Source organism: Alosa alosa, chromosome 21 (genome assembly GCF_017589495.1).
Source record: "Alosa alosa isolate M-15738 ecotype Scorff River chromosome 21, AALO_Geno_1.1, whole genome shotgun sequence".
In the NCBI taxonomy this organism is placed as follows: domain Eukaryota; kingdom Metazoa; phylum Chordata; class Actinopteri; order Clupeiformes; family Clupeidae; genus Alosa; species Alosa alosa.
The window spans coordinates 4,794,315-4,865,515 of NC_063209.1; the positions used below are offsets into that span (position 1 = coordinate 4,794,315).

The window sequence follows — 71,201 nt, forward strand, 5'->3', positions numbered from 1 at the left end:
GTCCACCTGTGCCTATATGAATTCTTTGGACATTATTACTGAGAGGCACACATCTGTCTATATAAGGTCCCACAGCTGATAGTGCATGTCAGAGTGAAAACCTGACAACGAGAGAATTGTCCAGACCTGTGAGACAGGGTTGTGTGAAGACACAGATCTGGGGAAGGATACAAGGAAATGTCTGCAGCATTGAAAGTGCCCAAGAGAATGGTAGCTTCCACCATTCTCAAGTGGAAAAGTCAAACTGAGTGATTGGGGACAAAGGTCTTTGGTCAGACAGGTAACCAAGGACCCAATGGTCACTATGAGCGCCTTTGTGAAGATGAGCTACAAGTTACTCATCTTGCACCGGCAGTTGGGTAAACTTGTGTTCCTCTTCAGGTTGGATGTCAACAAATAATAATAGCTGATCTTTCATTGGTTACAGAGTCTGCCTCTGTAACCAATGAAATTAAGTTAATTCATTAATTTTAATTAACATATGAGTGACTGGCTACGCAACTATTGACAAACTTTTATATCTGAAAATAGCATAGTTCCTTCTAGCTATCAGTTAGCTCACGTCTTGTTTGCTTAGCATTTGTGCAGTGCTCACCAGAATTGAATGTTGCATGACACTCCTCTGTGATCCAAGACAGGTTCTCTTATTATGACCGCCGCGCAGCGAAGCGTCATATAGGTTTAGTCAGATTTTTTTTTTTTTTCTTTTTTTTCTTTTTCGCATGACCAAATTTCCGTCAATGAGTCCCAGGACACTGAAAGACCGGGGTACACGAAACTTGGTGGGCATGTAACCCCACGTGGATAGCATGGAACCATCGTTTTTCGTTTTGATCTGTAACCCCCCGCTTGACTGGACCCCCCGAAAGGAGGGTAGGGCAGACACAGTTTTCTGTGAATATCTCGAAAACCGTGGGGTTTAGGAGGACCATTTTTTTTGTATGTTGATCTCAAGGGGCCATGTCAACCCATTCCATAACCACTCATTTCATGTATAGCGCCACCTAGTTAAACACAAAAAGTAAAAAATGAGGTGTTGTAATTGAAGGTATCTGTGACCTAACATAGTCAAAACTGCACGAAATTGGAAGTGTATGATCATTATGACACCCTCTGTATGCACGCCAAGTTTTGTGGAATTCCGTTCATGGGGGCCACACAATAAATTAATTTATGTTACTATACACCAACTGGCCTGTAGGTGGCCGGAGACAGTTTTCTGTGAATATCTCGAGAACCGTAGGGCCTAGGAGGTCCATCTTTTTTATGTATGTTGGTCTTAAGGGGGCATGTCAACCCATCCCATTACCACTTATTTCATGTATAGCGCCACCTAGTTAAAAATTAAAAAGCAAAAAATTTGGTGTTTTCATCACAATATCTCTGGCTGACAAGGTCAAAACTGCACGAAATTAAAAGTGTAGGATCATTATGACACCCTCCGAATGCATGCCAAGTTTTGTGTACTTTCATTCATGGGGGGCCTTACAATAAAATAATTTATGTGTACATTTAGTGACGTACACCAACAAGGATTCCCGGGACACTGAAAGACCGGGGTACACGAAACTTGGTGGGCATGTACCCCCACATGGATAGCATGGAACCGTCATTTTTCGTTTTGATCTGTAGCCCCCGCTGGACTGGACCCCTGAAAGGAGGGTAGGGGCAGACACAGTTCTCTGTGAATATCTTGAGAACTGTAGGGCCTAGGATGACCATTTTTTTCCAGTATGTTTGCCTCCAGGGGTCATGTTAACCCATTTCATGTGCACACATGTGCACAAACAGATACACACACACACACACACATACATTCACAGTAATGTCACAGGCACAAACACAAACACGCACACACACACACACACACACACACACACACACACACACACACACACACACACACACACACACACACACACACACACACACACACACACACACACACACACACACACACACACACACACACACACACACATAACATAAACATAACACAAACAATCAAGAATTTCTCAGAATTATAAACAGGCAAGATGGAGGTGGGGTTGTATAAAATGAATTTTACATGTGAAATCTATGAACTAATCATGTTTTGGTACTTGTTGTCTAGCAGAGACCAGTGAGAATTGAGTGTGGATAATGCAATTTAGTGAGACAGTTAGAATCATATAGGCCTTTCAGCGTGATTTCTTTTTGTGGAAAAAATGTGCTGGACTGGGCGGCGGTCATATTTTGTACCGCTCTGCGGTACATCTAGTTGCTATTTATTTTAACTAATTAAATAGCAAACATCCTGACTTATGTCCTCATATCCTTATGCAGATCTTATTTCCAAATAATAGCCTACAGACACGGACACACATTATTCTCCTTCTTGAAAGTGAAAGGCACCTATTAGACTTAGACACCACTAATACAACGTAATCATGACATTAAAGGCAGGTAGGCCTACAGTAGGTGTTAAAAAAGTAAAAAAAATCAGTATGGAATATTTAATGACAAAATATGTTAGGCTATTTGTAATTATAAACTGCAATATGATCTCCAATGAATATGAATAAAATATAATATATATATTATAGGCTATACTGTATAATCGCCAATGATGTGAATGATTAAGTGTTAACAAGGCCCCATCAGGGCTTGGGTCGGCTCTGAGTAGGCCTACCGATTTTATTTGTGTTTGTGTTTTGTGTTTATGTCAGTTTTGATCCAATTTGATCAATTTATATGTTGCCCACCCAAAAGTTTTACCAGCCCACCCAAATGTAGTAGGCTAGAACTGGCCCTGCGTGGAATGGGGGTTCTTTCTAATTCTTAATAAAGTTTTACAAGACTGCCCCCTCCTGGCTAAAAACAAAATGTATCATTTCGGTCCCACAGAGTAGAGCAGCTTGCTTTAAGATAATTCATGATTATCAACAAATGACACACTGAAAATATCTAAAACATCTGTCATCTAATACAATGTGTACAATCTAAAAGCAAATCCTTTAAGACACAGCTGCCCATATTTGTACATCTGAGGATTTACCTTCAGTAAATGAAGAGTACTGGTTTGTGGGATAGTAGAAAATGAGGAGTCAGCCTTTTTGCGCACTCTGGAGTAATTTATGAAACCTCTGAAGAAAAGTAGGAATCCTGAGGCAACAGACATACAAGGAGTTCAAACTCAGAGGAATGGCAATAATGTGTAAGGTCATTCAGATACGGACATTCGCTGAAGGCTATAGCCACTCAAAGAGATTCAAAAGGCACAAAGACATGTGATGCTGCTGCTTAATCCCTCCAATACTGGCCATTAAAATAGGGAAGTAGGTCAAAACGGTGTGAAAACAGCCAATAAATAAACATTATACATTGAAATAGAATGGTAAAAATGTGCAACAGACCCACAGCAAACAGAATACTATTCATTATTCAGGACTGATACTTCACGGAGGTATTCATAAACAATGCCCATTGAAATAAAGGGGTCACGTGCCCCCTCGGATTTTTCCTCCATGATCATTTTTTTAATCACAGCTTTGTTCCTATAATGCTCCATAATAAGGCAGAGCCTATAACGACTCAAATGTATTCTTCTGGATGTGTAATAAATCGTACCAAAATAGCTGAAGACCGGTCAGCATTGGCCCTGTTCATAAACTTGTTTTGTTTTTAAATAGTCCCTGTCTACTGACACAGATAGCACTGACAAATGCCTTGTTGTCTCCAGGAATTAACCATGGCAACCGAGACAAGAAAAGGCCTTACTCCAAGCCCTGAGATGGCACCATAAAGCCCGGTAGTCGAGGTGGTCAGACAGAGAGACAGGAAAAAGCAGATCCAGTTGAAAAGAAACGCAACAATCAAAGTAAAATGGAGAAAAACTAATTGTGAAAGCAGAGGTGAGAGGGCTCATCAATACTGATATGGACTGTTGTGAACATCAAATATATTATATTCATAGTCACCCACACCACTGTCAATGGTAGACGTACTATAGCCTACACAATGTACACACTTGAAGAATGTCAGCAAGCATAAAAGTGCCATAATTTCCTATTTAATAATGAAATGCAATTAACAAACAGTACACAAAGCTCAGCAGTCTTGAGCTGATTTGTAAACATTGAGCTGGGAGAGGCAAACCCTTCCAGTGACAAGAGGCAGTGTTGCTTCAGGAGGGAAATGATGTGGCAACGTTGTTCGAAGGAGGTAGTGGGTAAGATCCGTAATGTTTAAATGTGATATGAGCTGTTAAGGAGATAAACATCTGACTTAAGTCAATGACTTAAGGAGATCCAATGGGATAGACATGTAACATCAAATGAAACATATAAAAGGCAAGGTCGTTTAGACATTCAAAGTATGGCTTCATAGAATGTATGAAGTGGTTCCCAAGGACTAACAACTGTAAATAACAACACCAAATTAGTGAGATGTGTTTCAATGGTCGGCCCAGCTGCATTACTATGCTAAACTGTAATTACATTCAGGTACAGGGTCAGCTCGCCGTCACTGATTATTGAACTTTATTGTGTGAGAGTACAGAGTGTCAGAGTAGGCCTACATGGCCTCTTGGTGTGGCTTTGTGACTGACACGAAGGGAGGCATTTTAGTGGAGAGGATCAGGCGAAATGATGCCTTCATTGGAATGCTGGAAGACAATTTTGACATTTATAATCATCTCACATTCATGGAAATCTTCCTCAAGTAGTGTGTGTGTGTGTGTGTGTGTGTGTGTGTGTGCGCGCGTGCATGTGGGTGCTTTTTACAATTATTTTGTTTGAAATATCATATCAAAAAAACATATTCATTTGTATGTGTTAATCGAAATATCTTAGGACCAGTCAAGTTCTGATCAAGAACAGCTTATTTTCTGAGGCTGTCATTCTAGTGGGCTGTAAACAACACACACACACGTGCATGCAGTCTACAGTGATACAGTAAGTTATGAGTAGGCTAATATGACAAGAAATGCACATTACATCGTCACATTAATCAGTTTAATCTGCATTTCAGCGATTCCGCATCAATTCTTTCACTGCATTTAAATAAACAGCAAAGGTGACTTGTTCTCGTTAGTAGGAAAATGTGACTATAAAATCGACTATAGTTACGTCTTTGCCGGACACATTTTCATATCTATGTGTAAAGCTGTCATGCCAAAATGTGATTGGATAAAAATCCGCATATGAAATGCTATTGGTCCGCGTAGTTGTAGCAAGGCAATGTTGGTCAAATTACAATCTTTGGTTAAACTCTTACAGTGAAAAACTCTCTATTTTGAGGAACAACGCCCCCAAAATGTGGGCTATTATGAGTCACCTATATTTTAAAAGAAATTGCAATCCTCAGACCTGTTTATGTGGTGGTGTTTGAAGCATAAGTTACATCATGCTTTTTGAGACCTTTGAACTTTCATGCAACTCACTAGGCTATTAGTTAGTCGCCTTGTTGTCTCTTATTTTCTGTGATTGATGACTACGGTTAAATGTAAATACGGTGTCTCAGACACCAAATATTTAAGATATGACGCCTATCTACAATCTTTGCAGACACTTTAATGAGGTTAATGATTTGACGTTATTTGGGTGGTACTAGTAATTATACATTCTGAAAGGGTGGTCCCGAGACTGCTTGGATAGTTCTGATGGCTCCACATCTGTTTATATATTTTCAGGAGAAAAAAAACACGAATGTAGCCCTAAATATTAATTGACTGTTGTATGTAGAATAAAACAATGGCCTTACTAAAATTCAATACCTGAGTCAGAGGAGCCCTAGTAATAAACGCCACCCTTTATGGTTGTATGCTTGGACTATCCCGGAAGTGAGGTGGCTGCTCTGTCGAACAAGCGAAAGATAAACACGTATCCGAAAGGTGGAGATGGTTTAAATAAAAGAGAATAGGCAGCTGAGCAGGATTTGGCGATTAGTTTAGCTGTACTTTGTATTTTTTACAAAGGAAGTCAAAACATTCCTATAGCACTTTCTGTAAAGAAGAGGTTTTGTTTCTGGGAAAGTCTGCGTTAGCGACAGAGTCGGTAAGTCCGTTTCCCAAAGCACTGGCTGGAACCTAACGTTAGCTGACTATTTTATCCAGCTAGGATAGATTTGGCTAATCACATTCCTTCTTTTAAAGCTCTGAACTTTTGCAGTATTAGTTGAAAGAAAATAGTGGTCACAGGATAGGACATACTTTTAGTAGATATACTTTTGTTTGCCCATTTAGGGTTTCAGACGAGCCCATATGGGATACAGTTCAGGGTTAACGTTAATATTAGCATTGCTACTTTAGCTGTCACAGCCACAGCTAAGATATATGGCTAATTTTGCAAAGCGACGTCTTATTCCCTTTATTACAGTTGTGGCTTATGAAATTGATGAACAGGTTGAAGGAGGCTATTGCTAACGTTGGCTGAAGTTTATTTAATAAAGCTTAGGTGAACACGTCTAAGTTATTCACCTTGTATGGGCAACGAGTTGCTATCGTCTCTGAACAGGCAGCTTGCTAACCTTAGCTAGGAACCAGGATCTACAAATTGCCAGATGTAGAACTAACTGAAACTGCCCGAAAAGGGGCAGAGTGAGTCACCATTACATAGAAACAATGATCCTCTACCAATTTTCTACGTGATATAGTAACAGCTGATATTTCTGGCGTGCAAAGGTGACTGTTATCATGGCATGAAAAGCAGGCCTGCATGTTTCTTTTTCTGCACATCATTAGAAGTTAATTAAACGTAATTAAACCAAAATATTACCGAACATTACCCAAACTAAGCCTAGGTTGTCAAGTCATTCATACAGATTGTATAATGTATTTGTTAATGCAGATTATGAAATGATGATTGCTCAGAACCACTTGTTCCACTCAACAGCTCCTGGCACAAGATGGTGCGAGCAGCCCTGGTTACAGCCACCAGTATGGTGTTGACAGGGGCGGTGGTGGCCCATGCCTATCTTCTCAAACACCAGTTCTACCCCACAGTGGTGTATCTCACTAAAAGCAGTCCCAGCATGGCTGTAAGTAACTTCACTTTCTCTTGATTAAATATGAAGAGTTGTGAGTTTCAAGAGTTTTCAAAATAGACCTTGAGTTGTAATATTTGTGATTCTTTTAAGTGCTGATTAGGGATGTAACGGTATGAAATGTTTACCTCACAGGTATAGTGACCAAAATTATCACGGTTTTCTGTATTATTGCGGTATTTTTAAAAGTGTGTTCAATATGTTCAGAAAGCACTGATAGGCCTACACAAGCTGAAATAGTTTCAAAAAGTTTGACAGTGTTTACTATGTTACAAAAATATGGGCAAAACCTTATCAACAGTTAACCGGGGACGCTGGAACTCATTTTTACCTGGGGGGTGCTCATAGTTGTTACTGAGTAGATGTGATCCCTTTATTCTGGTACATTTTAAGGTGGCCTATTGCTACTGGAGAAGGACATATTTTCATTTACATTCATAGACCCACATCCTGACTGCCGAAATTAACTTTGTGGCTACATGATACAGTGCACGTTTTGCGGTGAAAATGTTCCGCCTTTTAAAAGCAGGTGTAGCCTAATGCGAATCTCAGTTAAATCCATCAATTAGACATCAGAATCAGTAGGGTACCAGTTTTGTTTCATTGTACCAGGCCTACTGTATGTCAAAAGCTGGCTTGGATGAAGCTGGGAAGGATTAAACACACGGTTTCCACACCGTGGTAATCAACCGTGATGATCATGATATTTGAAATGAAAGCGGTAATTATTATCGTCAACATTTTTATCGCGGTTTACCATTATACCGGTAATCGTTACATCCCTAGTGCTGATAATGCTTGGGAAAAAAGAGGTCATGGTTGCATTATTCAGGAAGATAAAAGTTGTAATCATATGTTGAAGATGAATTTGTCAGGTTTCTACTGACAAACTCACTAATAGCAAAGCTAGGCAGACTTTGGTTAATATCAGTTATTGTTCACATAGTTTTCAAAGTTTGTATGAGCTTGCAATGTTGTCTTGTCTACCAGGTATTGTACATCCAAGCATTTGTGTTGGTGTTTCTGTTGGGGAAATTTATGCGCAAAGTCTTCTTTGGACAGCTGCGTGCTGCTGAGATGGAGGTAAATTCTCTACTTTTGTGACTCTTTCCATTTTTTCAATTTTATCCATCACCACTGGTTTTTATCGGTGGTTTCTCATGTTCACCTCACTTGCCCCTGTTCTTCACACGTTTTAGCACCTGATTGAGCGCTCGTGGTATGCTGTGACTGAGACGTGCCTAGCCTTCACTGTGTTCCGGGATGATTTCTCCCCTCGTTTTGTGGCCCTCTTCACACTGTTGTTATTCCTCAAGTGCTTTCATTGGTTGGCAGAAGACAGAGTTGACTTTGTGAGTGACTGCAAATGTCAATGGGATATTCATACCTTCATTTAGGTGTAGAATATAGGAGTAACCTGCTGTGTTTAAATTTTTATTCCAGATGGAGAGGAGTCCAAATATTTCATGGGTCTTCCACTTCAGGGTGTTGTGTAAGTATTTGTAGACATTTTAGAATCTTTTTTTCTTAACTGGTGAACGTGGCACCAAGTCGCAAGTCATTCAGGCACAGTCAAAAGTAAGGAAAAAGTAAGTTTGTTGTAAGGATCTTACTTCCTGTTTTAAGTAAAACTTCTCATCCGGTCAGCATTTCAATCTGAAACTGTATGCAAATATTCATGGTGCACCTGTTGCTGTTAGAAGGGTCCGTGTATCATTCATTCATTTGATATTCAATTGAGAATCCAAAATGAAAAAACGAAAAAAGGACTTGTTTTTTCATTATTTGTTTATGAATGTGATACAAACCAACAAATAACGCTTTGTTTTTCAGACTTTTGATTTCATGATCAGATCAAAAGTAGAACGTTTAAAAAACGGCCTTAGGCCCAAAACTGATTTTGATATTTATTTTTTCCGATTTCTGTGATCTGGAAGTCTATCCAAGTCACTTTCTTGGTCTAGACCTGTCAGTGCTCAGTGTTGCCAATTTAGTGACTTTGTTGCTAGATTTAATTTTAGCCATCCCATAGCAACAGAAAATATTGTCTAACAACTATAGCAAGAAATTGGGCGACTTGCGCAACGATGGCAAACTTGGTTTAGTTGAATCGACAGAAAATCATCTCCCTTCTCATGCCTGTTTCGTTTATTAACATCGCGTTCGCCCAAAGCATTATAGAAGTAATGACTGGCCTAGGCTATGTAGTATCAGCCCATGTTAGGGAAGTAGGCCTAGATGTTAGATCTATCAGCTCAGATCATCATTTGTCGCCAACGTCATTGGAAGGCAGCCAGCTGCAGTAGCCTTCTGGTGAGATTACACCAAAGACAGTAGCTATGACAGGGAAACTACAGTAGGGACACATCGTTCAACAAGCACATGATCAAAGGAAAGAGGGGCTACAACTTCATTCACAAACAGAGCAAATAATTCAAATCGAGCCATAGGCGGGCCTAGGCCCGTCTACTTGTCAGTCTTGCCCGTCCAACTAGGCCTAGTCCGATTTCACACTGCAAAACAGAAGCAGCAGCTGGCAATGGAAGTCAATAAATAATTTCCGGGTCACAGAAATCGGAAAAAATAAATATCAAAATCAGTTTTTGGCCTGAGGCCGTTTTTTAAACGTTCTACTTTTGATCTGATCATGAAATCAAAAGTCTGAAAAACAAAGCATTATTTGTTGGTTTGTATCACATTCATAAACAAATAATGAAAAAACAAGTCCTTTTTTCGTTTTTTCATTTTAGATTCTCAATTGAATATCAAATGAACGAATGATACACGGACCTAGAAGGACTGTTAGTGAATTTGTTTTAAATCAACTTGCTGTTTATGTTACTTGTTTTCTTCATACTTACCTTCTCTTTTTTTGTGTGTTGATGTCATGTGGTGCAGCTCTCATGGTGTTACTGGGAATACTGGACTTTCTTTTTGTAAATCATGCTTGCCATAGCATCATCACAAGGGGAGCCTCAGTTCAACTGGTGTTTGGATTCGAGGTATGGATATAAATTGTAGTTAAATAGAGACTTAATGGAATAAATTAAATGTATGCATAATCATGACGTGATTGATACATTTTTTACCATTATGTTGTCCTAATAATCCACCGCTTTTCTCTGTGTAGTATGCAATTCTGATGACCATGGTTCTCACAACCTTCATCAAATATACACTTCATACAATTGACCTCCAGAGTGAGAATCCATGGGATAACAAGGCCGTATATATGCTGTACACCGAACTCTTCACAGGTATGAGGCTCCTATGGTTCTCTTTTCTCTCATAGCCATCCAAAGTGCTCTCCTTTCACAACATTCAACAGTTATTCAACGACACTTTATCCCATAGGTTTCATTAAGGTGCTGCTGTATATGGCATTCATGACCATCATGATCAAAGTGCATACGTTCCCTCTGTTTGCCATTCGTCCCATGTATCTTGCTATGAGGTAGGAAGCCTGTTAAGCTTTGTCTGAAAATGATATGTTTGTGACTTGTCATCAATTGTTTATTAGGGCAACTTCTAAGTTTCTAAGTCATGATTTTCCTACTTATTGTATTTTCCCAAAGTTTAAGTGAGTTGTATTTGTATCATATTGGCTTGCATGGACTTCAACTTTTTGAATGTCCCTTTACAACAATTTTTCATGAACAGTCAAATATAGATAGAAATAGTTACCTATTTCTCCTTCAGACAATTCAAGAAAGCTGTAACTGATGCCATTATGTCTCGGCGAGCCATCCGCAATATGAACACACTGTGAGTACCACAAGGGACTTTACCCATAAAGATTTAAGTAGCAAACCCATTGCTTTTTGAGTTTAAAGTCAGCTTTCACAAACTTGTATGTTGTATGGAGAGACAAAGGTTCTTTGTTTTAATAACAATGTATTGACACATGGTTTTATGGCACTTCACCAGCTATCCTGATGCCACACCCGAAGATCTCCAGGCCTCGGATAATGTCTGCATTATTTGTCGAGAGGAAATGGTGACGGGAGCCAAGAAACTGCCCTGCAACCACATCTTCCACTCCAGGTGACTCAGACAAAATCATTTTGCCTCTGTGTAATATGAGTATTTATGTGTTTCTAACTGATGCCCTGGGTAGGATATCCTCTACGTCTAATTGCATTCCCTGTAACATTTGACATTATGTGGTCATTAAAATGATTCCTGACCGATACTATTGAGTTGGAGCTAATGTCAGTGTCCTCCTCCTGGGACTGCAGCTGCCTGCGCTCCTGGTTCCAGAGACAGCAGACCTGTCCTACGTGCCGCATGGATGTGTTGAGAGCCTCTCAGCCCAATCAGACACCTGCCCCGCCCCCTGCTCAGGCTCCGGCACCAGCCCCACCTGCCAACGCTCAAGGCCCTGTGCCCGGCAACGGTGAGTACCAGTCCAGACATGTGCACATGCACGCATGTACACACACTCATGCACACACTGTTCAGAGGGGAGTTGAGATTTTTTTTCTACTCAGTCACATTGCCTGGAGTCAATTTACCGACTAATGAGGGCAAAGCAGGCTTCATTGTAAGCAGACCACAATGTCACACACAGCTTTATGCCTCGTCAGGGTTTTATGTGACTCTAACCTCATGCTCTCTCCGGTACAGTAGCCCCAGGGATGATGCCTCACTTCCCCCCGGGGCTCTTCCCTTTCTGGGGGCCGTTTCCTGGGGCTGCCCCACCTGCCGGCGCACCTGGTGCTCAGGCTGCTGCGGATGCCCCCCCAACTGGCGCTAGCGCCACCCAAGCTCAGGCACAAGGTGAGAAGTTCAGATGTGCATTCAGACATCATCATTTACCTTCCTAGCTGGCTCACAAAAATGCCAGATCACATATGATTTGAACTTGATATAACGATGAAAACCAAATATTGTTCTTTGACTGGAAAAGCTCAGAAAACCATATGAATTTCAGATGTAAATGATTTGAATATTTTGGTGTTCACTACAGGGAGCAGTACGTCAGCCCAGCCTAATGGAGAAGCTTCTAGCACTTCTGTCCCTGGAGGTGCCATGCCAGGTTTCCCTTTCAACTTCCCTCCTCCACCGTTCCCTTCTGCACCATGGCTACCCATGCCACCACCACCTCCCTTCAGTAAGTTGCTGAGGAAAGGATGTGCAGTAATGTTATATATTTTTTTTTTTTTTTTCTGAATTTTGAAGTTATGCTTGCTAAATGGTTAAGTTGCTATATTTATATTGTGGTTGCCACCACCCGCAACATAAGGAAATCAACCCTAGCTTTGTAGAAATGTTATAGGCTGGGTAAATAGAAATGTGCATATTTTAGGTGAAAATGATTTTTGTCCACATGATCCTTTTCTTAAAGTGTTGTGTCCACACCTACATGCCATAGATGTGTTTGTTTGTTGTTGGTGGTGTCTGGAACACATTCGGGGGTGATGGCATTTTCAAGTCGTTCCATTTCAAGAGCTCGAAAGCGCCCGAGTAGACTAGTGTAGATGCGAGGTGCAAACACAAGTGTTTCAGATTCAAATGAAAACAGAATCGTGTGGATGTAGCCTTAGTTCCATTTCAGAATCCCATTATTTAGTTGTCTTGATTGTAATGCATGAACTCCCCTGCCAGTGTCCTCGATGCCGCCGCCGCCCGCCTCCCTGTCCAGCATGTCTGATGCGGAGCTGCGGGAGCTGGAGCAGGAGGGCCGGCGGGGTCTGGAGGCCCGACTGCAGTGCCTCCACAACATCCACACGCTGCTGGACGCCGCCATGCTCAACATCCACCACTACCTCACCACCGTGGCCACACTCAGGTAAGCTAGAGCTTTTCCCACCAGGGTCAAAGGTCATGGACCTCATTTATGAAGGGGTGAATGTGAAGGATAAACGTGGGTGTGCTTGTGTTTTGCGCTTGGCTCAGCCCCCCTCGGACTGAAGCCAGTGCTGGAGAGGCCAGTGGTCCCTCGACTTCCTCTAACACCAACAACACGGAGAACTCCAGCCAGGAGACCCCTGCTCAAAGCCGTGAGTAATAAGATTGGCAAATAATGGAATCATAGCCAAGAGTGCATCTTAGGAAAGAGGTGCTTGAGAGTTGACACAAAATACTATTGGAATTCGATTCAAATTGTATGAAGGTTGAAAAGTTTAAAAAGTCAACTGACAATTATCTGATGGGTATTTCAAGTGTCTCAGACTACTTAGAAAGAAAAATGTCACGTTTAATTTCATTAAAGCCAACACATTTCTCCTTGCTTGCCGTTGAAACAGCTGAGCCAGTTTTGGGGGCGACGGGTTTCTCTCAACCAGACTCCACCACCGCGGAGGAGAAGAAGGAAGAGGAAGGAGAGGCCGCCGCGGCAGAGGAGGAGAGCGACGGCGGAGAGCCCAACGCGGCGGAGCTCAGGCGGAGACGCCTCCGCAAGCTGGAGACCACTCCACCCCCTGACCACTGATGCCCTCTCAACCATGCTGGATGATGATCACTTTTAACAAAAGACTTCAGTCAGCTGAATTCATCTTATGTGTCTCTCCTCACGCTGGGCAAAGCTACACGGCCAGACTGGACGAGGAGGAGACCCGATGTGCCCTTACCCATTCTTTAACATCGCATACATGGGGACACGGTGTTGTGCATGTGTGCAGCACTACTTTTAGCTCATGGAACGTTGTGCGTTTAGGAACGAATCATGAACCGTGGGCACTACTTACTGTGTAGGGTGAACCAATACTATGCGGCCAACGTTGGCCGACATTTTGCTTTTACTGTTGACTTGATTAAATTTGGGTAGGAGTTGTTTTTGTATGCTTTATGTTTCAAATTTGGATATCTTTCTCTTGTTTAGTATATGTTACAGCTGCAGTACATTGGGAAGAGTTGGTTTTAGCTACAGCCATTGTGTCCTTAAATTTGGCCTAAGGGTGTTTTGTTTATATCTTCAGTGTATTCCCAGCCCACTCTGGGGGAAGTGAATTTTCTGTGTGGTGAGAATGAGACATGTGAGACACGGTCTCTGTGGTGAGAATGAGACATACCGTGTGAGGACTAATTTAAATTGTACATACTGTATAAAGAGTATTAGAAGCATCTGTACATACTGAAGAGTAAATAATTCAAATTAAACTTTGCTTGACGTCAACGATCGCAAAACCAATGTAGTTTCTGCATTTGTAGAAACGTTTGTGTATGTGCAAATGTAACAGCCAATTTAGGAAGCTCAGTGATAAAACCAGTGAATCATCTACATGGAGATGTACTATACACCAGAGATATAGTATTAAGAACTCTAAAAATAAGTACAAGACAAAATGGTTTAATGGTATTTTATATATTAATGCCATCTTTCACAAGTTCCCTTTTAAATTGAGCCACATATTAACAATTATTAATACACAGCAACCTTATGCCTGATCAATCCTTTTATTTACACCCTCCCCCCTGGAATCAAAGAACATATCTTATATCTAAAATACTTATTTAAAGGTGTAGGTCATAGGAAAATAATTTAGAGAGCAATCTTTACAGGTTAAAGTATTAATAAAAATACATAAGTTTATACATCTAAAATCATGACTGAGGAATGATAAACATTCTAGAGACATTTACCCTTTTATCCACAAGAACTAAGACTGACTGACATTTGAGAGGGTAAAACTGTCAGTTTTTGGTTCCCTATAGCTTTAATATAGACCAGTGAGCTACTGGATCCCAGATGACCTCATCTCATCAAGAGAAATCACAGGTGTCTTTGACAAAATAGTGGTCTGGAATGTGAAGGTGCAAGTAGTCTCAAAGAAGTAGAAGAATTTGAGTGCAAATACTCCCCCTTGACGGAGGTCTTGGAAACCCCAGAGTATTTTGTGTCCTCTGGTCAGTTCTGGGGAGTGGAGTAGAGGGAGTGGTGCTGGTTGGTCTGGTCGTTGGGATTGGCAAAGAGAAGGGGCGCTGTCTCACTTGTGCCAAACCAGCTAGACAGAGGAGATCAGAAGAGAACATTCAATGTAATAGGCCTGTGTACCAAAATGATCAGTCCAACACTATCAAAAGAGTCTTCTCAGACTTACACTATGGATCAAACCATTAGCCTCTTTACTGAATATCTGATTTGACAAGTTATTTGGCTAAATGATATCACACATTTAACAACAAAAATTAATTTTAATAAATTTACTTAGAGCTTTGCTACATGACTGTGTGCATAAATGTGCTTAAAATGTCAAAACAATGACAATTGGCTGTTATGGATAAGTAGGCTTATGTTTATTATGGGTTCCACAACATTAATTCTCATTTGAATGCATCTGGGAAAAACACTTTAACTGAATATTCTCTTGAATAGTCTGTGGTGACTATTACCTGCTATGGTGATTGAGGCCCCAAGGACCACCTGTGTCGTCGTCCATCCTCCGAGGGTCATCAAAGAAGTAGGAACGTGGGCCTTGACTGCTAATGGCTGGAGTATAATTCTACAGCAAAACATCTTTAATCAAAACTGGGATCTTGTACCAACTGACACCGTTAGCACAATGGCAGTAAACAGGTCATGTATACTCACCACTTCCTGTGAAGGCTGGCGGACTCTGAATATGAGAATGAGCAAACTGGTGGGGAGCAGCTCCCAGATAAAGAGAATTGCCCCGAACACCAGGTACCCCGTATCACCAAGCTCGCTACGGAGGTCAGCCTGTAATACATTCAGACAATAGACAGACATGATCATCAAGAACAGCACCAGGGTGAATGAATACTCTCAAGACAGTGATTTACTCAGCTGATGAAAACACAACATTGTCCATCTAGGCCCAAAGTGTGGTCCGGGGACCACTGGTGGTCCGCAAGCTATCTCAAGTGGTCCGCGAGCAAACGTGGTAATTGCAATAGTTGCAATATTGAACCAACTTGTATGTAAATCCTGCAACACTGCCTATAGCTACGCCAGTTTAAATCATATGAATCCTCTGACACAATAAGCAAAGTGCAAAAACAGTAAGCAAGGTGGTTCAGTGAGTAGGCCTATTGTGTAATATAATGTTGACGTAGGTCTACTGTTTTTTTTTTTTTAGCTAGGTGGTCCGTGATTCTTTTTTTATTGGTTAAGTGGTCCTTGGTCTGAAAAACTTTGAGAAACACTGATCTAGGCTAAAAAAGGCTTTAATTGTTCAGCTCTGCAGCTGGGTGAGCAGTGGTACCTGGTCTGAGACGTTGTACCAATCAAAGTCAAAGGATTCCACCTTGTGATTTTTGGACAACATGAGCACTGCAAGATTGTAGCAAGCCCTACTAGAGAACAACAAAATCACTCCTGCTCCCTGTACAGCAGTCTGGCATACCGATGTCCCCTGGAGAAATGAGAAACACATTTGTCCTTATTTGCTCCATTGTACAACACAACCCATAAATGGAAAATAAAACAACAACAAACAATTCAATAAAACATGGTGGGCATAGAACACAACACAAATTCTGTGCAGCTTCCAAAAATAGCACTTGGGCTTGGAACAGGGATGAATAGTTTGGCTGAAGTCGTGCGTTACCCTATTGTGCGCGTTGAGACTGGTCGAGGGAGAGAGGCGGGTCAGGAGAAGCAGAGAGGCAGCCAGACAGATGGCCTGCACGATGAAGAGCAGGTCATTGACCAGGACCCGCACAAGTACCAGCCTCCAGGTCTTATCGCCAGCCTCTCCCTGCTCTCCGAGGGCGGCGCACACCACGTTCACACAGAGGAAAAGCGCACTCATGCCGCCGTAGGCGCAGCGGGCCACATACCTGCGAGAACAAACAGGGCGTCATGCGTCAAGTCAACTGGGGCTTTCCTTCAGGCAAAGAAATCTGTTATTTTTACTTCACTATGGTCAACTTACAGTCCTTTGCTTGGCTCGTAGCTGTACTTCCCCCTCACTTTCAGCACGAGCTGTACAACACAATGGTCTCATGTGAGTTCAACTCCAACCAAAGCCACTCAAGGCAATATTGTGCATAAATATCCCAGATGTCACTTACCTGTGTGAAGTACAGGTTGATGAGACTTAGGGTGAAAAACTGCAAGCATACGGGGCAGCAGTAGAGCAGCCAGTAGACTGGGGTGGGCAGGTGATTGGCTGCCAAAGCATTACAAAAATAGAAGGAAAAAAGGGTGGTGCGCAAGGCTGCCCAGAAAAGGCATAAAAAGAGGAAACCGCTCTGGTAGCTCCAGCGCTTGTGGCGGTATCGCAAAAGGAGCCAAAGCTGTATATACACTATTATGAAGAGACTTCCGTATAGGCAGGTGTACAGGGTGGTGAACCCCAACTCCACGGATGGGGCCATAGCAGGCTGAATAGGATAAGGGTTGAATGAGGAGTTGGGCGAAACAGTAGTTGGAGCTTGGTTTTCCATTTTGCTCTACAGTTGGTTGACTGAGACTAAGTGAGTTCTGATGGATGAGAGTCTGAGGTAGAAATTAAGTTGATAGCCTACTGGTTGCAAACAATTTGCACAGTGATGAGAGTGAGTCAGTTTAAGATTTTGTCTAAGGAATATGGAATATGGTGAAAAGAACCCACTGATGTATACTCAACAACGATGGATGCTATTGTTGTTGTGTTGTGTTGTTATTGCGTCTTAATAAAACGCTTCCCTGCAACACCTGATGTGTAAACATAGTTTAAGAACAGTGCTATAGGTCTATAATTTCCCATAGTCCAAAATAAACAAACTAAATAAAAACAATACTCAAATGAGATAATTCTGTAATTCCCTTGTCCTATGCTCCAGGAACACACTCAAAACACCTGAAGTCCATGTCCTTCAAAGAAGAAAAGAAAAGGGGGAAAATCCATTATCCATTCTGGACATACAGTCTGGTTACACAGTGTACTTTCGGAATAGCTTCTAGTGTACTTTCGTTATGCGAACTAGGGATAACTGGGTAGGTAGTGCTAGTTCCTGTTATGTGATTATGTAAGTAGTAGTTGGATTAATAGAAATACTCGACAATCGCAGTGCACAATCGACAGCTATATTGATCTGAATACTAATTACTGGATTGACAGTATTACAGAGCACTACACTACTATTGATGAGTCGACCTGATTCTTATGCTAGCTAGCAAGCTAACTGATTTGACAGTTTGCGTCATCGTTGTTCTGGGACCGCTACAATGTATTTCCCAAAACAAGACACTGGAATATCATTCTCTCGTTTTATCTGTCATCTGTAACGTTGCTAATATTACTCAGTGACAACACAACGCTAACAATGCAGTTTCTCTTTAAAACGACTTCATAATATTGTGCCCACTGGTTAGCACGTAACGTTAAAAACATAGCTAGTTAGCTTTTGTGGTTTAACGTTAAAGACTAAGTTAACAGAAGGCATCCCTTAGGCTATAATGATAACCTCCAAGACCTTTAAAGTTACAGCTGTTGAAAAATAGTATTCAAAACTATAATCTTACCTCTCTGAGTGTGCTTGTATTTCTGGGGATTTTCATTGTGTACTATCCAAACTTCTGTTTCATATCTTGTTAGTGGTAGGTGGATTCCACTTTAAGCTGACTACTGCCACTAGCGGTGTAGGAAGTCACTCACGTTTGCATGGCATCAGAGAATGTCTAATAAGGGGAGAACTGCCACTCTCGGAAAACTTCCGGTTTCTGAACTGGTTGCAGTTCCTTCTGTGGTTCCACATGAGGGCGCTCGTCCACGAGTGCAGAATGCATGGAGGTCTATGGAGCTGTACCCCTCAAAATCCACTTTTCTCAGGATATAATTTAATAATGTTTTTTCAAGTAATTTGAGTATTGTATTCGAAAGGGGAGGCAAAGAAAATACACTTGGTTGAGTATTATATTTTTTAAAGTCACTTAATTGTTCTAAAAAGCCTTTAAAATGTGTCAATGACGTCATTCATTAGCACAATGCTAGCGTGTTATGTGCAACAACGACCCAACCTGTAAGAAATCAAAAGGACATAAGTACTCGTTCATTCAACTTTTGACCTATAACTCATGTTGAAGTTATACAAACTACAATCAAATCTGAGATTTGTCAACGACAATCAGGTGAAAGAGACAAATTTAGCCGTCTAGCTCCATTGACTCCCATTCATTCTGCACTCATGGCGATCGCCCCCAGTGGAACTCTGGTGGAACTGCATCCAAAATTCGGTACAATGGGACTTAATACGGAGTGGCAAGGCTCTCCGTAGACGGGCTCTGATGGCATCATAAACAAACCAGTTGGCCTAAGGTTAAGGCCTAAACATGTGATCGTGGATAAAGTATGCCCAGAGAATGTCATATGTAGACGGGCTCTGGTATGACTAAATTACCACATGTATGTCTGTTTCTGCCGCCAATGCACTGTAGTCTATACCAACTCAAAATAGTGAAGGATAATTGGGAACTATGATGCACTATCCAAGTCTTTGATTTAGGCCTACAATAGCAATTTTCCTTGATTTGCTATACATTGCATTTGTGTAGGCCTATAGGCCTTATTAGCTTTATAATATAAACATATACTATAACCGTGGACGCTCCATTTAGTTTGTTCCAAAGAAATCTTATAGTATTTTGTGACAAAATATTATAGCATTTCTATAGGAATACTATATGCTACTATTTTGGGGCGTATTATAGAAGTACTACGACTGTACTATAGGTAAACAATAGAGTAAGGATATTATAGAGGTATTATGGCAGAAGTATTACTCTACACTACTATAGAAATGTTATAGTAGGCCAGGCCTATTACTAATTCATTTGATGCTCAACTTCTTCAAGTATCAATTAGCTCATGAGTTGGGAATTGTCTTAACTTAAATTTCCTTTTTGTTGACAAAATGGATGAACTAGGCCTACATACAAAGAACCAGTGCAATGTAAGTTATAGGAAATAACTAGTCTATGACATTTGGGAAATTATAATTAAAGTAATATATGAATTATTTATGAATAATAATTGCTACCTCTAACACAGGTAGGCCATGCTAATTATGCTAATTATAGGGCACCAGATATTATGTTGTAAAACCAGCAAATCCATGCAATATCTCAAATTTTCACTTTACATAGGGTCTGAAGCTTCCATCGACCATTGCAAGTGGGACAAAATGCTCAGCTGATCTCCAGATCCAAAAGAGTGAGTCAAACATCTGTATCCATCCCTGAAGAGGCACATTTGCCACAAGATAGACTTACTTGAAACAAGAAACAATGAGTAGGAATCTTCCTTAATGCAAATGGTCAGTCCAACTTCTTTTTTCACACAGAGGGTCATACCGGGACAGGTGATGCTTCACTTCAGCTCTCCCCATGGTCCAACTTGGTTTCTTCCCTGATGTCGAGTCATTCACACTCATGGATCAACTCTCTTGCATGGGACTTAATGAGTATGTTGTATCACCGAAAACCTTCACTCTGACACACAATGTTACAATTATTTTTCAGGCATAGAGAGATCCTTGGAAATGTGTTAAAGTAAGAAACTAATAGTACCAGTATAGTGTCTGCAACTCATCTGTGAAATATCACTTTACTTGTTCTACCACTTCTACCACTACTTATCACCACTTGTCTTTGTTCAGCACCTCACCATGGTGGAACCCAAACCTGTGAGAAGATCAGGGTCTGGGTGTCGGCTGCAACCAAAGAGGTGATTCGGCCTGCCGTCACCAAGTACCAACTAAAAGTGAAGTATAATTAATTCAATCTGAGCAGGCTTCCAGCTAAAATAGAATTGAAAGTGTTCAACTGTTTTGTGGAAGCATGGTCACACAAATATCTGCATATGATATCATCATATGGTCATCTCCAAGATGGACTATTGTAATTCACTATTAGCTGGCTTACCTGCTTGTGTAGTAGGATCATTACAGCTGAATGCTGGAGCACGCCTGGTCTTCAATCAGCCAAAGAGGACACATGTAACTCCTCTCCTAGTTACTCTCCATTGGCTTCCTATAGCAGCCAGAATTCAATTTAAATCTCTAACTTTGGCCTATAGGACACTGACTGAATCTGCTCCTTGTTATTTTAATTCAATGATCATGATGTACATCCCCAACCGCCCACTGCGGTCTTCTGATGAGCGTCTTTTGTGTCGACCAGTCATAAACGCTACGTCAAATTCAAGACTCTTTTCCTCAGTGGTTCCATGTTGGTGGAATAAGTTTCCCAGTGCTCTCCGTTCCTATGATATTTTTGGGTCGTTTAAGAGGGGTCTAAAGGCATATCTGTTCAACATGCACTTAGTTCTTTAAGCGCTTCTTATGCATTATGGTTTGTATAATATTGTTTTACTTCCATTAGGCTGTTGACATTGCTGTTTACTATTGATATTCTCCTTAATGTAGTCTTACCATGTTATTGTTTTTATATTATTGATTGAATAGACATTATTGTTTATTATTTCCTAATTTTCATTGTGTATTTCATTAGGCTATTGATTGAATTGACATTGTTTATTATTGCTATTCTCCTTATTATAGTCTGACCAACATTTAAATTTGTTCCCTGTTAAATTTAAGTATTATATTGTTTTGTATTTGTATGTCGCTTTGGACAAAAGCGTATCCATAACCATAACCATATGAAACTGTAGTGTAGGTTACAGACCATAATGAGTTTAATTAATTCAAAATTTGACCACATTTAAAAAGACCTGGGTTATTGAAATGACAAAACTGCAATGATTTAAAATGTCTCAAATAAGGTCTAACAAACTTGGGCTAGCCTTACCTCTCTTAAAAGCATTATGTAAGCATTATGTATTCCTTGATGAGAGTGGCGTTGTCAAAGATCCTTGATTACCGCTTTAACCCTCTCTGGCTTTGTTATTTGCAGGCTGTTAGTGACAAAAATGTTATTTTCCCTATGTTCCGCTAGATGGTGCAATATCATTGATGACACCTGACGCCACCGCCAATTGTCACCAAGAAGAGGAAACCGCGGCTATTTTAATTCAAACCATTATTTGTTTTGACGATGTTTACATTCGATGATGACATATCACCATCTCCTTTGTGGATAACGTAACATAACATAATAACATAATGGTTAACTTTGATAGTTGACTTTCCACTTCTAAAACAAAGTACCGCTGATATTACATTACTGTTTAATATATGTTTTATTTTGAATTTTACGAAGCCAACGATAACTTCCAATAACTAAGTATGGGAAGGAAAAGTGCTGTTGCCTCCGAAAAATCATTGCGACGATCGGCTCGAATCAGAACCATGGGCGCTTTGTCAGAGGTGGGTATTTTAAAATTGGATGAAGTAAGCGAGGTTTTCCGCCTCACTTTTTCCTGTAACGTTACAGTATTTTCATGGCCACGTAGCAGTGATGAGGTTAGTCAGACACACTTAGCTGGCTAATGTTATGGTTTTGGCGCGCGGTTTCTTTGTTTTCTTACATGCAAAATAGTTGCTAAAGTATAAAGTTACTTTAAGCTAACGTCTGTGAAGCACTTGTAACATTGGACTATAAAATATGGTAAGTTTGCTTGACTTTTCATGATCAAACTAGCGATAGCGAGCTAGCTTGCTTTATACCAAAGATTCTTCATCAACCGACTCTGTTTAGAAGCTATACATCATGTCAGTTGGTCTTTGCAACGTTACTTCCTAGTTTGTCAGTCAGCCAGTTTAATTTTGCGTTGTTTTGGTGTAGCCGCTTAAGCGCTAATATAAAGTTATTCTTTTTAATGTCATTCTCGATTCCGTTCTGTTCTGGATAGTTTTGAGTAGCACGTATTTTAGCCAGCTAGCAGGGCGAACAGTAGACATTCGAACGCATAACGTTACCGTATCCGACACTGCCATGAAACTTATGCAAATTGATGAAGTGTGCTACCATGACTGACCGTATCAACTTTGCCCACATCAACAGGAATCGGAGAAGACAACAAGGCCTGAAAGCATGCACGCTATTTCGGAGGATGATGAAGAGGCACGCAAATCTGCCAAACAGCCTACATCTCGGATTCCAACTTTTCAAAGTTCACTAGCTCGTAAAAAGCCTGTTAGTAGTGCAGAATCGCTTAGTTCAAGTCAGTCCCGACAGGAGGCATCAGCTATAACCAGTCAGACTAAAGACAAAGTAAGTCATGCAGGAGAAATGCCGAAAACCAAATCCCTCAGTGGAAGAGAAACGGCTCTCCCTCTTCCCTCTGTTCACCTACCAGGAATGTTCTCTGATGCTCATGCCTTTGGTGATCATACCAGTTTTTCAGACGCCACTGGACTTTCTGCCAGCAGGAAAGACTCTCTTAAACAAGGAATTCCAGACCAGCTTCAACGACCCTCACTCCGATCTGATCCAGAGTCTAGCAGACCAGAGTTACCTGATTCTATCCCCGAGTTTGCCTCTGAAGCTTCATGTCCAGATCAAGATACCACATCTGAAGATGTGCAGGAGCTGTCAGATACCGATTTTGAAGATCAGAAAGAAACACAAGGGACCTCCAACAGCACTGATGAAGAGACTGACTTTGCTTTAAAAGAGGAATCCTTTGGTCTGGAGGAATGCCTAGAAGAAACTTTTCCTCTGAAACAGACGGAATGTCTAATTGAAGGGACAGATCACGAGAACTTGATTACGGGAGAGGAATGTACCACAGAGGGGGAGAAAGTGAAGGTTGTTTCCTCAGAATCAGTGAAGACTGAAGAACTACTTATGGAATGCTCTTCACAAGAAGAGGCCCACAGTGGGTTAGATAGAAATACAAAATTGTCAAAGGATTCTGAGGCACTTGCAAGCAAACTTTTGTCATCTCCAGATGAGGTAGGGGGGGAAATGGATGAATCAAATGTATCTTCAAGTCAAAGCACTCCAAAATCTTCATCATCAGCAAAGGTAAATAAATGCTTAATATAATGCTTAATTGGATTCATGACTGTGTAGTCTGATGCTTAAGAAGGTTGATCCTTGTTTGTAAAATATACTGGACGTTGTTTTTTTTGTAACACACTGAAATATTTTGACAGATGCAACAAGACTTGAAATTGTTGTCGGTCAGCATTGTAGAGTGAATATCTTAAGTTTTCAGTCACCCCAATAATCATGTATGCATTTAGAAATGAATCAATCAATTGTTTTCATGGGCAAGTTTTATTGCAGTGAATTGTCATCCCATGTTCTGATTTTTGTAGGCACACAGAGGGAGCTTTGCACTCTTCTGTTTGCTCCCAACCACTCTCTTGCTTTTGGGTGGATTTGGTCAGCATGTTTGGCTCTATGGCATTCCTAAATCTACGTCGCACCTACTGGATCAACTGGAATTACACTGGCTAGAGGGATTCTGGATGCCTCAAGAGCACTGCACTTCAGATTGTCGGTGAGAACATATCCCCACTGTTTGAATATAAAGCGTTTTCTATAGTTATCTTTACTCTGAGGAGGTAATTAATATTTACTATCATATCTGATTTTAATACTATGCTTTACTTCCTAATGTTTTAGTTTCAGCTTGGTTGAGAGTATTCCTGAAGGTTTAGTATTTGCACCTGGATCACCACTCCTGCCAAGCATTTCACAAACATGGAAGGATCTACTCGACAAGGCAAACAAATCTGTCGATATTGCAGCTTTCTACTTCACCCTCAGAGATAGTGACTTGGGTCTTACAGAGCCCAGTGCAGATGAGGTAAGAGATTGTGAACATACCTTTTAAGTCACACTTAACAGGTCTAGTTTTGCTCCTGTTTACAGTGTGATCTATTTCTTGTCTTTGGTATTGGTATCTATTTCTTGTCTTTGGTGTTGAGTATTGGTGGTACCACGAGAGGCCTGTTACTGAAGCAACAACTTCTAACTACCAGAGCCTTCTCTCTGATCGCAAATGAAAGCGCTCATTCGTATGACATGCCTGGCCTTTAGCACAGTATTGAAGGAAATCTTCAAAGACTTTTTGATCATGCGCCTGTCTCCTTCTGTGTCTGTCATGTTGTAGGGGAGACAGGTGTTCACCAAGCTGATGCAACTGCAGCCGAGAGGAGTGAAACTCCGCGTAGCCGTCAACAGTCCTCAGTCATATCCAATGGACGTGGAGGAGCTAGCCTCTGCAGGTGGAAATAACCTGTATATAACCCCTGCTTTCAACCTCATTTGTGTCAGGAATGGTTTCAATATTGCCATGATTAAGTGATTCAATTGGACCTCTATGATTGTTCTTAATAATTTAATGTTCTTAATATTTTAGGTGCAGAAGTGCGACCTGTTGACCTCCAGTCTGTGACTGGGGGCATCATCCACACCAAGATGTGGGTTGTGGACAAGAAGCACTTCTATGTTGGAAGTGCAAATATGGACTGGCGGTCTCTCACCCAGGTATTTGCAGCAAAAATGTATTGATGCCAGCCTGACGTAACATCCAGCTAAATGTGTATTTAAGGCTGAAAATATAAATGCTATAAGATCAATGGTTTCAGGATTCTTCAGGATAAATGTATCTACCATGCATAAAAAAATAAATGTATTAATGCTACAAGGTGAATGGTTTCAATTCTTCAGGATGAATGCATCTGCCATGGGTAATGGTGTATCTGCCACACACAATGGTCATATTTCTCAGTGTTCATGAAGTGCATGTAGTGGAGAGGGCTACCCTTTGGTGTGTGCTGTGTGTGCTTTTGCAGTGTTTTCCACATTACTCAGGGCCCAAGTATGGCTGTGCCATTGTGTTTGTTCAGGTGAAGGAAGTGGGAGTGTCTGTGGAGAACTGCAGCTGTCTGGCGCAGGATGCGGCACGGATATTCGGGATCTACTGGGATATAGGTGATCGGAAAAATGGTTCTCTTCCACCCTACTGGCCTGGGCGGTTCTCTGCCTTGTCCAGTGCCAATCATCCTCTTGTTGTTAATGTCAACGGTGTCCCTGCACGTGTCTATCTGTCTGTGAGTTACTTTGTGTTGCTTTTTCATATCATTATAACAGTGTGGGCTGCACATTTCATGTAGAATGTTTGACCATATTTTTGGTTGTCATGAAGACTGTTTTGCCAGCTACTGATATTTAACACACTACCTCCAATTTTTTTTTTTTATTAAATCCTCATAGGTTTCCTTGTTAAATCCTTGTCTAAACCTACAGAGACATTACACATACCATTTGTGGTGCCATGTAGCACATTTATGATTCTGCTTTGCATCAGCATGAGCATCATTGACACTGCAAGTAGAATTTTATCAATGTTATTTGATTAGTAAAACCACATTTCCTGCCCTCACTGAATTATCAGATCCATTTCACACTTACATAGCAAGTCATTGTGTCAACACTCCACAGGGGTGAAAAATACATTTTTAAAATGATATATTTAGGATTCTATTGTGGGATCATGCGGATGTATATTTATGCTGTTGGTTCTGGCAAAATGGATCTGAATCTTTCATACATGTTTGTTTGATTCCCACCCCTAATTAAAATAACACTTTCTACCTGCTGCATCATTCATATGTATTTACCTCTTCTCAAACATCTGGTCCATTTACTAGCCCCACCATTGTTCATGGTCTCCCAGAATGTGTACAGTATGATGTGAACTAACAATTTTTCGCTTACTTCCTCTCCTTTACTAGTTACAGTTTCCCCTACTAGTGTCCTTGTAGTGCACCAGATAAAATGTAGCAGGTCTTGTTTTCTGATAGCCACTGTGCAGTGTTTGATCAGATACTGTATGTCCATGTCAATGCCAGTCTCAGTTTATTTGTAAAGCAAATTACAAAAATTCAACAAAGCAAACTTATAACATAACACAAAATGATAAAGGCTTAGAGAATCGGTTTGATTTCAGGTATGGCTTTTGCATGGTGAATGGATACATTTTATGTTCTAGATAGAACATGAGATGGTATGACATAGTAACATCTACTCTTTTTTTAATCTGAGCTTCCCATGTATAATATACATCCTGATTGCTTTTTTCCCAGAGTGCCCCTGGCCCACTGTCTGCTCTAGGACGCTCTGGTGATCTCTCAACCATTCTGTCTCTGATCGCTGATGCTAGAAAATTTATCTACATATCTGTAATGGACTATCTTCCACTATCGCAGTACACCACTCCAGTGAGGTAACCGTGTTTAAGAGTGTGAACTAATAGTCTCATAGAGCTTGGCGCACTGCATATTGTAATTCTCATGTAACACATTACTTATTTGGGAATAGCCACTGGGGAATTTCCTCTACTAAATGGAAGAAGCTACAGTTTGCACTTCCAATACATCTGTGAAAGTGGGGTTTTAAGTGCAGATTGAGAGAGAAAACAAAGGCAAATGGTGCTTTCGTTCAGATGAGTCCCCAGGCCTGTACTTTGATGAGAGACACATCTGACCCTGCTTGACTAGTAATGGCATCGGCTATTTTATTTACTTGTTTGTTTATTTGTTTATATTTCACAATATATTGTGTGTATTGCAAATGTTTCACTAGGTTCTGGCCTCCAATAGACACAGCCATACGAGAGGCAGCGTGTGCTAGAGGAGTAGAGGTGAATATAATGGTCAGTTGTTGGAACCACTCTCCACGATCCATGTTCATCTTCCTGGAGTCTCTGAGTGTTCTTAGCCAACCTCCTCTGCAGTGTAAAGTCAGAGTGGTGAGTGACCTTGCTGCATGCTATTTTGACTGTTATTTTGTTCTGTAATACCACTACTGTATGTGGTGCTAATATTTTGTCCTCGGATCATTTGTCTCAACAGAAAGTTTTTCAAGTTCCATCTACAACTGCACAACAAGAGATCCCCTTTGCTCGAGTGAACCATGCTAAATACATGGTGACCGATCGTGTTGTCTACATAGGTATGGGGTGATAGGTTGTCTTCCTATTTTTTGTTCTATCTCACCTAACACGCGTTTACCATGCCCTTCCCTCCTCTACCTCCTTCTTCTACCACTTTCTCCTACCACACTTTGACTAGTGCTTATATAATGTTGGCACTCTTATTCTCTAGTAATAACATTGTCAGATGCATGGTAATTCCTAGCTAAGGTCTCCTCTGCACTGTAGCTTGAATGGTATTCTCTTTCTGTAAGTCGCTTTGGATAAAAGTGTCTGCTAAATTAATAAATGTAAATGTAAGAAAAGATTTATTCTAAATGGTTGCTCTGTAGCTTAATGACAATTGAATTTACAATCTAGTGAATCATTCATGATGGTGTTGTAAAGACATAAACACACGGCTGGTGATGACTGCGATTTATGGCTGGCAACCGGTAAAATTGAATAGAATCTATTGAAGTGAGTGGGGCAACACGTACGGCAAGTGGAACGACGGCCATCTCATCACTCTAATTGGCCCCTTTCTATTTTTCCGGGGGCGATTTTGATGCGTCATAATAGAAAACAGCTGTATGGTCAGTGTATCTCCACTGAATCAATGGGTGATCGCGTCGTCAGTAGTGTATGTAGTAAAGTGATTAACAGAATTCCACCGCTGCGTTGACTGTCGCATCGCCAGCCGTGTGTTGTGGGCTTTAATGAAAAGATAAAGGACATACTACATTGTTTTAGTAAGTATAGGACATACTACATTGTTTTAGTAAGTATAGTTTTTTTTTTTTGCCTCCATAGGAACTTCTAATTGGTCAGAGGGCTATTTTACCCAGACGGCAGGTGTTGGCCTGGTGGTTAATCAGACTGGATCTGAGACTGCCGAGGGACAGAAGACCATGCAAAGTCAACTGCAGGGGATTTTTGAGAGAGACTGGAACTCCGCCTTTGCCGGCGATCTTTCAAATAAACATGTTCAACAGTGTGGGAAAAAATAAGGCATATTTAAGGCATTGTTTATAAGTTTACAACATTTTTTGGGTATATGCACTTCCTTTTAATACTGATTTTGTCATGCAAGCCAATAATTTAACCGGTTCAGTACCCAAAGATACATACCCAAACATCTGCTACCTGTACTACCTGTTCTACCTGGATTGTATGTATTTGCTTGTTTTACTTTTTTATGATGCATGTTTTTTTCCCTTTGTGTCCTTGGTTTTGAACTTGTCGAGCATTACCACTTTTTCTTGTTCCTCTATTATAATGAAGTCTTTCATTGTCTGAGCACATGCAGAAAAAATTGATTGGCTCAAGGAAATGCCAGAATGTGTATATAATATTGCCATGCTGCCTTTGTGTAGATGGATATTTAGCCATGAAAACATTAAAGTGCGTAGCCCGGGAGATCTCTGAGAGTGTTTTTGTAGTATATGGAGAAAACGAGTGGTTATGTTACAAAATTGTGTGCTCAGTTTATTAAATCGTATGCTCATTTTGGTTGTTTTCTCGTGTTATACAATCATGCACTTAATTTACTTAAATGTGGTTTGTTTTACTAAATTGTGCTCTCATTTTAATTCAGTAAAACATGCACACAAAATATTTTAAAAAAATAACATACTCTTTTTTTAAAATAAGTGCACAATTGACCAAAAGAAGCACACTTTTTCTAAAATAAACTAACAATCTAGTAAAATAAAGGTACAATTTTGTAAAACAAGCAAACATTAGTAAAATGTGCACACATTCGCTATACAAAAAAGAAGACACCTCCTGAGCTCCATATTTTTGTGTAAACATGACTGAATACTGTAGATAAAAAATATGAATACATTTTGTCACATGCCCATTTAAAAATGGATAAAATGCTTGTTATTGAAATTGAGGCGAGAAATTATTTTCAATAAATGTTTGCTTTATTTTTAACCTTTAATCTTTACTTTGTCTTTGATTACTGTATGTTCTGCACCAACACCGAATACTTAATGGACTTACTAGGCTGACCCAGGGCTCTGGGCTGATCTGGTTGACCGTAGGCCGCCCTAGACTAGTGATGGGTAAATGAAGCCTCGAGCGCTACTTAACATGGAAGACAAGGAAAACACAGCGACATCTGGTGGTTTGCATAAATTATCGCAGCCACGGACTAGTGAAAAGAATGCCAAAGCTTCGAAATGTTCTCATTCATTACATTAAAAGTGTTGCAAGAAATTTGCATTTCTGTTTGTCTCAATTCAATTCAATACAATAAAATACGATTAGGCAACATAATCCCAGACCACAACCTCATTCATCTCCAGCCAATGTACAAGCCCAAAGTACAGAGGCTACCAGTTGCCACACGCACCTTCAGGAAGTGGACACCCGAAGTGGATGAGGCTCTCAGAGACTGCTTCGAGTGTACTGACTGGAGTGTGTTACAAAATGGAGAGGACTTAGAGGAGGTCACACAGTGCACAACTGACTACCTGAACTTCTGCATGGACATTGTTGTTCCCACCAGAACTGTACGCTGCTTTCCCAACAACAAGCCTTGGATAACCAGCAATGTCAAGACCCTTCTTAACAGGAAAAAGATGGCGTTCAGAGAGGGGGACATGGCAGAGCTGAGGCGCGTGCAAGGGGAACTCAAATTCAAGCTGAAGGAAGCTAAGGAGGATTACAGAAATAAGGTGGAACAGAAGCTGCAGGAAAACAACTTGAAGGAGACATGGGACTGCATGAGGTTATCACTGGCCTGAAGAAGAACAGCAGCTCTGTGATGGGGGACCTGGACAGGGCGAACCAGTTGAACCACTTCTACAACAGGTTTGACTGCCCTGCTCCAGCTCCAATGGCGGTGGTCTGTCCACCAGCCCCCACCCCCCACCCCCTCAATACCAGCGCAACACTCACCTCCATCATCACAGGCTATCGTACCCCCACCATCACTGGATTTTGCACCCTTCCCCCACATGGCGATCACGAACAATGAGGTGACAACGACCTCAGTCAACAGCCATCAGACACACAGATCCCAGATGCACCCCTCCCCCTCCCCTCCCCTTACACCCCTCACCATTACAACAGATCAAGTGACAGTCCAACTAAAGAAATTGCGCAGCAATAAAGCAGCGGGGCCTGACAGACTTTGGGAGACAAGCTCTTGCAGATGGGTGTGGACGCTCACCTGGTAACCTGGATTACAGATTACCTGACCGAGCGACCACTGACCGACGTCACTGACCGACGTCAGACTGAAGAACTGTCTCTCTGACACTGTGATTTGCAGCACCGGAGCGCCACAGGGAACTGTGCTCTCTCCAGTCCTGTTCACCCTGTACACATCTGACTTCTGCTACAACACCGAGTCATGCCACGTTCAGAAGTTTGCTGATGATACTGCAATTGTGGGGTGTATCAGGAACAGGCAGGAGGAGGAGTACAGGAGCCTGGTGGAGGACTTTGTGCAATGGTGCAAACTCAATCATCTTCAACTTAACACTTCAAAGACCAAGGAGATGGTGGTGGATTTCCGCAGGTCTAAGCCCACTCTGCTACCAGTCCACATTGATGGGGTCAATGTGGAGGTGGTTAGCACAAGTATCTGAGTCTCCACCTGGACAATAAACTGGACTGGTCAGCCCACACTGATGCACTCTGCAAGAAAGGGCAGAGCAGGCTGTACTTCCTGAGGAGGCTGCGGTCCTTCAATGTGTGCAGTAAGCTCCTCGGGATGTTCTACCAGTCTGTTGTTGCCAGCGTCCTCTTCTATGCAGTAGTATGTTGGGGAGGAAGCACAAGGAAGAAGGATGCTGGGCGAATTGACAGGCTGGTAAGGAAAGCTGGCTCTGTAGTGGGAGCTGAACTGGAGTGCATCACTTCACTATCTGACAAAAGGACCCTGAACAAACTGATCAACATCTTGGACAATGAGTGTCACCCACTCCACAGCACTATTGTTAAGCAGAAGAGCCTGATCAGCTGGAGACTTCGCTCACTGCCTTGCACAACTGACAGACTGAGAAAGTAATTTGTCCCCATGGCCATTGAACTGTTCAATGCCTCACTTAAGGGAAGAGGAGAGATAGACTTCTCTGCATAGTCTGTCTGCCTCTTCACCCCCTCCATGTTTGGATACTGTCTGTCCACTAGCCACTTTTACCACTGTCTTTATGCCTCACTGTTTGCGTGCTATATTAGCACATTAGCACATATGCATAACCCCCCCCCCCCCTTCATGCCACAGCCGAACGGTGGCCACACTTATACATTTTCTTTAAATAGTTAAATATATAGATATATAGACTTTACTTTATTTATGCATTGTTGCACTGTTGGACTTACTCATTTGCACTACCACCATGACTACTATCACCATTGCACTACCACCATGACACTCATTCACACAGAGCACCTTAGAGCACCTTACCATACCTTACTATGCACAGAGAATCACAGGCTCAGTACCTGCCTCAGTCATTGCAAGCGCCTCTGATTGATTAATCACCACTATGTGGATACTGTTTTTAGAATTGATTTAGATTAAGTGTTAGTTTAATTTGTATTTTAGTATATTTAGCATATTCTTTATCTTCTACTGCCCTTATTGCTTAGTTGTGTTTTTATATTATATACTTTAATTACTCTTTCTGCTGTTAAAGAATGTGTTTGTGTTGTCTGTATGCTGCTGAGACCTTGAATTTCCCCTGGGGATCAATAAAGTATATATCTATCTATCTATCTAGCCTGTATTGCTTTTAAATGACATGATTGAAGTTGAGACGAGATTGCAACGCAGACACGTTTTAATGTCATTGTTCTAAATGGCAAAGCTAGGCTAGGCCTAGGCTATTTCTTCTTTATTTAGAAATAGAACTATGTGCATGATATTATGGATTATGGACATTTTCCGGAAAGAAAAGAACGTAAATTCACAAACAGAAAGCATCCTATATAAAACAGGGCTACCCACAAATTTCGCCTGACTCCTGCAATACAACACAACTCATTCCGACACTAGAGCGGGTGCCCTGGTTCGCGCAATTCAAAGCCTTTGACATTTCGGACACGGTATCATGATCTCCAACCCTCCTCCCTATTTCAGTAGAATGTCGTGATAGTATGACCCCCCAATCGGGAGAAAATTATTAATGAAGGTGTACACCAAGTTTATTTTGTACTCCGGCTTGACTGGCTGGGAACCGAGGCGTTCAAACGTAAGTCATACGTCAGTGACACGCCCCTGTGCAGGCGGGAACTGAACCAGAGCCCGTCTCTGACTAAACTCCACTTTGCCCTCATAGACATGAACTAGGACGACCCATCTTGCTACGCATTCATTATCTTTGACACAAGCCTCCAACCGGGGCTTCATCTGGCACACCCCTTTCTGCTCGACACAAGCTCCGAAGCCTCGCTTCATTGGGCACATCACTACCCTAGACCAGTGGTCTGCAAACCTTTTCTTCCGAGGGCCAGTTTACTATGCCTGGCTCTAAGAGAGGGCCAGAGACTCGGAGTATAGCCTATCCGTAACTAAATAGCTTAGTGCTGTGAACAACAACAGTCTACCTTAGTTGAATATTCCATTACATTTAATCATAGGCTACTGCAATTTAATACCATTGTTAGCTGTGTTTATATTGCAATCATGCCATATCAGTGTAAAATGTAGCTCAAATGAAATAGTACTAAAAAGTATCCCAAAAGTATATTTTATTTAAAATGTGTGAACTCTGAACTCTGTGTCTCAAGCTGTGAACAAGCAATATCCTACAAAACAGTTCTCAAACTATGAGCAACTGGCAAAAACAGCACTTCATGTTCGAATGACCACCATTCGAACTTTCACTCACCTGATGAGAACTTTGTGAATTGTGAATTTGGAAGAAAATTTGAACGAGTGAATAAAAAATAGAAATAATTATCCCAGGAAGTCCCAGAAATATGACTTGAACAGAAGTTAGTTAGTTATTAACAATTCATTTGATAAACGTTTAGAATACTTTGAGCACTGATGCAGTCGTCATAGGCCTCTTACATTGTTTGTAGGTAAGCCTACATCTTATTCCGTTTTCGATGGTAAATGTGAAACAGCGCCAAAACCACCAGTGGACAAAAATAGTATTACACGTGTAGGCCTACTGTTAAGACTCGCCATAGAGAATGAATGGGGGAAATTACGGAGGTTATAGTTTGACGATGTCGTACTATCGTGTGGGCCAGATGCTATATAACACAGACATGTTTTGGGGGGCCACCCAAAATGAGGTGGCGGGCCGGGCCATAGTTTGGGGACCACTGCCCTAGACCATAGACTGTAAAAAATAGCCCTAGACCCTTTTAGTGATGACTTTTATTCTGAAATAATTTGAGAATCTTTGTTGTAGCGGAAGTCGTGCGTTTGTGTCAGTTCCGCCTGTTCATTGAATTCATTTGCCATCCTTCCTTTTACACAGTCTTGGCCATAGTAAAAACAAAACTAGCTTTGCTCTTTGTCTGTGTAGCTCATTTACATTTATTTCCAAATTTCAAGTCAAGCATCATGTTCTACCACGTAAGTGACAAATTCCACGTGGTTATAATATCTAGTTACAATGTAATATGGTTAAACCGTTGTACTTTGGGCTAACGTTAATGGCTTGGGTCAACATGTCTTCAGCTAATGTTAACCATGCCTTTTATATTGCGCGCTCATTTATAGGGATTTACGTAACGTTACACAGTGTGAGTTTTAATGAACTAACATCAGACATTTTTTAAGAATGAGTAATGTGATACTCGGACAATAAATTGAAGCTTCAATTTAGCATGGCCAGTGTAACGTTAACTGTTAGCCTTTGACCTGTTGTATGGCAGCTAGCATAGTATCTACATGCTGGCAACAACTTTATCTACCTTTGTTACTAAAGGTAAGATAGATGCCACTAGATTTTAAACGCATCCATGTAAAGGACTTTGTCGGGTTTTTTTTATGATCCCGTTTCCTCCGTACAATTTAACTTGTTGAGCACTAACGTTAATGTATGACACTTGTAATCTGTTTTGACAGGACCAACATGTCCTTATAGTAAAATTGGTTAACATTATATATGTTTTATTTGGCAGATAATGTGTCTAGGTAGGCCACTGCTGCCCCCCAGAATTTGTTTCCACCCACTTTTGTCACATACATAAAGACACTGTTGTAAAACATGTAATTTAATAGCTTTTTGCTGCTAACCTTTCGTGTGCATAGGTGTCTATTTATAAGGATAAACAAAAAGATGTATAATAATTTAATAGATTAAGAGTGTGAGAGAAGGGGGTGAAAATGCTGTATGGCAAGTCTATTGCAGTATAACTTATATACTATTCAGTAATACAACCTCTGCGAATAATTTCTTAGAAATGTTTCTGATGTACAGCACATTCAAGCCCACACATGACAAATTGATGTTTTTGGCACGAACAATAGAAGTCACCTTTGTAAATTTCTTCGGATTTGTTGCATGTTGTCCTTGTGTGCATCCTTTTTCAGAAGACTCCCAGCTGGTTGTTGCTGCATTGTTTTAGATGTTGTTCAAACCTCATCTATTTATGATATTATTTCAGTTTTACAGCCTGAATAACACATTATCTTGGAAGCCATACTTGAGCATTAATATCTTTAAAAGTATTATTCATAGCCAGTCCAAAACTTTGCAGGTTGGAAGAAAAACATGTTCCCAGGATTGGTTTAAGTGAATATATCAAGGATAAAACAAGAGGAAATTGTGTTGGTCAGTCATTTTGAAAGGACAAACATTTTATGTGAGGTAGCTACTAGCTAGTAGGAACATGAAAATTTATGTGGAAATGGCTTATTCATTGAATGGCCATTTAGAGTACAAAGTGACAATGTTGTGCCATAGATACTTATTATAGGTATAACAGTGTAATTAACTATGCATATTGTTTATGAATGTACAACATTGCCACTTCGTACACTAAATGATCGCACATTGAGATATTTCCATATAGATTTTTAGGTTCCTACTAGCTATCCCACTACCATTTCAGTCCCATGAAACTGACCAAAAAATGCAATCACACCTCATTTGATCCTTTAGGTTCATATGGAGACCGATAATATTGGCACAGCGTTAGTTAAGCATTAGCATTAGTAAGAATTTTACCAGTATTTTCTGACGAAGTACTGATTGATGCCATGTGGGTATAAAAACGACGTTATACCACCCTCAATATCACTCTTTGCACTTTGTTCTGGATCTAGGCATAGTCCCAATAAAATCAATGGGCATAGGGTACAAACATGCCTCAATATCACTCTTTGCACTTTGTTCTGGATCTAGGCATAGTCCCTATAAAACCAATGGGCAATAGGGTACAAACATGTTTGCCTTCTTTCCCACAAACCTAAAACTATAAATACTCATTTTTAAGATTTCAATTCCCAAACATGGCCTCCACAATAAAGCAGTTTAATGACTTGAGTCAAGTAAAAAAAAAAAAAAACAGAACACATTGAAATTGAACAAAAATACTATACAGGTGTTCGTTTTGGGACATAAACATTATGTAGAGACCAACTTTGAGCAAAATCTGAGAGGGTGCTGCAACCATTGTCCTGGATTCTGTCTGATTTGCCATTAAGCATATCATTTTTTCAACCTGTAGGCTAGTGTTTTTTAGACTTTCGGAAGTATTAGTTTGACTCCAGTTTCACCTGTGTGTTATGGTATGGGCTACTTGTTATTTAACAGAGGTCTTTTCACAGATATCTTTAGAACATGAGATTCTGCTGCACCCTCGTTACTTTGGCCCTAATCTTCTGAATACGGTGAAACAGAAGCTCTTCACTGAGGTGGAGGGGACGTGTACAGGAAAGTGAGTATGACTAAACGCTACCACTCTAGTTAACATCAGTTTTGTCATTTGTTAATTTCGATTTTTTGATTGATTTTTTTTTTACGATTTATTTTCAAAAAGGTATGGATTTGTCATTGCTGTGACCACAATTGACAACATAGGAGCAGGTGTTATTCAGCCTGGCAGGGGCTTTGTACTGTATCCAGTGAAGTATAAGGCCATCGTCTTCCGTCCCTTCAAGGGGGAGGTGGTGGACGCTGTCGTTACACAGGTTAACAAAGTATGTGCAAATCCTGTCTGAACTATTCATGACAACAATGATATAAAACATTGTTTGACACTAATTATGTGCTACTATTCACCAGTATTGCGTTAGCAAAACCTTGTTTTTTTGATTCTAGGTTGGACTATTCACTGAAATTGGGCCGATGTCCTGTTTTATTTCACGGCATGTAAGTGTTGTCTACGTTTCCTGGGCATGTCTTTGTAAAAATATTTTTATAACCAAAGCAGTAGTGTTTGAACACTGTACACGAATACTCTGACCAGGCCACACATACATTATCTTCTCACTTATAAATATATATTTTTCTATAAAACTACTGTAAACATTTGTTGGTAAATATAAGTTTCTGTTTTATTAGTCCATTCCATCAGAGATGGAATTCGACCCATCCTCCAATCCACCGAGCTACAAGTCAGCTGAAGAAGTAAGGTTATGGCTTTTGCCACATTACGCGAATATTCTTGATGTTCTGTGTGCCATTACTAAAATGCTTTACTCTCTTTCAAGGATGTTGTTATCCAGCAGGATGATGAAATCAGGTTGAAAATTGTAGGAACTCGAGTGGACAAAAATGACATTGTAAGAACCAGGTTTTTCATGATTGTTTGTACACATAAATAATATACATTTATTTAGTTTCCATATGCACCATTTATTATTTTGGCTTTGCCATTGGAGAGTATGTTTAATTGTGTCCTCTTGTCTCTTCCAGTTTGCCATAGGATCTCTGATGGATGATTATCTTGGTAATTTGTTATTTTCACATTTTTTCATACTGCATCTGTAATATTGTTTTTGGCTTGGTGCTTCGATTTAATATTTTCATATCTGGTTAAAGAAGGACATTTTCGAAATTATCTGCCTAATACAGTGCTAGCCAAAAGTATTGGCACCCATGCTAAAGTTGACTGAAAAGAGGAATATAAAATCATCTTTTGGGAATTGATCTTAATGCCTTAAGTGGAAAATGAGGAAATATCTAACCTTTAAGGACACCAATTTTCTTAGTGAATGAATAATGTATCATAAATAAATAAATGTTCTTCCTTAAAATACAGGGGTCATAAGTATTGGCACCCCTATGTTAAATTCCCATAGAGACAGGCAGATTTTTATTTTTAAAGGCCAGTTATTTCATGGATCCAGAATACTGTGCATCCTGATAAAGTTACCTTGGCCTTTGGAATTAAAATAGCCCCACATCATCACATACCCTTCACCATACCTAGAGATTGGCATGGGTGTTATTTCAGTTAGCCTATTAGCTGGTTTGATTCTCATTGAGCTCAATGCAAATCAAACCAGCTAATAGGCTAACTGAAATAACTGGCCTTTAAAAATAAAAATCTGCCTGTCTCTATGGGAATTTAACATAGGGGTGCCAATACTTATGACCCCTGTATTTTAAGGAAGAACATTTATTTATTTATGATACATTATTCATTCATTAAGAAAATTGGTGTCCTTTAAAGGTTAGATATTTCCTCATTTTTCACTTAAGGAATTAAGATCAATTTCCAAAAGATGATTTTATATTCCTCTTTTCAGTCAACTTTAGCATGGGTGCCAATACTTTTGGCTAGCACTGTATGTGAAGAGATCTAAATATAACAATGAGATCATTTGTAGGGACTGATTTCTGTATTAATGTTAGTGGGTTTGGATATTTAGTCACTATGCAAGTAACAAGGGCTACACAAATTTAGGATTATGTATGAAGACAGATAATAGTCATACAGATTAATGTAACACAAATGTTATGGTTAACAGTAAACAGTTTTAAAAAGTGGGTAAGCCTCCATTAAGCAAAACACACACACACACACACACACACACACACACACACACACACACACACAGAGTTTTAGCCTTTAACCTAAAATGTGATACGAATTTCAAAACATGGTCTGTTCGACTCCTATTAACTGTTGAGCATATACTTGGCCATTTTAAGTTCTTACCATCTCTGCATTGCAATAGTTTCTGTGATACTGTTGCTTATAACATATGCTTGTGTAATTCTGAATCCTGGTTTTACTTAATTGTGTTGATTTCTTTGTAGGGCTGAGCTGATTTTTCTTGCTGAATATGGACATTATCTCATCATCTTCGGCACATTTTCATGTCTCCAGTCGTGGACAGTAGTTACAGGCTGATAGAACTTAAGTTGCTTTTATGTTTTAAGTTTATTTTATATTGATGCCTGATTCAATTTAAAGGTTAGTACTGTTTTTCGAGCAGACAAGTTTGGATACCGTTTTAAACGTTTCATAGAGTAAGAAAACATATGGTATTGAAATCATGCCTGTTTTAAAAATTCCTGCAACTTGCTCTATGCTATGGCCCAACACAAAGATAAGTGCTGGATTATGTATATTTACTGACATTTGGTAGTGTCAGTGTCCTTTCAATATGAAAAGGTATGGTTCAAATCAACATGAACAAGGTGTCACTGTATCATATTTTGAATAAATATTTCTTGTAATAATTTCCTGCTTTGTGTGTGAACAGTGTTGTGCTAATTAAGCTGATGTATGCTCTCAAATGAAGTGAAATATCTTGCAGAACCTTATGGAGTTTTACAAACTGAGTAATTTGAATAAATAAATGGTGCTTGAAATCCTTAAAGTTGCACAGAAGAACCATAATAATTGGTCACCCAAAACAAACACGGTTGTCACGAACTGAATATAAATTATAAAACATATCATCGTTGTCATAATCATGTCAGAAACAGCACTTTGAGTTTTTACTTTCGAAATGTAATTAATGTAATTGTGAACACATTCGTCGGTCAGTCGCACTGTGACACGTGTTATTTCTGCGACGAGTCTTCGTGTATACGTCAAGCAGGCGCGCCTGAAATCCTCCTTTCTCTCATCCTGAAGATGGCGGCGGGGGTGAGTAAGATGGAAGGGAAACTCTTTCAATGGTTTTGCAAGCCATCAGGGACAATCCAATGGACATCTAGTCAATCGCTTCTGCTATATTTAAAATATGCTTTACATTGCTGTCGTTAGGTTTCCTATATTAACTAGAAGTGTCCATTTTGCACCTTGGATCTGTATAGTTAGCGGTCGTAGCTATAATATGAAGGCTATCGGGTCTGGGTTTGCTCTAATGCCACGTTTTACTTTCCGGTGACTTGCTTTGACTAGATATCATGTGGAAAGTCCAGGGACTTGACTGTCGGCAAACTGTTACGGGTTGGGGTAGTCGACACAACTGTGTCCACGTAATGCAGTACATTAAGCTATCAGACGCAATGAATTAGCTGTTTCCCCGTAGGCAAACGTCAGCTGGTTACTTCTGTAAAGCACTCATGAATTGCCAGCCCGAACGGAGACTGGATGTAGATGCTGGGAAAGCTGTAGCGTACTTACTTGTAGACAGATAGCGTTGGTTTGTTAATGGTTGATAACCAACTTTACTGCTGAACTTTTCTGTAACTTACTATAACATTAGGTAAACGTTGCAAGACCTGACAGTTACCTTATAAAAGTAACTTGCTTCTCGTTTGACTGATGGACTAATCGGAGCTGGACATTTAAACGTAACGTCAGTCATCTCATAACGTTTTCTGTACAAAAGTTGACATGACAATATAGCGTGATTACAGTAGGTGTTTCACCCACATGAAGTCAGAGTTGGGTATTTGTAAACGCGAGCCAAAGGACCTTTTTGTCATATTAGAACTTGCTGCATCATTGTTGCAAGAAGCTACCATTTAAAAATGCTTCAGTAAGCTAGTTGATTATATTGTCCATAATTCAATTTATTTTTCTTGGATCAATTAAACTGTTATGTTTATTTTTGTAACCTCTACACGTCATCCATCTGTAGACTCTCTACACATACCCAGAGAACTGGAGGGCCTTCAAGGCCCAAATTGCAGCCCAGTACAGCGGTGCCAAGCTTAAGGTTGCCAGCACCCCCCCAGCCTTCAGCTTTGGACAGACAAACCGCACCCCTGCCTTTCTCAACAACTTTCCCACGGGCAAGGTGAGTGGTCAAACTGTGGTTGATGTCTTTGGTAGCTGCGGTCAGTCTAGAGTGAACACTAATATGGGTCCTTCATTAACTTCCTCCAGGTTCCGGCTTACCAGGGTGATGATGGGTTCTGTCTGACAGAGAGCAATGCCATTGCTTACTATTGTAAGTTCACATCATCTTGCATGGCATTGACATGGTAACTCTTCAGCTATATTTGCTGTATAATCTCTCTCCTCCCTCCCTCTCCAGTGAGCAGTGAGTCTCTTCGTGGCACCAGCCCGCAAGCCAGCGCCCAGGTGCTGCAGTGGGTGAGCTTTGCGGATAATGATATCGTCCCATCAGCCAGCACATGGGTCTTCCCCACCCTTGGCATCATGCAGTTCAACAAACAGGTAAAGAATGCTTATTGTTTTTTCCCCTTCATATCCCACAACCCTCAATGTGCTTGTTCTGGATGGTAACTATTAGATGACTAGTTGCAAATCTAAGATGGCTTGCTCAAATTGTTTCATTTTTTAATTGTTTAGGCCACAGAGCAGGCTAAAGAGGAGGTGAAGCGTCTCCTTGCTTACCTGAACCAGCACTTGAATACCCGTACCTTCCTGGTTGGTGAGAGAGTAAGCCTGGCTGACATCACAGTAGCCTGTTCTCTGCTTTGGCTCTACAAGCAGGTAAGATTTTGGCATGTCCAGGTGTGTGTGTGTGCTGCGATTCATTCACGTTCTTAAACGGCAACTAAGTGTTGTATTGTTTTTAGGTTCTGGAGCCTGCCTTCCGTCAGCCCTACCCCAATGTGAACCGTTGGTTCGTAACCTGCGTCAACCAGCCACAATTCAAGGCTGTTCTTGGGGAAGTGAAGCTCTGTGAGAAGATGGCCCAGTTTGATGGTAAATGGAATTCTTTAGTCTCTGCTGCTACTTGGAACTCCTAACACAATGATTGTGTGATTTGGCACTGACACGGTTGTTAGTGTGGTGTGAAGTAAGTGTGCACTTGGGGTTGAACTGATGAGGGTTTTTTCTTTTGTCCCCAACGCACTGGTCTTGACTAGTGAGTATGGTTATCTATGGTGAAGGTGCAAAGCATGGTCACAGTTTAGGCTGCATTTTGTGCTGTGTGTGTGAAAGCTTGTATGCACATGTTAAATATTGATGACTCAGTCGGACATTCAAGCTTGAGTGTGTCCACATTATTGAAAGAGCAACTAAAGTAACAGAATTTTGGCCCATAATTTGTGACTATATCTTTTAAACAAAACAAAAAATTAGACATTTTATTAAATAACATTTTAATAATTTTCAACACTAGGATTAGAATATTTAAAAACCTGTATAAACTGGACTGATTTTAATACTGAATATACATATACACATAGAAATCGTATGACATACAATATTATACCATTTTAATAAATATCAATATATTGATACTAAATATTGATATATAAACTACTGATGTAAAATGGAAAAATACTGAATTTCTGATGCATGACGGCACACATTATGCAGATTATAGCCTAGGTACTATTTCAATTACAGCTCTACCTTTCTGTCTTGCTGCTTCAGCCATCAGCAGCTCTGTTTGAAGCCTGGAAATATTGTAAACAAAGGAGCCTAGTTGGCTAGCTTAAAGTCTACTGGTTGGATTGTTAAGTTTCCCCACGTGTGTAAGTTTCAAGGTAATACTAACCATCATTATTGAGATCAGTCAACTTGATTGTGAGTTTCAAACAAATTTGCGCAGCGTGCTAATGATGCTAACCGGATAATAACAATTTAGCTAGTCGCATACTTGCTTTCACTGTTGTGGTGAATGTTTTATTTGGATTAAATGTGCATGCTGAGGGGCGTGTCCAGAGAGTGAGTTTAGGCTACTGCTATACTGTGTGGTAAAGTTGCACGCATAGCTGTACAATGAGAACTATGAAATTATTGTTTGTCTATATATTTATTTTTGGACAACGTACCGGTAGTTGAAGCGGGAGACGTGTGTGTTGCTTAGGCGGCCTCCTAAGCTGTAAAGCATTGCAGGAAACGCTGGAAAGGGTGTGTCACCATTCTGCCTTCTCAAACCGTAATACAGGTTTCGTGGATATGAGTGTCGCGATTTCGGTTTCGATGCGCATATCATTACAGCCCTATTATATTTGCATTTCGTACGCTTGTTTTTTGTAATATTACTGAGAAATATGTTAACCATTCCTACTTCAGTTCCAGACCAGTCATTATACGTACGGGCTATCCCCTTTCACTTCTGTTGCAGCAGGTGTGTGCATTCTGCACAACAGAGTAGACACACAAGATTCAGTCCTTGGAGTTGCAAACTATGCATAATCTTTCCCCCAGATTCTAGCTGTTTCTCTGCGTTGAGCATTTACTCCATAGATATGAAAACGGTTCACCTTTGACCTTTTTGGCTTTGCTGCTCTATGTAACACTATATAATATGTGCTGAACCTAAACCAATAAGCAAAACAATTCTGTGATAACTGGAGGGGGAGTAGTGTACCAGGCAATATGTCACGTGAAGACCTTTCTGTGGCCTTCAGGCTAGTTTTTTTTGTCTGTTTGGTACCACATGATGGGTTATTAAAATGTTTATTGTTGTCTCTGCTGTCCTCAGCCAAAAAGTTTGCTGAGATGCAGCCCAAGAAAGACACGCCACCAAAGAAGGAAAAGGGTGGTAAGGAAGGTGACAAGCAGCAGGAGAAGAAAGAAAAGAAGAAGGAGGAGAAGAAGAAGGAAGAGAAGAAACCCGCCCCTGCTGTGGAGGAGATGGATGAGTGTGAAGCTGCACTTGCCGCAGAGCCAAAAACCAAGGACCCCTTCGCACATCTTCCAAAGAGGTGACTATTAATGAATGGCTTGGGATTTCCCTGAGCTGGAGTGTACTTGCATATACTGTACAGTGCCTCACAAAGCAATGATGTTGCTGTAATTACGGTTGGATGTCTCTTACATTTTGCTGACTCGCCTTCGGTTTATTGATTCTGAAAGAGAGATGTAGAGGTTACGTCACAAAAACAGAATTTTGACCCACTGGCAGGAGAAATTACGTTTTTCAGTCCCTCACCCGCCCGCTCCCGCTAGAATGTGTTATTTTTAGTCCCGCTCCCGCCCGCATCTGTAACATTAGGTCCTGCTCCTGCCGTTAAAAGCCTGCAGGATATACTGGAGGGATATTCAGTTTTGCCTTCTGTCTCACAAAAGGAGCACTTGAGACAAACTACTGAAAAAGACTGCCAGATATCTGATTTTTAAGTTTCTTGATTCTGAATGTAGGCTACTGTAACACAGCTATGCTAACTGACATCCATTCTTTAGAAGGGCACTAATATCTGAAGTAGCCTAGTGGTGTCCTTCCTCTGTCGTTTCTTCCTCTTTCGATTTCGAGTTTCACAACAGGTAAGAATGGGTTTGACCTGCTGATACTGATTTTAGCCGATTCCCATTTCATTTTAACCACTTTGCAGCACACAAAGATTTATGTTCTATCTTTTCTTTTAAGACATTTAATCAACTTTTCAATAATGGAATGGCTGTCAAAAAAATGGAACAGGATAAGAGTCTAACTTCATCTGCGGTATCAAACTATAATGCTTACCAGTGTGGGACATTCACACTACTAGGTCTAAATGCACTGTGCTATGGAACAACCATTTTTTTTTTTTCCTTCTCATATCCAATATTCAACTAAAACTTCCGTCCTGTTAAAAGCAGGTGTAATCCAAATTTTTAATGTCGCGATCAGTTAACTCCATTCAACTGCGTTTGTGATTCAGCTTTGGGGACGCAATTTGCTTTCTAGAGGGGGCAGGGACGGACGGTGATGAGCACTGTTTACGTGACCTCTTGGTAAATTCCACGGAATACGGAATACGGCAAGCCAGTCTGTATTAGCGCTTTCTTTGTACATCCAGCCCTGAGTGTTGGCTTTTGCGAACTTCAAACTTTGCAAACTCACCTAGGTGATGTTGATTAAAGTGTGGCACGGGAGTGCATTTGACCGGCATTAAATCGGCTGTCTCAGACTGACTGGCTGGTTGCCGATCACGTGAAAATTGGCCAATTCCGGTCACCAGCTGATCAATCGGTGCATCTCTAGAAAGAATTGAACCTACGTAGGCCTAAACGACTATGTCCGTCACTTAGGCTGCTTAAAGTCTGTTGTGTTAATGCTGCCTAACACAATATCTAGCTCAACCAAAATTCTATACACTACTTACTATGTTTTACGCATATATTTAATTTGCGCGTGTGCAGATCATCTGTTTTTCCCGCATCTTCAAACGCTCTGAACTTTAATGCCGGTTCTGGTTTATGATGTCAACTGCTAAATCTCTTGATTGCCCTTTTTGAAGCTAAAATGGTTTAAAATGCTCAAACATTTAGAAGACGGACAGCATTTTTAGTAGTACATTAAATGTATGATCCACAGATAAAATATTATACTTTTGTCAAACAATATGTTTAGGAACCGGTGAACAGCTCATTTACTAAAATATCTGTCCTCCCCCCCCCAATATTTATGTAGCTCGTTTGTCATGGATGAGTTCAAGAGGAAGTACTCCAATGAGGACACCCTGACTGTGGCACTGCCCCATTTCTGGGAGCACTTCGATCGTGAGGGCTACTCTATCTGGTATGGGGAGTATCGTTTCCCTGAAGAGCTGAGCCAGACCTTCATGAGCTGCAATCTCATCACAGGTAATTTTTCTTCAGAGCAGATCTGAAGGGAGCATGTAAAACTGCTTATTTGGTATGAAAAAGCTAGATTGTCTGTAGGAAGTAGAGGGGTACAGTTTATTTTCCTGTTGTGTTCATATGAAGGCATACATACATTAGGTGAAATTTATTACCATTTGTGTTAACTGTTGTCAATTACATTTTAGGAATGTTCCAGCGCCTTGACAAGCTTCGCAAAAATGGCTTTGCCAGCGTCATCCTGTTTGGCACAAATAACAACAGTTCCATCTCTGGTATCTGGGTCTTCAGAGGTCAAGATTTGGCATTCACTGTGAGTGTGATTTTATTAGTCTCTTCTTACCATTATGACTGGTTTGACTTCTATCGAGGTGTCAATCATATTCGGCATGCTTTTGGGGTCAAAACAGCATGACTTCTTAGTTTTGGATGTAAATTGCACATATCCACCATAGTAACATTTGTCTGTTGCTTGGATGTCTGGACTGTACTTAGTAGGCACTTGGAATGATCTGGAGATCTAAGTTTCATCAACTGAATCCTATTCACATCGAAACATCTTACAATAGACAGGTCAAGAACACAACTAGGGATCGACCAATTATCGGCCTGGCCGATTATTAGGGCCGATATTTAGCATTTTTATAATAATTGGTATCGGTCATTTTTTCCACCGATAAGCCGATATTGAAATGGATAAAGAATGAAATGCGCTACTTTGTCTGTAAAGCGTCTCTCACTCCCTGCATTTGCTACTCTGTGGTCAAGAGCATTGTCCCGCCCACTACACCGTCTGATTTGTTAGTTAGCTCGAATGCAGCCAATCAGGATCGAAGACTGAACACAGACAAAGTTTAGGATTCTCACTGAGGCAGACTGGGCTTCAGCTGTAGCCTACGGAGGTAAGGAAGGTAGCCTACATTGCTGAAGTTACAATTAATCACAATCATCTACACTGAAGTTACAAAAACACCACTTTGTAAGCTATTGTCTCTTTTGATCCGGATCAATAAGTAAAGCACCCACTTCCTTCATTTAGCGAATTCCCGATTGATGCACATTACTGATGCTGTTTACTAGTTAGCCTACAAACTCGGGTGCTGCGTGTCGGGAGTTCTCTGCCTCCGCCTCGTTCGGTAATTGTGAATAACGGGACACCACGGCAGACAAAGTACAGACAAGTCCTAAATTATGCGATGGCGAACGTCAAAGTCTAATTGCTCCTTTTTGAAACGGACTGTCAGAAAAGACAACATGCACCCAGGGCCAGCCGTAATTTAATCCGACCTGAACTAAATCGCGTCCTGAGCTTTAGGCTCTCAAAAGTGTAGCTTGTAGCCTACACATGGACACAAATTGCATACTTAAATAGCTTAAGAACTATTGTTTTGTTAAACTATTCAACCATAACAACCGTGCACTCACACACGATGGCAAAGCATCCCCTTAGTGACCGGTCCCTTAACAAGCACATATCCATTGTGTTGGCCTAGTCTATGAAAATAATTGCTATCACTTAGCTCTTGGATTAACATGATACACAGGATTTACACTTGCAAGTGATGTAAGTTGATAGACAATTGTGTATCAAAAGAAGAAAAGTTTGCATAATTAAATGCTTTTGAATTAATTTTTTGCAGCATATCGCCTTTACTACCTACCCCCCCTTTTGACAACTGACATATTGATTTTACATATCGGTTATCGGCCTCCTGTTTTGGTAATAATTGATATCGGTATCGGCCCTGAAAAAACCATATCGGGCGATCCCTAAACACAACACTGTTTAAGCATAAAAAATGCTTTTTGATCTAGGTTACCATTAGTATTAATAGTAGTCAATCAATGTCAATTGAGATTTGCAGATAAAACCCCTAGGTCTTCATTTAAGTACTCTAGCTAGTTGATTGGCTTCAAGTAGCAGCAAACCAGTCATATCAAATAAATACACAAACTATTCACATTTTTGTTTAATTGTAATTTTTTTTCTGTATTGGTTCACTCTGAAATGTCACATGGAAATGTTTCCATAACTCCCATACTCAGTTACCAGTAGACTACCCCCAACACCTAATTGGCATGTGACTATGCAAGATCGAGTTTCCAGGGACAGTCAAGATGCCAGTATAAAGCATCCTATGAGGGAGATCTGTCTTGCCCAAGCACTTGATGCTCTCTGAAATGATGAACTGGGGACATTTTTTCCATGCAAGAGATGAGCTGCTTCCACTCACCAGTTTCTGCTAGGAACAGTTTCTGTTTATGTGCAGCCCACATAATTATGCATCTGTACATCACATTGGTTACTGCACCTAACTTGTAGTATTACCCACTTGGTTAGAGGTTAAAGGCTGTTCATTGAGGCCTGATTTGTACACAAGCTCAGCATTTGTCACCCCTCAATTTGGTGGTGTTGGTGGATAGATAAGAGTGGACAAAGGGCTGCTGATGAACTGCTGAGTTGATTACGTTTGCTAAGTTGTAGAATATAGTGAATGGCTCCTGTTCAGACACAGAACAGTTAGCCCGGTTAAAACCAGACCCTTCTCAGTCGTAACTGAGAGTGGGTCTGGGGAAGGTTCGTTCACAGCCCATTTCCAAAGGACGTTCCCAAACGGACGCCGATCAAAATGTTTCAGATGCAATAGGAGAGGCCAAAAACCAATCGGAGCAACGAAAGAGAAAGTGAAACACACAATTTGCAACACTGTCTGGTTGTAGGGAGAAGCAGGAAGAATGAACCACTATTTAATTAAACATGGGCTAATTTACAAAGACATCGTGCCACACTGAAAGCTAATATTTTATCACTAGCAATTTACATCTGCCCTCTGTCAAACACAATTGCATTTTCAGCTCTGAACAAAACCATTCATGTTCAAACGAGCATTTTGTTTCATTCGTCCTTTCTGGCTGACCGGGACGTATAAAGTAGCCTAGGAATGGGGGACGAGAGACTGAAACGTTCAAAGCAATTATGCCGGAATTGTTTTAAGGCAAACACTGAAGTGTAGCATTTGAGTTATGCTCGCATAGCACACCAATTCAAAAGTAGCCTACTGTATGTTTTCTGTCGGCTACGTGTCCAGCTACTATAGTCCTATAAATGAACAGAATATCAAACTGTTTTCAGTAGCCTACCACTGTTGCAGATATCACATAGGTATCTCTTACATACATGTTTGTACAATGTTGCATATTCCAACATAAGGAAGCCGTTAAGAAACTTCTAACTCCATCTTAAACCAATGTGATAATCAGCTTCAAACAAGCGGCAGCAGCCATGGTTGAGTTTGTTTGTTTGTTTATTTATTTATTTATTTTTTTTTAAACCTGGCTTCTTCAACAGGGTGCGCTATCGTCATCGTGTAAAGCCCGCCTCAAGGGTTCTGATTGGTGCCTCGATCTAGGAAAATTGGAAATGGGCTAGAATGGGTTTTTGACCAGACGGACTTTCAGAGCGAATCGAATTTGCCGGAAGTACGTCCAGAAATATTGAGGCTCAGTGGCAAATGGGGCTGAGAAGGCCTGCTTTATAATCACACAGTGGAGCATGCATGCTCATCTTGCCTCAGTCAAGCCTCAGTCAAGATGCAAAAGATGAAGTGATGTCTGCTGTAGTAATCTTTACCTCTGCATGGAGATAATGTTTTGGGTGTGGTCTGTTCGCCTGTCTGTTTTCAGTATTACACAAAAACTGTTTGCCTGATTTCCATGCAACTTGGAAAGGTGTAGCATGATCAAATGAACCAATAGATTTTGGACCAGTTCTTACTCGAGGTTTAACCCTCTAGGCGCCACAGTCGACTTTTGTCGACAAGATGCGGTACTGAATAAAACGGCCGTCAAATAGGGCGTCATATTTCGTTCGACCTCAACTCCACTAGATGGCAGACATGTCATGCGTCATCCCCGAGTCGAAAAAATGGCATGCTTTAAACAAAACCTTCGCGCTACAGCGCATTGAATCAGTGCGTGCAATACCGGAGCTAGTGTGCGTGTGAGCCACTTTATCAGAGCGATATTGTCAACGTCAGCTTAGTATTTGCATTAGATTATCGTCTAATGGCATCAAAAAAAGTTTACCGAAATGAAGTGTTGGGTCTTCTATTGGCGGACCCTGATTCTGAAGGGGAATATCTGCCTTCAGAAAATGACGGTGATTCGTTTAGTGAGGCTTCAGATGCGTCCGTGCCTTGCAATGATGCAGCTGGACAAAGTGAGAGAGTACTCTATAGTTTAGCTTACACCAAGCACAAACGTTGAATCGTTTGCCCAACATCACTGGTGGGAATAATGTTTCACAGGTTCGGAGTGTTCATTGGGAAATTAGCAGGGTGTTAGTGGTGTGGCTTAACGAGGCTGGAGGTAGCCTAATATCCATGTAGCGCTAGCTTCTGTCTTCTGAGCGCGTGCCTCCTCAAGAATCAGCGGGCGACAGTAACATGGTGGAGCCTTTGTCTAATGCCACTGGGTATGTTAGGCGAGGTCGAAGTGCTCATAGGACAGGGGGCGTAGAGGCAATGTGGGGTTCAAGAATGAGAATGACAGTAGGCCTAGTCCGAGCTGCGCAAATTCTCTCCACTTTCGGCCTTGGCCTTGAGGCAGATCTAGCCATGCTGCTCGCCCAACAGGGCAGAGGTGGTGACACTGGGCAGGAGAGCCATTAGGCCATGCATAGTCTATCACAAGATGATGGGAATGCTGGCCCTGTATGGATGGATAGGATATGGATAGTCATTATCTCTACAGCAAAAGGCCTGCTACATAAAAAAATTGTCAGCCATTTATTAGTAATGATTTACACTGTTGATTATCTATTTCCCTGACCATTTAGGACATATGTTCTTTTTTGTGTGTTAATGTCCTTGTGATGTGTGTGTCTTTGTCAGCTAAGAAAAAATCAACAAAAACAACAAAAAGAAAACAAATACTAACATTGTCTCTTGTCTTGTCATCATCTCACTCCTGATCTGTGCCTTGCCGTGGCAAATGAGCTTTTGAACTAAACAGGTCTTGTCTACTTCTGTTTGTGGGTCATCTGAATAATATATATGTGCCCCATACATGGAATCAGAGTGCCTACTGTATGTAGTAAATGGAAAATCTCTACAGCAAAAGGCCAGCCTACCGCTACATGCATTTGGTTTGTTTCTGCCATTTATTAGTAATGATTTACAGTTTGTTTACTACTTAGTATTTACCTGAGCATTCAGTATTGTGCAATATAGCATACAGAAGGTGAGGGACATTTTGGGGGGAAAGAAGTGGTGCATTTTATCATTCAAACATGTGACTTTTCATGAAAATTCTATAATCCAAGATGGCCGCCACCATATGACATCATAATATGCAAATTAGATATAAACATTTAATCCCTACATAAACTTTGGGTCATCCTTAATATTTCTCTAATTTACAGAAAGTCTCTATCTATCACTTAAGATATAGCCTTTTGAAATGAAGATGTCAAAATCGAACGTTTGTGGGAAAAAAACCTCTGGCGCCTAAAGGGTTAACTTCAGTTTTGCTTTGGATGCTGTTGCATTATATGGCATTCACATCTGGTTTGCCCTCTAGTGTTCAAAGTAATTAAATGCATTTCTTTATGGGTGTTTTTGTATATTAAAATGCCAATTTTTTTTTTTTCTTGTCAAATGAGACTGATTGTCTGTCGGTCTTTACTATGTCTTGAGATTTTTTTTAATTTTTTATAGTTGTCTGACGACTGGCAGATTGACTACGAGTCCTATTCTTGGCGCAAGCTGGACGTGGACAGCGAGGAGTGCAAAACCATGGTCAAGGAGTACTTTGCCTGGGAGGGTGAATTCAAGCATGTTGGAAAGCCCTTCAACCAGGGCAAGGTCTTCAAGTGAAGTCTCACTCCAAGTGCACCATCTGGCAAAATGCATGGACATACAACCACTTTGAAAAAGAAAAGGAACTTCAAGGAAATAATTGGAGTGTGTTGTATGCTCTGTGTGGAGTTCTGCGTTGAGGTGAAAAAATAAAAGTGTTTTTCATAATCCCATTTGGATTTGTTTTTTTGTTGCCGTCCTTTGAAATTGTTAAGTTTAGAGGAAAATGTCATTCAGTGTACCTTCCTATCAATTGCTTTGGTGCCTTTTCATTTATTAGGTTGTTATGTTCTCCATTGGTTACTTGTGCAGTTTTAAGAATTCCCTGTGCCCTGCAACACTGCTGCTTACAATGGGGTCAATGGCCTATTACAAATGTAGCATATGATTGGAATAAAGCCTCTTCTCCCTCCACTAATATAGTTTATTTTTTTCAGTGGATGTGTACTTGAAGTGACAATAATTGATGAGTGTTATCCATGTGTTCTTGTGGTGTTGGGAGAGGTTCTAGAATGACACCATTTTTCCACTCTGCACACAGCTTGCCTGAATTTGTTGTAATGGAATTTTTCGCAAGAGGTCCTTGCCTCAGGACCAGATGCAGTTAGATTTCATGTTGAATCCTAGATCAGCAAGCATATTTTGCCTAACATGAGACGAAAAGCTCTGGGTAAAGGCTCAAGGGCAGTAGATTTTAATCTCAAAGTCTGACAGGCTGGTTTGCGGTCTTATTAGTGGCATCTGAGAGAGAAAGGTGTCAAACTAGAGCTTCTAGCCATGTATATCTACATCCTGTTTGGCAACGTGGGTTTAGCCATGTTATCCATCACTGTTACCTAACAGAATTAACTGGCACCAGCTAATATGGTTCCTCTTGCCTGGGAAAAAGAATGAGGATTAACTGAAGGAAGTATCACACTTGGCTTTGAGCAACTGGTGGCGTCTGCATTTAGGGTGGAGAATTGTCAGACAAACATTCATTATCCACCAGTTATGAGCAATTGTCTAAAGCATTGAGGTTTTAATCACCGCCAGGTTAAGACTTGTGTTCAAGTCCTGTAGTATAAGCTGACCTTCAGCATGTCTTAACACTGAAGGCTGTGTGCTCAGTCCGCTGCTCTTCACCCTGCTGACGCATGACTGCACTGCAATCTACAGCAACAACCACATAGTGAAATCTGAAAATGTACTCGAGTAAAAGTAAAAAGTAGTTCATTTAAAATGTACTTTAAGTAAAAGTTAAGTTACTTTTTTTTTTAAGGTACCAGAACAACCAGTTTTACCAAAGATTTTCTAATGAGATACAGCACTCAAAAAATCCCCCATAGTAATGCATGGGGTTAGTTTGTAACGTCTACACATCATATGTCTACACATATCACAAACCTTCCAAAACGTCGACATGTGAATACATTGAGCCAATCGTGTGGTGTGTTGTAAAATACATTGAGCCAATCATGTGGTGTGCTGTGAAGACATCGTGCCAATCATCTGTTGTGATCTCGCTGCTGGAGCAAGATTGGTGTCGTGAAGCCTTACGCACACGCATTTCTGCTGAAATAGATGCACGATAAGTGCCCAAAAAGTGTTGCAATATGGCCGCCGAATGGAGGTACTTGCCTGAAAAGGATGTTGAGAAATGGAGATCTGTGAAAAATCACCAGAGTTCTCCTTTAAGTTTGAGCAGTAGTTGATTTTCAAAGTTAGTTGCACTCATCCTTGGGTCGCTTTGCAGTGAACAGTAATCCAGCACAACTGAAAAGCCCCTCACAGGCAGCTGAGGCAGGCAGGCCAATATTGAGTTGCAGAGAGTTTTTTTTATATTTGGAAACGAGCAGAAGGTTCAGCAGATTAAAGGGCGTCGTACTGGGGGGGAAAGTGGGAAGTATAGGGCCCCAATGGAGGAGAGGGCCCGTGAAAAGTGGAATACAGGGGGCACAACATTTTCACCAGGCATTAGTAATAACTCAGGTAATCCACACATAAAAAATCCAAACAACTCCATAAATAGAGTCATGTAATGAAGTGGAATAACACAGGGGGAAAAGTATTAAACACGCTAAGAAAAAGCACTAAGGCAAGGAAAGGGAAGGAACGAGCTGGAATCTGTATAGCGAGTAGTTATCCTTTCTATCTGTGCAAATTAATATAAGCTTGGTTAGTAGCCTACATATTGATGGGCTATAAAAAGGTTTTTCATTACCAAGGTGTCACACAAGAAACATTTCATGATGGATAAAAGCAAAAAGCTCTCCCAAGACCTTTGCAACCTTATTGTTGCAAAACATATCAATAAAACTGGTTACAGATGCATTTCAAAACATCAGAATCTTCCAGTAAGCAGCATGGGAGCCATTATCTGCAAGTGGAAGAAACATCACTGCATCATCAACCGGCCATGCACAGGATCTCCTCGTAATATTTCTGACCAGGGTACACCACAAAGTATTGAAGAAATTTCAGTAGGCACGTTCAATACTTTTTTCCTGTGTCATTCCACTTTAATACACAAAACTCTTATGTTTGGATTTTTTATATGTGTGTTAATATAATGTGTGGTGAAAATTTCGAATAGACTCACTGGAAGTTTAGGCTAATTACTGAAAAAAAAAAAAAAAAAAAAACGTTCAATACTTATTTCCACCATATATTTATTTTACCTGAATATTTTAACTTCCAAATTAAATGTCAAAATTAATGTCAGACGAAATTTAAAGTTTGACTGACTGGATTTTGTATACAAAACATAGTGAAAACTGTGTAAGGTCACCCTCACTCTCCCTTGCTAAAGAGCTAAATGGTTTAGTCCACCTGCACGATTCATAAGGTAGTCTATCTTTTGTTTATTGTTTATTTGTTTATTTATCTTTTGATTGTCAAAGTTTTTTTTTTTTTTTTTTTTTTTTGTCATCTACTTCCTGAATTTTTGGTCAACGATACCCGGGACACCGAAACACCGGTGCACATGAAATTTGGTGGGTATGTAGCCCCACTAGACTTTTACGGAAAAATTTTGTTTCGTCCCCGGGGGCCACTCCCCCCCCGTGCTGGGCCCCCCGAACCGCAAAAAAAGCAGTTTTTCCTAAATAACTACCTGAACTGTGGCACTGAGGATGAATAATCTTTTATGGTATGTTGGTCTCAAGGGCCCACATCAACCTGGCCCATAATCACTCATTTGTGATTTGCACCCCCCCTGCAAAAAAATAAAAATGCAATATCATTCTGCTTTAATCGCCCCCATCTTCAGTTAAGATGTTCAGAACTGCACCAAATTTTATGTGTATGATTGACCTGGTATTCTCTGGGGGTATGCCAAGTTTCGTAGAATTTCATCCATGGGGGTCTAAAAAAATTTAGGTTATGTGTACATTTAGTGACTGTACACTCATTGGCCTGTAGATGGCGGTGCACACATATACACATGCACACACACACAGGTACGCACATGCTATCGGTATTAGAACGGCCGATACATAATTACAAATTCAGTAGGATTAAAAGAAAGCCAAATATTCATCATCATCATGGCTGCATTTCCAGTATTGGCGATAAGTAGTCGTTTGTCCACTAGATAGCGCATCGTTGCAGTGAGATGTAAGTTTGTTGGAAGTTAAAAGTGGGTTGGAAAAACAATGGACGCTTCCTACAAGGACTGAAGTTTACCGCAGAGAACGTCTAGGATAGGACGATGTTCACATGTAATGTAATTCCCATTTCTTCTTGAAGCCGAAATAAATCTGAGAATGTTTATCGGACATGCTTGGTTTTTACTGCAGGTACGTTGTTATGTTACCATAGCAGCACTGTAATTGTATCTTTCGACTGTCATTTGTTGCACGTGCTACAAAAATCATTTTGTGCAATGGAAGATTTACCAACCTTACACCGGTCTGATACAGTTTTGCCTATATACCTGCTTGAGACTGAGACGCCTGTTTATTTGTTTGAAGTGCGTGCAGGGTGTGAGAGGGGAATCGATGTGCTTTGATGGTCCGTGTAACGCTTTGCAGTGCTGTTTTATTTGCAGAATTCACATGAAAAAATATAAAAATAGGCTTAAAAATCCGTTATCCATTCTACACAGTAAATGGGTTATTGTTGCATATTTTGATTTTCAATTGATCACAGTTACGGTTTTCTGTTCAGAAGTTAAAAATTTAAATGATGCGTCAATTTTCTAATTTTCCTTTTTTGCCCTTGTGGTTGGACTGAACCACGAGCACCGGGGGGAGAACACCATCTAGCTGGGCCAGGTTAGATGGTGGAAGAGAGCGCCGTCTGAAGTTGTGCGTGATTTTGACTCATTACTTTAGAGATTAATAACTAACACTTTCATAACCAACACTTTCATAACATAACTTTCAGCCTATGTTGAACATATCTACAGTACATTTGAATACCATGACCATGCCATACCATAGCAAATAATTCCCCAAAGCAGAATGCTTTCAAGCATCACTGTTTGACACGGGACATTTTTGCTTATTTAACACTAGCCTACGCTAGACTATCATTAGGCCATTAGGCTAAACGAAGACACAACAGTGAGTATGCCTAATTTACCAGTTTATCCATTTATTAATTTCAACAGCAAATAACCTACATTGCTATAGGCTACGGCTCAAGTCCATGGTAATGCTCATGTAGGTCTCCAACGCCTCTCAGAACATGAACATTCTACACACGTAGGGCCTACTCATGAGTGTCAGGATGCAGCAATGTATCCCTCTGCATCTGAAGTTCTGATCTCGAGCTGACATTATCAATCGCTTGGCACCTTGATGCAAGCTGGACTGTGTTTGACAGCCCTCCATCTCTACATCCGCTGATAAAATGTGATCACCAACACCGCGCGCCAATATGTATCAGGTCACCCCCCTACGCTTGTGGTTCACCCCAACAAAAACGGTAAAAAAACGCAAAAATCCAATATTAACTGAATTTTACTTTTGTTTCCAATCAAGTTTCTGTTTTTTTCTTTATCTTGCGTGACTAATGACACATTTAGAAAATAACAGCAATTATCTATTTGCTGACCAGTTAAAAAAATAGAAAATTGGATTATTGAACACATTTTTTATTTGGATCAGATGGATGGAGCAAATAGAACAAAGCACTGCAAAGCGTTACACGGACCTTTGATTCCAGCTTGGTAGTTGTAGTCTGTGAGATTAAAAAGCACGTGTGTGTGATAGCCTATATCCAAACAATGACACCTTCATTTCATTATGGCTGCTTTAGCAACACACCTTAAGCTACTGTGTAGTGCAAACATGTCAAAGTCAAGGCCCGCGGGCCCCATCCGGCCCGCGAATGAATGATCTACGGCCCCCGGGATGATATTTGATTAGTATTAGAACCGGCCCGCAGGCCACAGCCGCTGTTTTGCACGCACCAATACTCCATTTCCCACCATGCAACGGTAGCCCACGAACTCACTGCGGCGCCGCAAGTGGGCCTCGGCTTCATTATTTATCAGTATTCAGATAGGGCAGATGTCAACTTTCAGCTACCCTCCTCCCCAGTGTTGTGCCTGAACACGTTCATTGAACGAAAGTTCATGAACTCGTTCATATTTTGAGCGAACGTGAACTGAACGTACTGTATTAGCCTACTACTGCCTGATGAACGTTACTGTGAACTCGTTCATTCTGGTGTCTGTGAACGGCACGCTCTTTCAGTTTAACTTCGTTGAATAGGGTGTCAGATTTCTACAGAGCCTTCCACGCGAAAACCCGGCTAAAACACACCGTAAAAAAGCCTTAATATGTCAGCATGCAGGTCACCATTTGTCAAACTATGGGCCGCGGTCCGCAATGTGGACAATGGTCTGCAGAGTGAAATTATTCCCGGGCCATCGTCTGATAATTTGCTGCGCAATTGATCAAGGAGCCGCGGACAGAAAAAGAAAACAAACATTTCTGCAATTAGTAGGAAATACTTGTTTGGTGTCATCAAACATAGAGGTATAGAATTAAGTCGTGGTGTGGGCGTTTATTCAATGCATGCGTGTGCACGCTGGTAGCAAAGCTAAGCTTCAACCTATTGGAAGGCTATTTAATTATGAAACGACATTTAATAGAACGACGTGGATTTATGCAACTTCCATAAAAAACAGAGCACAGACTATATAAAACACGGTTTGGCATTAAGTATTAAAGTCAGCCAAAAGCTATTAATTAGTCTTAGTTAAAGATAGTTAAAGATCTCCAGATCAGTGATTTACGCATGATCTGATCCGCCATTTACCATTCACAAAAGCTGGTATTATGTTTCCTGAATCCTTACATTCAGGCATTCAAATGAAATGTAATTAGCATATAAATATTCTATCAGTGTATGATGCTTGCATGAGGGAAACATCCCAAAACAACGGCACCCATATAACTGCTGTTGTTTTGAGAAGTATTTCTCATGCAAGCATCATGCAACAATGCAAAAACAATGAAACTATTGTAGGCCTAATTATATTTTACATTAGTAAAGCAGTACTCTGATGTGTATGTTTTCACAAACTTTTGTGAACAATCTTAGCACTTTAAACATTGACTGTTTTGAAGTGCATGTATAGCAATATAGTATAAAAATAATAATAATTGTGATTTCATTATGATAATTTGATGGGGGGTGGGTTCATGTAGGTGGGCCCTATGACCCCAAAGTATGCCTTAACTGGGCCTCAGGTCAAAGAAGTTTGAGAAAGGCTGATGTAGACGACAAAGCAGCAAGGAGGCATCGTATGATCATTTAAACAAGTTTTATGACAAGGTCGGTGAGGATAGGAAAAAGCGTACATTTCTGTGCAAACTTTGCCCGCACTTCAGTCACAGTCATTATTCATTTAATCATTAAATAAAATACAGTACACGTCTTGGTTCAAGTGGTCATTTTAATATGTTTTAATACACATTGAACCAGTCCGGCCCTCGGCTTGTAGCAAATTTGTTTTTTTGGCCCTCGTATTTGACTTTGACATCCCTGGTGTAGTGGGTCCCATTTAGAAGTGGCTACTTCATTCGCGCTTTCCTTGACTCATGGAGCTGCGTGAATTTTATTACAACTTTTCGCACGATATGGCAGTTTAAGTCCGCTTGATACTGTAAGGCGTAGGCCTAAGCCATTAGTTTCCAAAGAAGATTTTATTTGTGTCGCCAGCATAGCCTATTGACAATTTATGTTGTAAATAGGCCTACCTTATAGGTGTTAAGGTTTCATTTAGCCTATATCCGCCATGATGTTCAACATATTGGTGTCATCCATCCATTAAAGAATAATTCAAGTATATCTTCTTTATATTATTTATTTGTTGGTTTAGCCTACATCTCACAGCACTGGCATAACATCAGTACCCGAGGGAGCGGTAACACATTCTCAGTAAGAAGTTCTTACATTCACTTAACTCAAGTCAAAATAAAAGTCCCATTTGTTCACACATGCGCACAACCAACTCTTGCACATTTTGGCATACAACAGGCAGTAGCTAGCCCTGGCAGCAAAATAATTTGGTGCCGCTAGGAGCGCGTCTAGATTTCTAGGCTAGGCAGTAGCATAATATATAAAATACAAAATAATAGTAAGCGACATAACATAATATACATTTTTATGATTAATGAGAACATATAACTCAACAATAGGCCTACCTGTAGCTTAGGGAAGCTAACAGCTTTCTATTAGGATCTAGTTTGTTAGTTACAGTTTTTTCATAACTCCCTGATGCATTTTTGCATTTAGAATAGCCAGAGCGTGGATATCTCAATTGGAAAATTAAACAATATCGGGCGCCTATGGACTAGGCTGGGTGAACCCAGTCTGATCTGCCCGCTATTTATTTTTTGATTTCTTAAAAGATTGAGCTTGGTCTGGTGAAAGCCAGACAAGCCATGGACCTCAGTTACACAATGCGAGAGAACATGAATCAGCCTATATTTGCACGAACAACAACGGACAACAGCTCTTCAACTTTGGCCCGTTGAAATGTGTATGAACAGTCTAGCGACGCATTTCATCAAGGCCCATTTGGACATATCAGTTAATTATTTGCACCACTGGTTGGATGTAAAACAGCATTTCGTTTCAGACTACTGTTACTTAATTTGTGCATTGACAATAAAGTATCACATGAACTAAAGATGACTAAAATCTTATGCAGAAGGAGAAACATTCACAAAAAATCCATCTATCCAAAAATGACCTTTGTTTTTGATAGCTGTTGAAAACGGCATGGAACTGACAGAGATGTTTTTGTTTATTAATAAATAAATAAAAATATAACATTATGCTGATACCTTTTGCTTTTCCCAAATACAATGTAGCCTACAGGTGTAAGTGACCTTTCATCAATCCAGTTGCAATGGATGAACTGTGATGAACTGCCCTACTTGTGATTGTGATTCTTTGGCTAATCTACAATCTATTCACCTTTTTAGCGCCAGTAGGCTACTTTCTGTGCAGCCACACACACACACAGGCATGCCAAACAAGCATACACAAAAGTTTCAAGAGTGGGGGATGGAGTAAAAGATGGAGACACATTGATTAGTGTGATTTATTTTCGCGGAAAGGATGTACAGGACTGAGCGGCGGTCATATTTTGTACCGCTATGCGGTACATCTAGTTTAGTTGAGCATCGCTAGTAGTGGACCGCTAATTGTTTTGCTGCTGGTGCAATGTCTTTTTCCAAGAAAGCCAAGTCAGGTTACTAAAAACAAAGGCCAAAACATTGAAAAGAGAGACATCAAAATGAGGGGAAACAATCATTAGTGCTAAAACCTGAGACAACCGATTGGAATAGCGGAAAATACACTTTCATAGGTTAGGCTAATCTGATGCATTTCGTGATCCAGTCTCCATCACTTTCAGAAAGACTGCATGGCGCCAGCTTGATTCATGTCCTGTTAGGCTACATGCTGATCATTATCACTAGGCTAGTGGTTTAGGGCGAGATTTTTTGTCTCCCTTTCCGTTTTCGTTAGTCTTTTTTTTTACTCAAGTAACGGATGGGATTTTGACGTAGCCTACAATACTAATACCGATTTTATAAAATACTTAAAAAATACAAAACACACAGAAAAACTACTCAATACAGTAACTTGAGTAAATGTATTTCGTTACTTTCCACCTCTGTCCACTGCCCTCCGGGAAGAGGTATAGAAGCCTGCGCTCCCGCACCACCAGACTCACCAACAGCTTCATACACCAGGCTGTTAGGATGCTGAACTCTCTCCCCCACCCTCAGCCACATAACATCCTAGACTTTTGGACCCACAATGGATGCCTTGCACTACTCCACTTGCACTACTCCACTTGTACACTTACACACTTTGCAACTTGTTGTTGTCGTCCTGTTGTTGTTGTTGTCGTCCTGAAAACACTTCTGAACACACCACTGCTGCTCTTACATAACTTGCACCACTATGCCACTTGCATACTTAGGTCAAACAGAACTACCTCAGCCATTTATTGGCCTGACTTTTGCACTATTATATTGACTGTCTACTGTATGCACAATTGCACAATTTCAACCCAAATTTTGCTGCTCTTATTTCTTCATTGTATGTGCCTTCTTATTTACTTTTTATATTGTTTACTTGAATGTTATGTTTGTCTGTGGACCTAATTGGTAAAATATGTCTTGTCTCCACCGTGGGATAGTGGGAAACGTAATTTCGATCTCTTTGTATGTCTTGACATGTGAAGAAATTGACAATAAAGCAGACTTTGACTTTGACTTTGAAGAGCAGAGAATTCAATGGTTGTAAAGCCATTCTTAAAGTCCATTGCCTTCAATTGTGTCTTGAAAGACGACTTCCATACATGTTAGATTTCGCATGAACTTTAGCAAAGTTATGTTTTTGATTTTTGATTATTTTCAATATCAATAGGGCATGGTCATTTCACCAAGCTGTAAAGAGACATTACATACATTGCATTTTCTTTGATGTACAAAATTCTTATGCAGTGGCCTATATCCTCCACTAGGTGGTGCATTGACCCTAAAATGATAAGGGTGGAGTCCCACTGTTGAGGGTAAAATGGAGACCCAATTTGTTCCAAAGCAAGAGTTTAATGTGAAGCAAACCCTTCACAGATTACAAGCAGATTTGCCACCACCATCACTGTCTTATTTTCTTTATATGTTTCTTCTGTTTGGGTTGTCTGTCTTATTTTCTTTATATGTTTCTTCTGTTTGGGTTGTCTACACAATACACATTTTTGTCTGAGTTGTGTATTAGTCAATGTATCTGCAATTTAAAAGTGATTATGCTATACTGTAGCAGCCACTATGTTGGCCTTTGGTGTACAGAGAGGTGACTGGTAAGCATGCCCCTAATCTTAGTTCCACTACAGTCTCTACTGCTGTAAATTCCTGCCCTAAGATAAGTACCTTCTGAGACCTCTGTACTGAGGACCTACTTTGTCCTCAGTCCATCTGTCATTTGTCAACAGGGTTGGGTAGTAACTGATTACAAGTAATCTGGATTATGGATTACAAAAACAAGTAACTATAATCAGACCAGATTACATAAGAAAAATGTGTAATCAGATTATAGTTACATTGTCTAAGATTACTTTTTGTTTACGTGTTTCAATACATACAGGGATGGGCAAAGATACAGCAGGACTCTTTTTAAATGTATCAAAATAAACAACAAAATACTGTAGCCATAATGTATCAAAATAAAATACTGTATTTTTGTATTTTGAAAATACTCAAAATACTTTTTTCAATGGGGCATGGAACACTTTCTAAATCAGCCTTTTTATCCCAAACATTTCCTGTAGGCTATTAAAACTCGAATAAGACTACATATGGAATATCACTCACCAGGAATTCCAAAACAGATCAACATTTCTAAACAGGCAAATGTATGAGCAGGGATGGATTACTGAACGGGCCTAATGGACCCAGGCAGGGGCCCACGTGTTCAGGGATCCCTAAAGCCCAAACCTCTGTGTGAAGTCACTACTATGTTCTCCAGCCCTGATAACGGAATAGATCCCCTCAGTCAAATAACATAGGTTATGTTATGTGATATGTCTTTAATAGGGCCCCTCAATCATATAACATAGGTTATATTATTCACCCTGATATCTAAATGGGGCCCCTCATACAAATAAAATGGGTCACGCAAAATTGTGATAATCAATCAAATATGTTGATGGTTATATTATAAGTCTTAATCTGTCATTTATTTGCACAAAACTTGCCAGAAGTCATAATTTAAGGGGTTATTGCCTTTTAGCACACCCAACTGCGACCCAGCTAGAGAATAAAATGGACGCCTATTTTTTCCACTTCATGTGAGTGGTTCTGTGCAGAAATACAAGACCAGTTGATTGTCATAATTTGTGTTTAAAAGGAGAAGTATAAGGCTACATACATGCGTGCTATAACATAGCAGAACTAGGGTGACCACCAACCAGACTCTGAAAAGGAGGACAAGTTATCTATAAAGTGAGGACAAATTGGCCAAAATGAGGACACCCCCCAATGTTTAGCTCGATTGTTAGCACGCTTGACTCTCGAATCCAAGGTGCTGCTGTTTGTGGGTTCGAGTCTGAGCGAGTGCAGGGCTGAGCCGTGCAAATCAGCACAAGGCATCGGTGCCATGACCCAGATCATGAGTGAGGTTTAGACATGAACACGCAATTTGTGTTGAAAAGGGGAAGTGGGGGCTACATGTGTACTATAAAGTAGCAGACATAGCACCACAACACAAATCTTAAGTATAGTATAAGTATATATACTCTTTTGATCCCGTGAGGGAAATTTGGTCTCTGCATTTATCCCAATCCGTGAATGAGTGAAACACACTCAGTGAGGTGAAGCACACACTAATCCCGGAGCAGTGAGCTGTCTTCAACAACAGCGGCGCTCAGGGAGCAGGGGCACTTCAGCCATGCCTACTGGTCGGGGTTCAAACTGGCAACCCTCTGGTTACAAGTCCAAAGCACTAACCAGTAGGCCACGGCTGCCCCCTAATCTTTGGGCCATTCGCTCAACCCAGCACAACCTTGCAGCAAGTGCTGCTTGCTATCTGTAAACCCTGTCTTTTTTATTCAATGTATTTGTAAGCTTTGTCTTTTTTTATTGAAGGTATTCCATTTTTGAGTTTTTTATTTTGAATTAATCCAAAAGTATTCAAATTACGTTACATTATTTTTGTAATCCAATGGATTACTGATTACAAAAATTGGTGTGTAGTCTGTATTCTGTAATGGATTACATTTCAAAGTAATCTGACCCAACACCGTTTGTCAACACCATCTAGAAGACAGTGCAGCTGCTCAACTTGTTTCCTCCTCTGACAGCCTCTTGCTTTGCTCAGAGTTATGCAGCGTGACAAGTAGCTTTGAAAAGAAAACTTTTTGAAGGTGGTTTATAATGTACATCTGAGTTAAATATGCTAGACATGTACACTCCACCAGAGGACTGTACCTATAAAAGGACACCCATTGTTAGATTTCACTGAGTTGCTTATCCTCACTCCTATGGCATGGGCCCTGAGGCGCTATGGCTTAGAAGGAAGTCATCAATGCAGTGTTGAGAAAGAACACTGTTATGACTCATGGTCATTCAGTGAAGTATTCAGGCACTACATTCCACTTTCATGTTCTCTATAATATAACTTACTGTTGTGGCATGATAGAACTATCAAACATATAATAATGTGGACTTGACTTATAACAATATAATAATGTGGACTTGAATGTTTTTTAGATCATTGCTATAGTCAGGCAAAAGTGGTACAACTCTCTGAACTGGGTAGCAGAAATCAGAAATCTTTAACTCCAGGTAACCAAACCAAAATTGGCATGAATTGAATGAATACATTGATAAGCAATTAATTGAATTGATGTGATGAACTGATAAGCAAGAGAATTGAAGTAATTGTGATAAGCATGCTTTAGGCTGCTTTGTTGTCAAATAGACATACTCACATTTTTTATTGCAATTATGTACAATTAAACAATTCACTGGATTTTATTTGAAAAAAGTTCCCCTTGAGTAATGATTATGCAATCTTAAGTGCAGGGAGGAGCCCCTTGCTCTGTCAGCCATCAAACATTCCAGCAAAGGTGGGTGCTCTGACCCTGGCTATCTGCTTTTCCATGGTGTGTGAATAGCAAGTTGGTTAGCACTATGGCTGCAAAGCCATTTGGGCCCAGCAAAGCAAGTCAGTCAACCATTTTGTTGCTGCCTTGAGAGAGAGAGAGAGCCACAGACTGGCACGGCCCCTTAAAATGGCCCAAGTTATGGTTGGAGTAAATAGCTCAGAATGAGGATGGGCAATTTATAGTATAGTATATATACTTTTTTGATCCTGTGAGGGAAATTTGGTCTCTGCATTTAACCCAATCAATGAATTAGTGAAACACAAACAGCACACAGTGAGGTGAAGCACACACTAATCCCGGCACAGTGAGCTGCCTGCTTCAACGGCGGCGCTTAGGGAGCAGTGAGGGGTTAGGTGCCTTGCTCAAGGGCACTTCAGCCACGGCCCACTGGTCGGGGCTCGAACCGGCAATCCTCCGGTTACAAGTCCAGAGTGCTAACTAGTGGGCCACGGCTGCCCACAAACATGCGCAAGTTATTTCAAGATGTTTTTAATCTCTTCAAAATACATTTATTCTACTTATAGCATTGCAAATCCAGACACACTTAAGCCATTCCCTGTTGGAACGAAAGGAATTTGTTCAGAGCAGGAATAGAAAACTGAGGTATTGCTTATTTATTTGGTTTTACAACTCTGTAAAGCACATTTTAAGTTACTTATCTGAAAGTAGCATGCTGAACTACTCTAATGTGCAGTAGTTTCAAGTTACTGAAACATTTTGTTGGCCAACTGTTGTTCAGAAAGCATTATGGGATATGGGTGGATGGAAAAAAACATGTTGGAAAGAGGAAACCCAAAGGGAAGTGAGTAGTATGGTGCTGGCAAGCATGCCAAAAAAACCACCCAATTTAAAGTTGTAGCCAAATCTAGCTTCCTCTGCAGTTGTGTCGGACATGTTAGGGTTAAACACGTAAAAACGCAGAGCAACTACAAGAACAATACACTGTGTAATGCCAACAGCAACATTCAGCTCCAGCCCTGCCAGCCTTCTCTTCTCCTCAAAGCTTTCTTGGCCTCTCACTGCTTTCCCCACTCACCTCCTCCTTCCCCCCTCTCTCCATGTCTCTGGGCTGTGGTTTACACGGGGGCTTGTTTGGTATGCCATCGCTGCAAAAGACAAAGCAGAGCACACAAAAAAGGTCTGTGTTGTTGATAGGTGTTCAGTCTTGTCCCATGTGTGAGTCCAGGGCATGGTATGGTTTGCATGTGCTATGCATCTGCTCCGCACATCTGGAAAGCGTGAGGGTGCTGATGCTGCTGCACCCAAAAGTCCAGTGATAAAGCACAAATGCAGTTCAGGTTGTTGGACTAAGTATTACTATGTGCAGTTTTGCTAAGTTAAGCATTACTGTCCAGTTCTGTATGTTGTTTAAAGAAATGCTCTTTACACAAGACCTTTAAATGATTTGATTGTTTGTTATTTTAGTGTTAGATTGTAGACTGTGCATGCCAGAGAATGTTTATAATAATGTTACAGTGTTATTGATTGTCTAAAACAGCAATAAGTTAAAAGCGAGCAGAATCATTGCGGGCAGTGGTTTTAAGTGCTGTATTGTGCTGATACTGGGATTTTCCCCTGGAATCAACTGCCAGTATTTGCAGGCAGGAAAAAAATAAAAGCTTTTGGTGAGGAAAATATCCTCTCCCCTACGGAAACGGTGTCCTTGCTTGTTTCACATTTTCATGCAGAAAACATAAATTGTACAGGCTATGAAGTTCCTATTCACTAAATATTCTTTTTTTTTTCGGTATTTGGGTGCAAGACTTTCCTCTGTAGTCTTTCCTCAGTGTGTATTGTTATTGTCTAGATCTGGTCTGTGCGATCGGACGCCTGCATATTCCACGGTGTTGTAATGCAGGGAGGCATTTTTGCATTCCGCAGAGGTGGTCGGAGGTCAGGGTGCTGAAGGGGAGAATGTGGAATGGCGTCGTCAGTCACAGCTAACTTCCTTTCTTTCTTGTCGAAACCACCTAAAGGCGAAAGAGGCCAAAATTGAAATATCTCACCTTCTTTTGTTTCCATAAAAACAGCAATATGTCTGAGGGCTTTGCACATAAGTGAGGAACAGTGTGACTCAGTAAGATGGCGAGAGAAAAAGGAGCAGGAGGAAGAGGGAAAACAGAGCCCCTGCTTTTTTGGACATGAGGCCCCATACATAGTTCTGCAGTCTCATATTACCAATGGGGGAGGTGGAGCGCTGGAATTGATGGTCTCTTCAGAAGCACTACTACAATGCTCTGTGATGTCAACCATCAGAAGTGTTTTATCCATCTCTGTTGAAATACTTAGTCTTATCAGACCACATTACACACAAACAAACATTAATGTAAGACAAACATTACACACCACTACAAAAACAAAATAACTATTTTGAAAGAGAATGATTAGAAAAGGATTTGATAGTGTTTGCTATTTGTTAGAAGATCATATTAGCCCCAAATATCCTCAGGCACCAGAGAAAACACTTTTTTTTAAGAGCTAGGCTATATCACTTGGATGATTAGCGTAGTTTGTTGAAACATACAGTAGCCTAGTTTGTTATTGTTATTGTATTGTATTGTGTTAGTTTTCTCAATAGCATGACATGGGTGGCTATTATCCCTTGCTCTGTTTAAGTGTATACCGGTACATTCAGTCTGTCTGTCTATGCTTTCCTGCCTGCACGTCTGTCTTCCTGCCTGCCTGTCTTCCTGCCGACCTCTCTGTCTGTCTGTCTGTCTGTCTGTCTGTTTAATAAAAGTGCAAGTGTGTATATGCCTGCAACATCAATCCTATTGTCTGCAGTGTAAACAGACAGAACACTGTCCATAACATAACAAGAATTCTAGAGCCACATTATCAGCCCACTATAGGACAACACAGTCCTCATGGAATTTCAGTTGTTGGCTAATATGCATGGCCAGATTAGATGTTCACAGTCAACATACCTGATCTATATACGAGGTCATTGCAAACATACTGCATACCATATATGCCTTTAAGCACTTGCATGGAAGAATCAAGTTTATTTGTCAAATATACAGAAGTAGGCCTAGGCCTATATCATACATTGTGTTAGGAGTACATGGAGATACACATGAAATGCACAACAAGTGTCTGTGAAAGTGTGTGAAGACAAAAACTCAATAAAAAAAAAAAAACTCAATAACTGCACATCACACATGAATGTGTTTCAAGTTAAAGTTTTACACTACCCTTGATTATATATTGCCAGCTAAGTATCAACTTATGCAGAGCATGAGGTTTGAATCCCACCAATAAAGGGCTGGGCTGTTGAAACACTTTAAAACTATGACAGGAATGTATTGCTCACAGGGAGGTAGCATGTCTGTGCGAAAACATGAAAGCTGCTGAACAAATATCCTCTGTTGCAGAGCTCTGAAATCACAGGATCATTTACATAAACTGAGCTTCAACCAGGCAATGCATGTCTATTTATCTTTTTCAAAATAAAAGCTTTAGATAACTACAATATCCTCTTTCAAGCGCACAGAGAGTGGGAAAGAGTTTAACTGGGACATTATATTCTTTATCCTGCCATGGCCAGAGAGCGCCTGTCCTAACTCAGTTGCCTCAGGAGAAAACCGTGGATTGTCTCTAGCGAACTGGAGACGTGAAATTGAGCCAAGAGAGAGAAATGACATTAAAGAAGAAGAGTGGTTAAGATATGCCTAGAGGATACTTGGGAGTTCCCTTTAGTAAACAGCCTTTGCCAAGTTACCCTACTGTCTTAGCGATGGCTATATTGCATAAACAACAACTACTACTCGTCACGACTCCTGAAGCAGAGTTTTGGCAGCCCGTATTTATATACACACAGATGGCATTGCTATGGAAACATTCTTGCAATAACCTGCCCCCTTGCTTATTATGTTGCTATGGCAGCCATCCCGGAATAGTCCTTTTCAGTCCCTCCCTCGTGTTCGTGACTCACAATCTGCAGGGGAAACCACAATTCAATCTGTCTCTTATTCCCTTTTTTCTACTGTCTTTACAGAAAAGAGACGGATCAGCTCTCTGAATCACAAGAGTGCGTGGGGATCCCCACAACAACATGCTGATATGAGCTGTAACCATAGCAACAAAGTTAGGGTCAGCATACACTGAGTCACTACACTACACAGTCAATTACACTGAGATGGATGCCATATACTGAGGCATTTCAAAATGGGTCATGGACAAAAAACCTATAAATTAAGTTTTCAAGGTCATTGCTTTGCTTCTATTGGTGCATACGGCAATGAACCTGGATAATGTAAACTACAGTGTATATGTTGACTCAAATGCCTTGTTGTTTGCCTAAGGTATGGTTCTGGTATGAGGTATCTTTGCCCCTCAGTTGATACACGCATTCTTCCTGCACGGAAGTGCATACCACAGATACTTCTATAGATAGGAATTAATTTGTGGTGTTATCTTTATTGCATACCAAGCATATAACAAGCAAGCATTATACCATACCATACAATTACCATATGTGAGAAAGCAAATATCTCCAGGTATATCCAGGCCTTAAAGTTCTCAGGCTCTGTACCTGAATACAGGTGTGGGCCAGAAAATGTATGATAGCTTCAGGCCCATGGTATTTCCTTGCTTTAAGGCCTGTATAGAAAAGTTAAGCTATCCCATTTTTTTTTCTTAATTTCCAGTTTCATCTCAGAATGTGGCTAATTAAGGTGGATTATTTTGCATAAAATGTGTTGCATATAAGAAGTTGTAAAATGTAAAAAAGAAGTTATTCTTCCAGCCCTGTGATTGATCTCTAGACATTTGCTTTCAGATCCTGCTACCCAGTCTCCATAGAATCAATAGGATTAAAACATTGATAGTGACTCTGGGTCATCTCAGGATCCTCTGAAATCACTTGACGATAGCCTGGGGATCGTGTTGAATGAACAGTCTGTGTGTGTGTGTGTGTGTGTGTGTGTGTGTGTGTGTGTGTGAGTGTATGTGTGTGTGTGTATGTGGCGGAGGGGGACTTAGTGGGGGACATGTGCCTATTACCCCATGACTGTTGGCACCCTAGGAAATTGATATGTTGCCAATACCTTTGTCACAACATAGCATAATTCCTCTACTGTGCTGCAGTAGAGTCATATCACTTATCTTTGTTCAATTGTTCAATTGTTTAGATGCAAACTAAAAGGCAGAGTCCAGGATTCTAGATAAATGTTGCTATTTGAGCTCAACAGTGCTTCATCCCTTCTGTGCCCTTGAAACAACATGTTAATTAGTTGCAATTGCTTATGGTGCGATCGGAGCCACTGTTTATTTCTCATTTACAGATCCAGAACTGTGTATAAACACCGGAGTTTATGTATGTATCTATGCATATATGTATGTATGTATGAATGTATGTATGTATGTATGTATGTATGTATGTATGTATGTATTCATTATTGTTGTCCATTCATGTAATGAACAATTAGGGCCATGAGGATGGGGTTACCTTTAAAGGTGCACTATGCAGGTTTAAGTATTTTTGGCAACAGTAGAGCTCCCTCTAGAGTCGTAATATATTTATATTTTACTCTGCTGTTGTAAATAGCAAACTTCTCGTGACTTATCCCCCCTGTACACAATGAAAATGCTTTTGTTGTGGAGGTGAAGGATTAACAACAGGCAAAAACTATCTCCAAAGAGCTATATATACTGACAAGGTAATGTTTAACGATTCTTGCGAAATTTGTCGGGCCGCCGTTCTTGAAGTTGCATTGCTGGTTTTCTCAGTAGCGACTTGCTACGTCTATGCTGTATAGCCATGCTAGGTGAACGATTAGTTTATTTCAAGTTTGTTTACCATCAAATTGGCTTCGTAAAGGTGAAAATCTTGCATAGTGTACCTTTAAGGCAAGATAACACTTACACTTATACACACTTATACAACTTATACAGCAGGAGGGTAATAGTAAGGTACCAGTAAGTTCTTTAAGTCATCTGGTTGTGTTGTTATTGAGCACATTCCAGTGAGGACCTGTGCAGCCTACAAATCATCATGAACCACCCAAGAATGCAAGTGTGACCGTGATCACCTCAGCTACATGCTTGTTCTGGCAGGTAGACAGACATGTGAGTGAACAGAGTGAACACGAATCGCAGCAGATCTCGTTTCAGCTGCTCTACCACTGGACTGCCATCTCTGTGACCTATACGGATTTTCATCTTACAAATACCACAGAAAATGTGTTTAAAAGTTTTAACTGCTATGAAGGGGGTTTGTTAGTGTCATTTAAACTGCTATTATGGGATTTATAGTGGGATTATATACTATATATTTATAGTGGGGGGGCAGGAACTGATTGTCATTCCAGCGATCTGGTCCTCTTGTTATCTCTCCTATGTGCCTGACTGTGCTAACCCTGTTTAAGATGAGTGCATGGCGTTGTGCAGGAGAGTGCTAGGGTGTGGCTAGACCAGACACCACCCTATGATTTATCAACACATCTCTAATGGGGACCTCAGGAGAAGGCTCCGCCCTTTGAAGTACACTGACTTTATTGTTGAATCGTAGGGGAATTTGGCTTGTGTCTGTCATCTGAGTACAGAGAAAGAAAAACACTCAGTACTCATTTTCATCCTCAGTTGTTTTAAATGGAAAAAATCTGTGGTCTGTAACTATGTGTTCTCACATGAAAATTGCCCCCCACC

General features: G+C 40.5%; 5 protein-coding genes across 8 annotated transcripts; 4 read left to right on the top strand and 1 right to left on the bottom strand.

Annotated features, from left to right (window-relative positions):
• The first annotated feature begins 5,826 nt into the window (after positions 1-5,826).
• syvn1 (synovial apoptosis inhibitor 1, synoviolin) lies at positions 5,827-14,151 on the top strand. Of its 2 annotated transcripts, none has more exons than XM_048231515.1 (16): positions 5,827-6,035; positions 6,873-7,017; positions 8,014-8,106; positions 8,223-8,375; positions 8,467-8,515; positions 9,922-10,025; positions 10,154-10,280; positions 10,378-10,477; positions 10,723-10,788; positions 10,951-11,067; positions 11,262-11,419; positions 11,650-11,802; positions 11,993-12,136; positions 12,631-12,814; positions 12,922-13,025; positions 13,272-14,151. In XM_048231515.1, the coding sequence occupies exons 2-16, from the start codon at positions 6,886-6,888 to the stop codon at positions 13,454-13,456; spliced, it is 1,869 nt and encodes a 622-aa protein (XP_048087472.1). In that variant the 5' UTR covers positions 5,827-6,035; positions 6,873-6,885; the 3' UTR covers positions 13,457-14,151. The 2 variants fall into 2 exon arrangements, with proteins under 2 accessions (XP_048087472.1, XP_048087473.1); XM_048231516.1 differs by having other exon boundaries at positions 11,653-11,802.
• A 159-nt stretch (positions 14,152-14,310) lies between these two features.
• On the bottom strand, positions 14,311-18,637 carry gpr137 (G protein-coupled receptor 137). Of its 2 annotated transcripts, XM_048231517.1 has the most exons (8): positions 18,437-18,637; positions 17,002-17,785; positions 16,863-16,912; positions 16,536-16,767; positions 16,191-16,340; positions 15,557-15,685; positions 15,358-15,467; positions 14,311-14,969 (listed from the first exon to the last, which is right to left on the bottom strand). In XM_048231517.1, the coding sequence occupies exons 2-8, from the start codon at positions 17,374-17,376 to the stop codon at positions 14,873-14,875; spliced, it is 1,143 nt and encodes a 380-aa protein (XP_048087474.1). In that variant the 5' UTR covers positions 17,377-17,785; positions 18,437-18,637; the 3' UTR covers positions 14,311-14,872. The 2 variants fall into 2 exon arrangements, with proteins under 2 accessions (XP_048087474.1, XP_048087475.1); XM_048231518.1 differs by having other exon boundaries at positions 17,002-18,637.
• Positions 18,638-21,996: 3,359 nt separating this feature from the next.
• On the top strand, positions 21,997-29,162 carry pld7 (phospholipase D family, member 7). Of its 2 annotated transcripts, none has more exons than XM_048232253.1 (11): positions 21,997-22,239; positions 22,877-23,842; positions 24,139-24,323; positions 24,449-24,632; positions 24,939-25,053; positions 25,188-25,315; positions 25,678-25,881; positions 26,917-27,056; positions 27,416-27,581; positions 27,685-27,784; positions 28,557-29,162. In XM_048232253.1, the coding sequence occupies exons 1-11, from the start codon at positions 22,159-22,161 to the stop codon at positions 28,751-28,753; spliced, it is 2,466 nt and encodes an 821-aa protein (XP_048088210.1). In that variant the 5' UTR covers positions 21,997-22,158; the 3' UTR covers positions 28,754-29,162. The 2 variants fall into 2 exon arrangements, with proteins under 2 accessions (XP_048088210.1, XP_048088211.1); XM_048232254.1 differs by lacking the exon at positions 21,997-22,239 and adding an exon at positions 22,326-22,480.
• A 4,985-nt stretch (positions 29,163-34,147) lies between these two features.
• Positions 34,148-39,364, top strand: polr2g (RNA polymerase II subunit G). The gene is made up of 8 exons (XM_048231555.1): positions 34,148-34,296; positions 36,499-36,608; positions 36,711-36,870; positions 36,992-37,042; positions 37,235-37,300; positions 37,384-37,455; positions 37,589-37,622; positions 38,939-39,364. Exons 1-8 carry the CDS (start codon positions 34,285-34,287, stop codon positions 38,947-38,949), a joined length of 516 nt encoding a protein of 171 aa, XP_048087512.1. The 5' UTR covers positions 34,148-34,284; the 3' UTR covers positions 38,950-39,364.
• Positions 39,365-39,686: 322 nt separating this feature from the next.
• Positions 39,687-51,603, top strand: eef1g (eukaryotic translation elongation factor 1 gamma). Its single transcript, XM_048231946.1, has 10 exons — positions 39,687-39,776; positions 40,720-40,878; positions 40,968-41,031; positions 41,119-41,261; positions 41,397-41,540; positions 41,627-41,756; positions 43,492-43,714; positions 45,403-45,575; positions 45,761-45,885; positions 51,290-51,603. Exons 1-10 carry the CDS (start codon positions 39,765-39,767, stop codon positions 51,446-51,448), a joined length of 1,332 nt encoding a protein of 443 aa, XP_048087903.1. The 5' UTR covers positions 39,687-39,764; the 3' UTR covers positions 51,449-51,603.
• The last annotated feature ends 19,598 nt before the right edge of the window (positions 51,604-71,201 follow it).

Coding starts and splice junctions, on each gene's coding strand:
- eef1g (XM_048231946.1), top strand. Junction 41,757..43,491: donor GAAGATGGCCCAGTTTGATG/GTAAATGGAATT, acceptor TGCTGTCCTCAG/CCAAAAAGTTTGCTGAGATG. Junction 43,715..45,402: donor TTCGCACATCTTCCAAAGAG/GTGACTATTAAT, acceptor ATATTTATGTAG/CTCGTTTGTCATGGATGAGT.
- syvn1 (XM_048231515.1), top strand. CDS start 6,886: ATGGTGCGAGCAGCCCTGGTTACAGCCACCAGTATGGTGTTGACAGGG. Junction 10,026..10,153: donor AACTGGTGTTTGGATTCGAG/GTATGGATATAA, acceptor TTCTCTGTGTAG/TATGCAATTCTGATGACCAT. Junction 12,137..12,630: donor GCCACCACCACCTCCCTTCA/GTAAGTTGCTGA, acceptor CTCCCCTGCCAG/TGTCCTCGATGCCGCCGCCG.
- pld7 (XM_048232253.1), top strand. CDS start 22,159: ATGGGAAGGAAAAGTGCTGTTGCCTCCGAAAAATCATTGCGACGATCG. Junction 24,633..24,938: donor CAGAGCCCAGTGCAGATGAG/GTAAGAGATTGT, acceptor GTCATGTTGTAG/GGGAGACAGGTGTTCACCAA. Junction 25,316..25,677: donor ACTGGCGGTCTCTCACCCAG/GTATTTGCAGCA, acceptor GTGTTTGTTCAG/GTGAAGGAAGTGGGAGTGTC.
- polr2g (XM_048231555.1), top strand. Junction 36,871..36,991: donor TCGTTACACAGGTTAACAAA/GTATGTGCAAAT, acceptor TTTTGATTCTAG/GTTGGACTATTCACTGAAAT. Junction 37,043..37,234: donor CCTGTTTTATTTCACGGCAT/GTAAGTGTTGTC, acceptor CTGTTTTATTAG/TCCATTCCATCAGAGATGGA.
- gpr137 (XM_048231517.1), bottom strand. CDS start 17,376: ATGGAAAACCAAGCTCCAACTACTGTTTCGCCCAACTCCTCATTCAAC. Junction 16,341..16,535: donor GTCTCAACGCGCACAATAGG/GTAACGCACGAC, acceptor TCATTTCTCCAG/GGGACATCGGTATGCCAGAC. Junction 15,686..16,190: donor GGTACAACGTCTCAGACCAG/GTACCACTGCTC, acceptor AATGTATTACAG/GCTGACCTCCGTAGCGAGCT.